Consider the following 72,089-nt stretch of genomic DNA (forward strand, 5'->3'; position numbering starts at 1 on the left):
CACTTGCAGTGCACATGTAGTAAAAAGTGGATTTGCCTTTGCTAAACAAACCCTTATGAGGCTGATTTACAAAAAAATAGAAAATGTTCACATAAATATAGCTAAAATGTATTCTTGTGATCATCTACACTTGATTGGATAACTGAAGTGAGTTGACTCTGATAATCAGTGCTTCAAAATGTAAACAAGGAACATGAACCCCACACAAAGCTTCATCTCTGAAAAAATATGATTTTACTTTCACAGCAAACAAGCAGCAAAATATATTTCCTGTGTGCATTTACTGTAATTTACATTTTTGCAGTTCCTCACTAGGGATGATCGATCGGTTCGGCCCGAACATTGGGTGTTCGAGGTTCGGCCGAATTTAGAACTTTTTGCCCAAAAAGTTCGGAATTTGGCAACCAGAACCGACCAAAATGCAATGCTTCAGGAAATGGGCTTTAAAAGCCCGTGATTGGACCAGAACCATTAGCAAAAGCCAATTGAGGGGGCAGGAGAATGCTAGGAATGTGATTGGAGTGACTAGGGGGTCCCTAGACCAATCATTAGTGAATACGCCCCCCAGTATATAAGATCGCCCCCGCCATATTCCTAGCATTGTTATACTGGACATGGAAGAGAGTGGAAGCAGTTCTGTTAATTTTACTTTAAAAGTGTCATTTAGCATTTATTAGTGTGAGGAAAGGGATATCTAGTGTAGTTAGAGTGCTCCTTTACACTTTAGTTAGCTTCAAAAATTTTGTTTCTGTAGGGAAAGTGTTAAGTGTAAAGGGACCGTAGTGTAGTGTAGGGTTAACTGACAGTGACTGCTATGGAAGGGTGACAAAACCCCTCCATAGCAGGGTGACCGCTATAAAGAAATGATAATTTCTCTGAATTGCTTCGGGACAGGCATATGGCTTCTCACCAGCCAAGCATTTTTTATGCTGCAGGGGCTGCCACTGCCAGTGCTTTTTTGAGGACACGTTTGATGTCAGACATGACATCTGAACATGTGTATAGGGGGTATATATACACATATATGTCTGTATATATACCCCTAGACATATATAGGTGTGATAGTAGCAGAAATATATGCTTGCGCTAATGAAATCATTTACAGTAATATATTTCTGCTACTATCACACCTATATATGGCTAGGTGTCCATATACATATAATTATGTGTGTATATATACCACTATACACAAGTTCAGATGTTTTGCCTGCCTCAAAAGAACCCAAAAAAATGCCAAAAAAAAAACGCTAGCGTCAAAAAAAAAATGCCCAGGTGTGTATTTGCTGGCATTTTTTGGGGGTTTTTGGAGGCAGGAAAAACATCAGAACTTGTGTATAGAGGTGTATATACACACATACATATATTTATATACACACCTAGACATATATAGGTGTGATAGTAGCAGAAATATATGCTTGCGCTAATGAAATCATTTACAGTAATATATTTCTGCTACTATCACACCTATATATGGCTAGGTGTCTATATACATATAATTATGTGTGTATATATACCACTATACACAAGTTCAGATGTTTTGCCTGCCTCAAAAGAACCCCAAAAAATGCCAAAAAAAACGCTAGCGCCCAAAAAAAAAATGCCCAGGTGTGTTTTTGCTGTCATTTTTTGGGAGTTTTTGGAGGCAGGCAAAACATCAGAACTTGTGCACAGTACCACTATACACAAGTTCAGATGTTTTTCCTGACTGCAAAGAACCCAAAAAAATGCCTGCTTTGAAACCGGCAAGGTGTGAAAACCGTAAATCCAAAGTAAAAATCAAATCTCTTTTTTTCTTTTTTTTTAATTTTTCAATAATTGGCTTTTTTATCAAAAATTACAATTTTTAAGAACTTTTTTTGTGTGATTTTGTGTTTGCGGGGTCCAAAAGGTGTACCTGTGAAGTTTCAGCTCTGTAGCATGTCCAGAACCAGAAAAAAAGATCATATAGGTGTTAAAGGAGGGTCCCACATCCCTGTTCTACTGAAAAATTATCTTTTTTTTTTTCATGGTTCTGGAGCTGAAACTTCACATGTACACTTTTTAGACCCCCCCAGATACTAAATCCAAAGTCAAAATCAAAAAATCTCTCTTTTTTTTTTTTAATTTTTTCAATAATTGGCTTTTTTATCAAAAATGACAATTTTTAAGAACTTTTTTTTGTGTGATTAATAGTTAATGGGGCATGACCCAGAACCCTAGGCACTTTTTAGGGGCATTTATTGGGTTTTAGGGCTTAAAAATTGTGTTTTTTGATTACCGAAGTTCGGGTCCCATTGATTTCAATGGGGTTCTGAAATCCAGGCCGAACTTTCGGGAAGTTCGGATGTTCTGGCCGAACCGAACTTTTCAAAAGTTCGATCATCCTTATTCCTCACTGGAATTATAATAGTCCTACACAACAAGCAAAAAAGCATATGTATTTGTATCTCCATAGCTGAAAGGCTCCAAACATGTGGACTTTCCTATGCTTTCAATACTAGAATAAGAGTTGGAATGAACAAAGCTTTCTCTTACTATCTCTTCCCAGTAAACTGGCAATTTAACCCACTTAGGGGAACAATTTAAAAAGGAATCAGTGGTCAATGACTTACTAAGTGTGCAGCAAGCATGACTTTGGTACACTTGGAGCTTGTTCCCATAAAACTACATTGGCAATGACAGTTTCTTTATTCTTATCGCAATAAATTATTGTTGATTCTAACAGATATCCACCTGGGGCTTTGAATAACCTTGAAAGAAAGATGTGGTCATTAGAGACTCTGGACTCTTGGGAACTCTTTCAATTTTGTCAATAACAATTTTGTAATCTGAACCATTTGACCACTCACCCCAGACTGAGTGATTCCTCACTATCCATGCAATTTGATGCTGTCATTGGACTGTAATTTTGGCTTTTTATCTATTTTTTAGGCATGTGCAATTCTTTTCATAATTAAAGGAAATTTGGCCGGATTTTTGCATCTTTCAGACTTGCAGATCCATCCCAACATCCGAAGAAAAAAATAACAAATTTCAACCAATATGAAAGAAATTATAATGAAAATAACAAATTAATTTGGCATGATTTGTTATTTCGTTAAAGGTATAATGAAACAGCAGGTTGACTCAAAGTAAATCTTACAGTCCAATCAGCTGATTAATTTTGTGCTGGAGGTTGGATTACTGGCAAAGTGCATCATTGAGAACTGAGTGAGAAGGGTATTGTATTTGAGCACAGGAGATACGTTTTGAGAAACAGCAGAGATATGGCGTGTGTGTTAATGGATTCAAGCTCTCAACATCAGGTCCCTCTTGGTACCAGCAACACTGACACAGCACAACTACTGGCAAAGTGCATTCCTGAGAAGGGCGCTATATTGTATTTGAGCAGAGGAGACAAGTTTTGAGAAGCAGCAGAAGAGATATTGTCATTGTGTGTGTGTGTTAATAGATTCAATAAACAAAGCACTTTCCGAATTACGAATCGTTATCACAAATATACATACATACATAGCGAATTATCCAAAAACGTAACAATTAAACAATAAAACAAATCAATTTGTTATAATGAATATTTATACTCTACATAAATAACGAATTATCCGAAAATGAAACAGTTAAACAAAACAGATTTATTTGTAATAATGAATATTTATACTCTACAGAAATAATGAATTATCTGAAAACGAATTAACGCAACATAACGAATACAACAGAAAGAAATTATGTATTTTACGAATGAAAACGAAACAAAACAACATTTTCTACTATTTATATGAGTAAGAATGTAACTTTTTTAGATGCTATAATAAATGCCGGACAATTAAAATAGAATATTCTCTAAAGCTGGTAATTAAAGAGCAATACTAGGAAACAAGGAAAAGATCAGTGAATGACCTATGCTATCAAGTAAAAGCAGAAAATATGTGAAAAATCTGAATCTCCATTCAATTTACCTTACTCTGAGTTCTTTGCAAATCCCTGCAGGATATATTTGCACACTTTTATACAGGATCAGTAGGAGGGCAGTAGGAGTTTACTTCTAAAGGTCAATGCTCTGAAAAATTCCTCTTTCTCCACTTCCTGCATCAATCACATTTAAAATGTCAAAGCGGGTTGAAATTAGATTGGCAACTGTGAAAATATGCTTAAGTACTGACATTTTTTAAGCAGGCATTCTGTGTTTTAGAAGCAGTAAGAAGGATGTTCTAGCATCACAAGCAGGTGGGTTCCAGGTTCACCAGGTTATGGACAAAAGGAAGTGAGACTAATGCTGTACAGCATTGCCCGTTAGAACAAATGAACTATTTAGCAGCTGGGTTACACTGATACCTGAGAACTTGTTGGCATTTGCCTGGATATGCCAGCTTTAAGGTTGCCAGCCCAGTATCCTCTATGCTCAGTTCTCCAACTTCTTTCAGCATTCCTGCCAGTGAATGAGCAGGGACTGGGACAGCTGGTGGAGTTAGGATTCTGGCTTATCTTTCCTTCTTCCTCGCAGTCTACTGTTGGCAGAAGAGCGCAACGAGAGGAGGCGCCTGCCGAGAACAGACCACCCCTTTAGTAAGACCCCACTAGGGAGTGAAGGCTGGCTGCCCTTTTTCCTGCTTTCCATTGTCATGTGACATATTGCATGAAGTTTCAGGAAGAAGAAGGAGCAATGTTCATTCATGGAGGGTACTATTCTGAGAAGGAGATCTGAATATTGAGAACATGAAGGATGTGGGGACCACCTCAACACCAGATTTTACCCTTAAAGCCCTTAGCCACTCTACCTCCTTCAGAGCTCTTAAGCCCCCCTCCCTGACACTGACACACTTTTGTCCCCCCATAGACATCAAGGCAGCTGTATTTTTCCTTACATTAAAACTAATGCAGGGGCATTTTTCTATTTTCAGTGGCACAACTATTTTTATTCCTCACACTGATGCAAGGGCATTTTTTCCTTTACCACTATTAGCCCTACATTTTATCGCAAGACAGTATGCGCATCACTATTACACTCTTCAAGGGTTCCACAACCTTTTGCACTATTTCAGAGCATGCCACAACCATTACATAAGTGTTGGTGATGCGTGCAATTTGAAAACTGCCCTTCTATTCGCCCTGCCTCTGCTCCACACCATGGTTCATCCTCATTCTCAAGATCACTGATTTCCAAGTATGGTTATACTCTCTATACATATATGAAAGTTTGTTATCAGTTATAATTGGACTACACATTCAAAATTAATTTAGTAGACAATAGAAAGTGACACTGATAACGTTTAAAATAAATTTGACAACCACCAGCCACATCCGAATTACTAAAAAGAAAAATGGGGACTGAATTGCTCAAGCCCAACATGAAAAACCAATGGACTTTATTGGCTCGGCATGGGAGACAACACAATTATTTTATAAAACATAATAATAATTTATTAAGTTGAATAAAATAATTGTGTTGTCTCACATGCTGAGCCAATAAAGTCCAGTGGATTTTCATGTTGGGCTTGAGGTATTCAGTCCACATTTTTCTTCTTACTGATCATGTTTACTTCCCTACCTCTTGCAATGGTTAACATGGTATAACATTTTACTTTTAATGTAATAATAATTTGACAAATACTCAGTGAAACTGACTGCAGATACATGTTTATTGATCTAGCTCATCACAGAGTTCTTGCTATAAGAATGTCTTTTGCTTGCTATGTGAATAAATGATGCATTTGACTGGGATGACAAAGATCTTCAATTAATACACAGTGCCTGAAGAACTCTCATTTATTTTCCACGGAGAATGCATTTGAGTATACATGCTAAATAATAGATCAAATGTTGATTTTGCTTTGCAGGATAGTCCTTTGCAGCAGGTATAGTGAAATTATTATTTATTATTATTATACAGGATTTATATAGCGCCAACAGTTTGTGCAGCGCTTTACAATGTGAAGAAAGACAATACAGTTACAGTACAATTCAAAACAGGAGGAACTAGAGGGCCCTGCTCGTTAGAGCTTACAATTTAGAATCAAAGTGAAAGTTAACCAAATCCTCATCCATTGTTCCACTACAAATAAATAATTTTAGTAATAACATTACTAATCAGGCTCAGCATCAAGGAGCCACACTGTGTTGTACCCTATAGCAACCAGTTAAGAACCATCGGTCAATGTTCTGATAATTCTAAAGTGATAAATGCTAAGATCCTAAACCCTACTATAAATTACAACCTCCTGCACATTTCTGTTTTAACCCCATTATATAAGCTTGCCATTGTGTGTTGTAAGATTTTTTAGGACATAGAATTGAATATCCCTATTTTGTATTTAAGGGTTAGTTAAAACTACAAAGCCGTATGCCACAACACATGAGGATTTGTGTATTGAGATGCTCTGCTGTGTGATGCATTAGGTAACCCAAGCAAAATGAATACACTGCAAGGCAGTATTTGCAGCGCAGCACACCAGAATGCAAACTGTGTGCTATGGTACACTACAGTGGCAATTAAAATGATTGGCAGTAAACCAGAAAGAAAATTCTTAATGTAAAAAGGTGCATTTAGTGCAGTAATCCATTGCAACCGATCAACACCTGACTATACTGACTGTGGAAACCCAAACTCAGTGGTTGGTAGTGGACTTTTGGCCAGATCGTAAATTAGAAATGCAATTTTTCCCTCTCTTTTTTTCTTAACCTTAACCAACTCCGGACCGGAAGGATTTGCCTCCTTAATGACCATTTTTTTGTGATTCGGCGCTGCGTTACTTTAACGGAAAATTGCGCAGTCGTGCAATGCTGTACCCAAATACAATCCTTTTTTCTCCACAGATAGAGCTTTCTTTTGGTGGTATTTGATCACCTCTGCGGTTTTTAGATTTTGTGCTATAAACAAAAAAAGAGCAACAAATTTGAAAAAACCGCCATATTTTTTACTTTCTGCTATAAAACATTTCCAAATATTTTTTTTTTTAAATTACATTTTTTTTTTTATCAGTTTCGGTCAATTTTTATTCTTCTACATATTTTTGGTAAAAAAAAATCCAAAAGCATATTTTAATTGGTTTGCGCAAAGGTTATAGCGTTTACAAACTACGGGATAGATTTTTGGACTTTTTATTTATTTATTTTATTAGTAATGGCGGGGATCAGCGATTTTTAGCGAGACTCTGACATTGCGGCGGACAGTTTGGACCCCTTTTTGGGGACCAGTGACACTAATACAGTAATCAATGCAAAATAATAAGCACTGTTACTGTATAAATGACACTGGCAGGGAAGGGGTTAATACTGGGCGTGATCAAAGGGGTTAAATGTGTGCCTATATGCTTACTGACTGTGTGTGTGTGGGGAGGGGTTCTGTGACAGGCACAGAGAGATCGCAGTTTCAGCTTAGCTGAAACTGCTGATCTGTTCCTGCCTGTCTGAGAGAAGATCTGCCTGCTTTGTTTACATAAGCAGGCGGGTCTTCTCTCCCTTTCCCGGATGATCGTGGGAGGGCAGCGGCGATTGTCTAAACACAGCGGGAGCAAATAACCATTTGCACTCCAGTCATGCTGAGCCACCCTGCCGCAGTAAAAAGGCGGCCGGCGGCCGGCAAGTGGTTAACCGCTTGCCGCCCGCCCGCCGTCATATGACGGCGGAGCGGAGCGACCATTATCCTGGGCCGCCGTCATATGACGGCGGCACTTTAAGCAGGGCAGGCGCGCGATCGCGTGCGCGCCGCCCTGCACTGCCGGTGTCGGGGTGTCCCCGGGACACCCCCCGTCACCGGCAGGGGGGAAACAGCCAATGGGCGTGGCTGTTTCCCACGTGATCGGCTGTGTTCCAATGACACAGCCGATCACAATGAAGGCGCCCACCAGATGACCGCGCATGCGCGATCAGGAGCGCGCAGCGCGGTCGTGTCGGTGGCACTGTGTTCCGTAGGAACACAGCTGTCACCGGCGGTAGTAAACAGTCACTGACAGTGACTGTTTACTATGTGATCGACTGTGAATCCATTCACAGCCGATCACAAAATGTAAACAAAGAGCAGTAACTCAGTGTTACTAGCTCTTCTCTCCTCATACAGTTTCCAGTATGAGGGGAGAAGAGCTAGAAATAGTGAGTTACTGCTCTGTACACATGTCACAAAGTAAAAATCACACTAATAAAGGTCCCCACACAGTCCTCAGCCCCCCCCAATGTCACCTGTCACCCAACAGTCACCTCATCAGTGCTCAGAAATTGACACCCATAACGTTCACATGTGAGCGCAGCGATCGCAGGCAGAATCACTGCGATTCTGCTCGCGATCCGGAAATCATTGCAAATCGCGGGACGCCTGTGCGTTGCCCCTGATTTGCAATAGCACCCCAAACGCTGTGCGATGTTGCCGCCATTTCCGCCTGCCGAATCGCGGTAACATCGCGCAAACATCGCATGACGCCCAAAAAAGGTACAAGAGTTTCTTTGGAGCGTCATGCGTTGTTTGCGCGATGTTACCGCGATTCGGCAGGCGGAAATCGCAGCAACATCGCACAGCATTTGGGGTGCTATTGCAAATCACGGGCAACGCACAGGCGCCCCGCAATTTGCAATGATTTCTGGATCACGGGCAGAATCGCAGTGATTCTGCCCGTGATCGCTACGCTCACATGTGAACATAGCCTAAAGTTCACCGGTCACCAGAGACTGCCATCAGTACCGCCGTGCACCATCGCCCGTCACCTGTCACCCATCAGTGACCATCGCCCATCACCTGTCACCCCATCAATCACCGTCACCTGTCACCCCATCAGTCATCGTCACCTGTCACCCCATCAGTCATCGTCACTTGACACCCCATCAGTGGTTGTCACTTGTCACCCCATCAATCATCGTCACATGTCACCCTGTCAGTGACTGTCATCTGTCACCCCATCAATCATCGTCATCTGTCACCCCATCAATCATCATCACCTGTCACCTCATCAATCATCGTCACCTGTCACCCCATCAATCATCGTCACCTGTCACCTCATCAATCATCATCACCTGTCACCTCATCAATCATCGTCACCTGTCACCCCATCAGTCATCGTCACCTGTCACCCCATCAGTCATCGTCGCCTGTCACCCCGTCAGTCATCGTCACCTGTTTGCCATATACATGCAATCACTTACTGACCGCCTAACGACTATATGCGTCGGCCATTAAAAGCTAAATACTGGGGTTATGGCAGCAGATAGCCCCCATAACCCCGGTATTTTTTGAAACGGCGGGCGGTCAGCTTTCAGATAAGGGTGGTCCCAGTGGCGGATTCACCGCAGAATTACCCTTACGGTGCAGGGGAAGAGGTGCCCCCCCCTCCTGCCGCGTCCCAGACGTTTTCCCAGCTTACCGGACCCGCCGGCAGCGGGGAAAACTATCCGGTCCCGGATCCTCAGAGACAGGAAGTCGAGTGAGGGCAAGATGGCCCTCACTCAACTCTATGGTCTTGGAGGACCGGAGCTACGTCAAAAGACGTTGCCTAGCAATCGGTTTAAAGGGCCGCTTTTTTTGTCTTTCAACAATTTTTTTTTTTTTTTTTTTTTTTTTTAGTGTAGTTGTGAGGTGTGAGGTCTTTTTGACCCCAGATCTCACAATAAAGAGGACCTGTCATGCCTATTTCTATTACAAGGGATGTTTACATTCCTTGTAATAGGAATAAAAATGATCAAAACATTTTTTTTTTTAAACTGTGTAAAAATAAAAAAATAATAAATAAAATAAATAGGAAAAAAAAAAAAATTAAAGCGCCCTGTCCCCGTTAGCTCGCGCGCAGAAGCAAACGCATACGCAAGTCCCGCCCACATATGTAAACGGTGTTCAAACCATACATGTGAGGTATCGCCGCGATCGTTAGAGCGAGTGCAATAATTTGAGCCCTAGACCTCCTCTGTAACTCTAAGCTAGTAACCTGCAGAAATTTTTAAAATGTTGCCTATGGGGATTTTTAAGTACCAATGTTTGGCGCCATTCTGTGAGCATGCGCAATTTTGAAGCATGACATGTTGGGTATCTAATTACTCAGCGTAACATTATCTTTCACATTATGGAAAAAAATTGGGCTAAATTTACTGTTTTCTTATTTTTTAGTTCAAAAAAGTAATTTTTTTTCAAAAAAATCGCATTTGGAAGACTGCTGCGCAAATATGGTGTGATAAAAAATATTGCAACGATCTCCATTTTATTCTCTAGGGTCTCTGCTAAAAAAAAATATATAATGTTTGGGGGTTCAAAGTAGTTTTCTAGCAAAAAAAATGATTTTATCTTGTAAACACCAAGTGTCAAAAATAGGCCCAGTCTTAAAGTGGAAAAATGGACAACTTTGTGTAAAGCGCTACTTGGATGTGAGGCCTATGTATGTGGCCAGGCTGTGAAAAAGTGTTACACATGTGGTATCGCCATACTCAGGAGGAATAGCAGAATGTATTTTGGGGTGCAAGTTTTGCTATGTACATGCGATGTGTTAGAAATATTGCATAAATGGACAGCTTTGTGTAAAAAAAATGTGTTTTCATTTTCTTTCCACATTTTCCAAAAACTTGTGGAAAAAAATGACATATTCAAAAGACTCATTATGCCTCAAAAATTATACGTTGGGCTGTTTGCTTTCCAAAATGGGGTCATTTTATGGGGGTTTCCATTGTCCTGGTGCTCCAGGGCCTTCAAAAGTGCGATAGGTTGTCAGGAAATGATATGTGTAATTTGTGCTCCTAGAATGCCGGACGGGGCTACTTGGATGTTAGGCCTCTGTATGTGGCCAGGCTGTGAAAAAGTCTCACACATGTGGTATCGCCATACTCAGGCGGAGTAGTAGAATGTGTTTTGGGGTGTAGTTGCAAGTATACATGTGCTGTGTGAGAGAAGTAACCTGTTAATACGGCAATTTGTAAAAAAAAAAAAAAATAAAAAAAAAAAAATCTTCATTTTGCAAAGCATTGTGGGAAAAAATTACAACTTCAAAAAACTCATCATGCCCCTTATTAAATACCTTGGAATGTCTACTTTCCAAAAAGGGGTAATTTGGGGGGTATTTGTACTTTCCTGACCTTTTAGTGTCTCAAGAAATGAGATAGGCCTTCAGTACATCAGGTGTGATCAAGTGTGATCAATTTTCAATGAATAGCACCATAACTTGTGGACTCTATACCTTTCACAAAGACCAAATAATATACACTTATTTGGGTTTTTTTTACCAAAGATAAGTAGCAGTATAAATTTTGGCCAAAATTTGTGAAGAAAAATGACTAATTTGCAAAATCTTATGACAGAAACAAAGAAAAATGCGTTTTTTCACGATATTTTCAGTCTTTTTTTATTTATAGCACAAAAAATAAAAAACCCAGTATTGATCAAATACCATCAAAAGAAAGCTCTATTTGTGTGAAAAAAGGACACAATTTTTGTATGGGTACAGTGTTGCATGACTGAGTAATTCTCAGTCAAAGTGTGAGAGCGCTGAAAGCTGAAAATCGGTCTGGGCAGGAAGGGGGTGAAAGTGCACTGTAGGCAAGTGGTTAAGGACCAGCCAACAGTCAGGATGCGCTCCGTATGCTTTTCAACATGTGCATTTTTAACGTGTTTTTAAAGCATTTTTTTCTTAAAACGTAACTCCACTTTTGTTGAGAAAAAAACATTCCCCTCTGGGTGATTTCTGTACATTACAAGGATTTTAACAAACATTGTTGCAGATTCCTACCTTTTGTTATTCTGAAGAAATCATTGTTTGTTCCTCTGTGCCTCTGTGCAGAGTCGGTCAAATGGGAGTGTTTTCATAATTATCTATCAGCTGTGGCAGTTGCAGGACTCTAATTAAGGAAATCTGCTGGGCCTGCATCCCTTTAGATGTGTTCTTATTGGGAGTATCTCACCAAAAATGGTGAGCCAATCACTCAAGCAGGAAATTATGTTTCTGGGGTGTGGTCAGTATACATTCTGTGTACAGAATACCTCCAGGTAGCCATATTGCATTGCATTTTCAGAAAATTACAACAGCTGCAGATTGAAAAGGAAAGGTGATGTTTAATAACATTCAATTACAATATGATTTGTGTCGCAATTGTATACGCTATATTGTTTTTTCTTTATTTGCTGATTTTTTTCCCCACAAAAGTGGAGTTACCCTTTCATCCTAAATAGGGATATGTGTGTTCCAGTGTGTTTTTTATGCGTTTTGGTGCATTTTTAAAGCATTTTACCTAATTCCAGTACATTTTCAGAAAAAAATGCAGCATGTTCTGCTTTTTTTTAATGAAACTGTAATACGCTGCAACTGACTGCACTGGTGTGAACTATGCCATTAAAAAACGTATAACCTACTATCCATGCGTTTTTGATGCAGAACAAAAAAAACACTGGATTGCATGTGGTGTGAACTGGCCCTTAATTAGGACTTGTGTGTTCCAGTGCGTTTTTGGTGCATTTTAGTGCTTTTTGGAGGCATTTTACTACGTTCCACTACAGAAAAATTGTAACATTTTCTACTTTTTTTCTGGAACTGGAACGCCCTGGAACTGATTGCACTGATGTGAACTTTGTCATTGAAAACCATATAATCTGCTAACCATGCTTTTTTGATGCAGAAAAAAACGCACTGAACTACATGAAGTGTGAACTGGCCCTTTGCACACTTGGACTTTGTTACAGTACAAAGCACACCTGATCTGGGTTGTTGCACATACGTTGTATTTTATGCAATTTTTCCTTCATAAGCAATAGGCTCATTTCACAAAGTTAACAAACCAGGACAGAGATCTTTGTTTTCACAAAAAGTCAAAGTTATTTTAACAGCTTCAATACCAGACACTTTTACCCCCTTCCTGCCCAGGCCAAGTTTCAGCTTTCATCGCTGTCACGCTTAGAATAACAATTGCCCGGCCATACAATGCTGTACCTATATGATATTTTTATCATTTTTTTTCAAACAAATAGAGCTTTCTTTCGGTGGTAATTAATCACCAATGTTTTTTTATTTTTTGCAAGATAATCTGAAAAATACTGAAAATTTTGAAAAGAAATGCGATTTTCTTTGTTTCTGTTATGATGTTATGAAATATTGCAAATAGATAATCTTTCTTCATAAATTTACTCACAAATGTATTCTGCTACATTTCTTTGGAGACATAACAACAAACTATGATATATATATATATATATATAGATATCTATATATATATATATATATATATATATATATACTGAGAATGACACTTACCCTTAGCAACTGGTAGCAGACAAACGGCATTGAAAGTCCTTGGCTCAGTCAATAGTCAATCCAGGGGATGTTAGTTTTTTTGTATTTCTATTTATTTTGATATTTAATCTTTTTATTTTATTATTGCTGGGAATTACAAGCACTGTATTACATAAAAAATACATTCCAACAATGCAGAAACAGTCACCAAAACCTTCGTATTTATCCTCGACAATAAATCAAGATGAGAAAAACCGTACCAGCAATAACCCCTCCCCCCCTTTCTGTGTAAAAAATAAGTAAAAAAAAAAAAAAAAAACGGGGGCCGAACCCCATCGAACCCCAAAAGTCCCACTTCAAGATCACCATGGAGAAGACCGGTCCCCAGTCCATACACTCTGCTAACCATTAAGTAATGAGGCTCCTGTCATAAACCCATCCCAGCCTCCCCACAATAGAGTAAATTTCTCATGCTGATGTTTAGATGCCCACACTAACTCCTCCATCTTCCTGATAGCTTCTACTTTGCACACCCAACTCAAGACCGTAGGGGGGGGGGACTTCTGCTTCCATTTTAAAGGTATGCAGGCCCTAGCTGCACTGACAAGATGGCCAATAATGACTTTTTGAAACACTGATGCTGGGAAGTCCGCAATGTTTAATAAGAAAAGAGCTGGGTCATTTGGGATCATATGTTCAGTAAGTTTCTGGATAATCCTACGGACTTCCGACCAGAAGTATGTTAATCGGGAACACGCCCGAACTGGGATAGGAGATGGGATAAATGGGATACTCCAACTATGAACTATGCACAATCTTGAGGACAACTAGTTGTAGTGTGCGGCGCAAGGCCGCTGCTTCACCTTGCCACTGAAGTGAAGATAATGTAGAAAGTTCCTGTTTAGATCATTCTCTTCAGGGTTCTAGCTTGGCACCCCCTTTACTTTAACTGCCTGTGTGTTCTGACACCTGTCCACTAAAGCCCCGTACACACGTACCGAATGTCGGCCGAACGATCGGCCGTCTTTTGTCCGGTGCTGTCCTGTCGGCTGAAAAGTGCTAAAGACTGCACACGAATTTTGTCGACCAACAACAGCCGACTGCAGAAGTGATGTCATGTGATGGTTAACTTTCCGTGTGTTTTTTCTTTTCTGAGCATGCCCAGTCTTGCTAATCTGCTGTTTGTCGGTCGATTTCTGTACTGACTGGCGAACAATCGGCCGTTCTGGTGACGGCCAACAAAAATTTTAAAGTCTGCACGCCAGATTCTGTTCGGCCGAAAATTCGCTGTCGGTTGTCGGAAGCAACATACTAACAAGCCGACAATCGGCTGATCGTTCGGTGGCCGAATATTTACGGCCGACAATCGCTACGTGTGTACGGGGCTTAACTCTATTCACTGGAGTGGTCCCCTTCCTGGGCAAACCCCTCGTCAACCTTCCCTATACTCACGGACACTGTTTTTTTCAGAGTTGCTCTGTCATCTACTCTACCAGTCAGCTTTCCTGGACCTTTGGATTCAGCTCCACACTCCTGGTCCACAAGGCCGACCGCCTGTGACCACCATCTTCAGCAAACGGAAGGAGAGATAGCCGTCACCCTCCTTCCAAGACCTGGCTTCCTGCCCAAAGGCACCCTGCCACAGCTATCCTTGGCTTTTATAACATATCTCAGGATGCACCACTGTCTGTACCAACCCACTGGGACAGTTAAAAAGCCTGTGTGTCATTGGCTGGGTTTCCTCCACTGTCCAACAATCTCCCCTATTGGACACAGTGGGGACACTCCCTCAGACCAGATGAATCACACATGCAACAGGCCTGACTAGAAATCCTGCTCCCCTCATAAGCAGACAGAGCGACTAGGTTTTACCTGCCACACTCCTGATAAGCAGGCAGAGCAAATTACACTTCCTACCTAGCACCTATCTAAGAGGGTGCTACATATATATATTTATTTATATATATATATATATATATATATATATAGTACAGACCAAAAGTTTGGGCACACCTTCTCATTCAAAGAGTTTTCTTTATTTTCATGACTATGAAGATTGTAGAGGCACACTTCAAGAGGTAGTCACCTGAAATGGTTTTCACTTCACAGGTGTGCCCTGTCAGGTTTAATAAGTGTGATTTTTTTGCCTTATAAATGGGGTCGGGACCATCAGTTGTGTTGTACAGAAGTCAGGTGGATACACAGCTGATAGTCGTACTGAATAGACTGTTAGAATTTGTATTATGGCCAGAAAAAAGCAGCTAAGTACAGGAAAACGAGTGGCCATCATTACTTTAAGAAATGAAGGTCAGTCAGTCCGAAAAATTGGGAAAACTTTGAAAGTGTCCCAAAGTGCAGTCACAAAAACCATCAAGCGCTACAAAGAAACTGGCTCACATGCGGACCACCCCAGGAAAGGAAGACCAAGAGTCACCTCTGCTGCGGAGGATAAGTTCATCCGAGTCACCAGCCTCAGAAATCGCAGATTAACAGCAGCTCAGATTAGAGACCAGGTCAATGGCACATGGAGTTCTAGCAGCAGACATCTCTAGAACAACTGTTAAGAGGAGACTGTGTGAATCAGGCCTTTATGGTAGAATATCTGCTAGGAAACCACTGCTAAAGAAAGGCAACAAGCAGAAGAGACTTGTTTGGGCTAAAGAACACAAGGAATGGACATTAGACCAGTGGAAATCTGTGCTATGGTCTGATGAGTCCAAATTTGAGATCTTTGGTTCCAACCACCGTGTCTTTGTGTGACGCAGAAAAGGTAAACGTTTGGACTCTACATGCCTGGTTCCCACCGTGAAGCATGGAGGAGGAGGTGTGATGGTGTGGGGGTGCTTTGCTGGTGGCACTGTTGGGAATTTATTCAAAATTGAAGGCATACTGAACCAGCATGGCTACCACAGGAGATCTAGATAAAAAGGATTCATGTTGTAAAAATGATCACAACAGAAACATGGGCACTTTTACCTGTCACATCCCTTTCGAAGTAGTAACTTGGAGTTTCCAATGTCACCTTTGGAATATGTATCAAGAGTATATAATTTAAAGAGATAAAAATTATATACACTCACCGGCCACTTTATAAGGTACAACTTGCTGGTACCAGGTTGGACCCCCTTTTCCCTTCAGAAATGCCTTCATTCTTCGTGGTATAGATTCAACAAGGTGTTGGAAACATTCCTCAGAGATTTTGATCCATATTGACATGATAGCATCATGTAGTTGCTGCAGATTTGTCGGCTTCACATTCATGATGCGAATCTCCCGTTCCGACACGTATATACTCGAGTATAAGCTCATTTTTCAGCACATTTTTTTGTGCTGAAAACGTCCCCATCGGCTTATACTTGAGTAAACAAAAAAAAAAAAAGTTCCCGGCCGCTCCGACGTGTTTAAGATTTAAAAAGGGCGCCGCCCTGCGTATGCATGTCACCGCGCATGCGCCGCCACCGCTTGGGACAGGCCGGGAATAGCCGAACGTATACCAGCTTTCCCGAGCGTTGGCGGCTCGTGCGTAATGACGTGTCAGCGCCGGGCGGCCCCATTTTTAAAATGAAGGCGCCTCTGGAACAGGTAAGTGAAACACAGCCGCACTAGTATGCCCGCAACCCCGCATCCTCTTGCACCTTGCTTGCCACCCTGAATTCTCCTGTACCATGCCAGCCACACTGCATTCTCCTGTACCATGCCAGCCACACTGCATTCTCCTGTGCCATGCCAGCAACCCTGCATTCTCCTGTACCATGCCAGCCACCCTGCATTCTCTTGTACCATGCCTGCCACCCTGCATTCTCCTGTACCATGCCTGCCACCCTGCATTCTCCTGTACCATGCCAGCCACCCTGCATTCTCCTGTACCATGCCTGCCACCCTGCATTCTCAACCTCGGCTTATACTCGGGTCGGCTTATACTCAAGTATATACGGTAGCTAGTCAAGTTGAAACCACATCCCCAAGGTGCTCTATTGGATGAGATCAGGTGACTGTGGAGGCCATTGGAGTACAGTGACCTCATTGTCATGTTCATGAAACCAGTGGTGAGATGATTTGAGCTTTGTGACATGGTGCATTATCCTGCTGGAAGGAGCCATCAGAAGATGGGTTCACTGTAGTCATAAAGAGATGGACATGGTCAGCAACAATACTAACTAAGGGGTCCAAAGTGTGCCAAGAAAATATCCTGCACACCATTACACCACCATCACCAGCCTGAACTGTTGATACATGGCAGGATGGATCCATGCTTTCATGTTGTTTATGCCACACTCTGACCCTACCATCTGAATGTCACAGCTAAACTAAGACTCATCAGACTAGGCAATGTTTTTCCAATCTAATTTTGGTCAGCCTGTGCAAATTGTAGTCTCAGTTTTCTGTTCTTAGCTGACAGGAGTGGCACCCAGTGTAGTCTTCTGCTGCTGTAGCCTATCTGCTTCAAGGTTAGATGTGTTGTGCGTTCAGAGATGGTATTCTGCATACTTTGGTTGTAACGAGTGGTTATTTGAGTTACTGTTGCCTTTCTATCATCTCAAACCAGTCTGCCAAATTCTCTTCTGACCTCTGAAATCAACAAGGCATTTTCGTCCACGCAACTGCCGCTCACTGGATATTTTCTTGTTTTCGTACCATTCTCTATAAACCTCGAGATGGTTGTGCATGAAAATCCCAGTAGATCAGCAGTTTTTTAAATACCCAGACCAGCCCATCTGGCACCAACAACCATTCCCTGTTCAAAGTCACTTAAATCCCCTTTCATCTCCATTCTGATGTTCAGTTTGAACTTTAGTAAGCCATCCTCACCAAGTCTAGATGCCTAAATGTATTTAGTTGCTGCCACATGATTGGCTGATTAGCAATTTGTGTTACCAAGCAATTGAACAGGTATACATAATAAAGTGGACGGTGAGTGTAAACGTCCCTGTGTTGCTAAAATACCTCCAAATCAGTGCTACTAACACGACTTTCTTTCCTCACAATCACATCAAACCATGTAAATATGGCTGTGCTCTCACCGTGAACAGACCTCCAAACCTATACAGTATATCTTTTCTCTTATTTGCATGGATCACATTTTGGGGGTGTACTTTTTTATTATATAGGGAGAAATAAATGTATGCTCACTTGACATATTGCACAGTTTTGTGGTGGATTGTAGGAGGCGCTGCATTGATTTTATTTATAATTTAAAGAGATAGATCTACTTTATTAAATGTATTGCACTGTCAAATGGCTTATGCCAATGTTTTTCAACTCCAGTCCTCAGGTACCTCCAACAGGTCATGTTTTCAGGCTTTCCGTGGTTTTGCACAGGTGATTTTATCAGTTTTATTGCCTAAAGCCTCGTACACACGCAACGAATTTCCGCCGTCCGGTCGTCCATCTTTTGTCCAGAGTGGTGTTTTGTTGGTTGGAATGTGCCTAGACTGCACACGAATTTTGTCGACTGACAGAATTCTACTTCAGAAGTGATGTCATGTGTTGGTTTGCTTTCTTTGTGTTCTTTCTTCTCTGACCATGCCCAGTCTTTCTCATAAGATTTTTCCCTGTCGAAATCTGTACTGACTGCACGAAAATCGGCCGTGTTTTGACGGAGGACAAACATTTTATAGCCTGCACACCAGAATTTTTTCGGCCGAAAAGTCGGAGTCGGTTGTCGGAAGCATCATACTAACAAGCCGAAAATCGGCAGATCGGTCGTCGGACGAAAATTCCCTGCAGAATTTCAACTTGTGTGTATGGGGCTTTAGTAATTACCACAGCCGTTTTATCTGAGGGAAATCCTGAAAACTTGACTTGTTGGTGGTACTTGAGGACTGGCGATTCAGAAACATTGGCTTATGCCACCTTTGTATTCGAACAGCAATGTCAACCAATAACTCATTATAAGCTATCAGCTTCTGGTCCTGATACTTCTTCACATCTATGTAATGCAGATGAGGCATTGCTCCCTCCCTCTGCCTTCATTTACAAGGCCCAGGGCCTATACGACCTTATAGCGATCCGCAGATAGCGCTGCTACTTTAGTTTCTTTGTGGACTATACAGGTTCATTTTAAGGATAAATAAATGAACAATTCATTTAAAATAAATCTATCTCTGCATATCTTTAAGGAGACATTGAAAATCCCAAGTTGATAAATTCAATTTATTAGGCCAAATCCATTATTTTTAAACGAGGGCATCTAATCTGCTAATATATCGAATACACTGGTTCTGCAGTTAGCATTTTTCAGTCTAAGGAATAGACCTGTGCCATGAGGATTCATGACACATTTGACTGGGCTTCATTTGTATCTCTTATAATTAACATACCTATTACTTAACAGATTGCAGGCAGTAATTTTGTTGGATTAACAAACACCCGTGAGAATAAAACCATTAATTCACTAGGAACCAATAATATACATGAGACAACTGTAATCAATATTCATGAAGCATGACCCATACTCAAGAGAAATTGTGCTCCTAGTGAATAGGCACAATTCACTCTTATTTTAATTTGATTAGACACAAAAACCAATGCTTTGTTTTATGAAAGTGACAGGTACTTTGACTGCTGAGGCGCATAGGCCCAGAAACAAAGTTAACGTAATGACCCAACACCCCCTTGCCCCCTCCCCATATAAAAACCAAGCTTACCACAATTAAGTCGGAAAGGGCAAGGCCACAGCTTTTATTTATTTTCCAATAATAAACCAAAACACGTTTAGACCAGTGCCAGTCACAGTTGTACTGTGAGCACTCTTAGTCATTATCATAACTTCCAAAAAGGGGTAAGGGGGAAGGGGCTGTCCTTACCATCAGTGCTTGACTGACAGCCTACCCCCCAATTTACAAACAATGGCGTAACTCATTACCGGAACTTTAGCACTGGCAAGGTCAAAACCGTCATGAAAACTGTGACAGACCGACCGAACGACAGGGTGGGGGGGGGAGGGGTGGTCAGCTCTTCACCGCGATTGTTCTAAAAAAGGACCCAGAATTCCTTGGGAAGGTCCTCTTAACTGAGCTCAGGCCCATCCCCATACCCAAGGCTCCGTCCAATCCATTTGACCCATATATCTTCCTGCTTGGTCCCAACTCCTGGCCATGCCCCCATCAGTCAAGGCTCTCTTTCCCTACAGGGGTCAAGAGGCCTTCATTTTTGTTAGTCTTGTTATCTTAAATGCACCCTTCACATCCTCGATTTGTTGCTATAGGTCAGAACATTAATATACATTATGGTTTAAAAACAAGTATTCTTCCTTATTCTTCCTTACTATGTGTAACACCCTCCTAGGTAGGTGCTAGGTAGAGAGTGTAATTTGCTCTGCCTGCTTATCAGGGGAGTAGCAGGTAAAACCTAGTGGCTCTTTCTGCTTATCAGGGAGCAGGATTTCTAGTCAGGCCTGTTGCATGTGTCCAGGGTGGGATTCATCTGGGCTGAGGGAGTGTCCCCACTGAATCCAATAGGGAGGCCTGTTGGACAGTGGAGGAAACCCAGCCAGTGACACACAGGCTTTTGTAGCTGTCCCAGTGGGTTGGCACAGAGAGTGGTGCATCCTGGGAAGGACACATGTGGCAGGGGGTCTTTGGGCGGGAAGCCAGGTCCCAGAAGGAGGGTGATGGTTGTCTCTCCTTCTGTTTGCTGAGGATGGTGGTCACAGGCAGTCGGTCTTGTGGACCAGGAGTGTGGTACTGAATCCTGAGGTCCAGGAAAGCTGACTGGTGGAGGTGAAGGCAGAGCAACCTTCGGAAAAACAGTGTCTGTGAGTACCGGGAAGCTTGCCAGGGGTCTGCCCAGGAAGGGGATCAATCAAGTGGATAGAGTCAGTGGACGGGTGTCAGCACACACAGGCAGGGAAAGTAAAGAGGGTGCCAAGTGTTGAACCCTGAAGAGCATAATCAAGCAGGAATCTTTAAAACTATCTTCACTTCAGTGGCAGAGTGAAGCAGCAGCCTTGCCGCATTCTACAGTGAGTTGTTCTCAAGATTGGGCATAGTTCATAGTTGGAGTATCCACTCATCCCTTCTCCCATCCAAGTTCTAAATAAAACCACAAAAACCAACATCCCCTGGATTGATTATTGACTGAGCCAAGGACTTTCAATGCTGTTTGTCTGCTGCCAGTTGCTAAGGGTAACCCAGGGGAATCCAAAAAGTGTAATTCTCAGCAGTCCTCTAGGGGGCAGTGCTACATATGCATTCAAGGGGATTTACTAAAACTGAAGCATGCAAAATCTAGTGCAGCTTCCAGGTTTCATTGTCAAAGCTTAACGTGTTACTAAACCCGCAACAGTAAAATAAGTCTGTATATGCAGTAAAGCATGCTTGTTATACTCACTGTGAAACCTAAGGGGTTAATCCTCTGCATTGTGCAAAAAGGCTGTTTGATCCTGTCTTCTCTGATTCTCCCCTTTTTTTTACCTTCCCCAATCCATCTGTTGATAGTACTGAGCAGGGCTTTTTTTCTCAGAGAATAGGTGCAGGAACTCCTCCCTTTCTGAGTCATCCCTTGTCTCCACCCCCCCCCCACCCACCTCCGAGCACCGTTCCCTGGTTCCACCCATTACCTGCCTCCCATTACCACCCATTTTAGAGAATACAGAACCAAGTATCATTTTGTGGTGCTATATAACAACAAGAAAAACAGTAAAATAGATCTAGCAACAATGGACCCCCAGTGAAAATAGATCCACCCCAGCAACAATATACTCCCAACAGCAAGCATCAATAGACCCTCCAGTAGCCATCAACATTAGACCCCTTCCTCAAAGTATATCACCCTAGCAATGATTGACTACCCCACCAACATAAGATTCACCCCCAGCAACAATAGACCCCCCTGCAAAAAAAGATTACCTCCAGCAACTATAGATTCTCCAGCAGCCAGCAACAATATACCCCTCCTTCAACTGTGCATCCCTCCTAGCAATGATTGACACCCCAGCAACATATAACCCATCCCCAGCAACAATAGATCCCCCACAAGCAACAGAAGACCTCCCTAGAAACAGACCCCCCTCTGAAAAAATAGATCACCTCCAGCAAAAATAGACCCTCCAGCAGCCAGAAACAGTAGACCCCTCCCTCAACAGTACCACCCTCCTTTTAACGATTGACACCCAGCAACATATTACCCATCCCCAGAAATAATAGATCCCCCACCAGCAACAACAGACTTCCCCAGCAACAATAGATCCCCCTGCAAACATAAATCCCCTCCAGCAACAATAGACCCCTCCCTCAACAATACATCTCTCCTAGCAATGACTGACACCCCAGCAGCATAATACCCATCCAGAAGATCTTCCCAGCAACAATAGACCCCCCCTCTGAAAAAATAGATCCACTCCAGCAACAATAGATTTCCCAGCAGCCAGCATTATTAGACCCTCCAGCACAACCCAGCAACCCTTGCCATTACATGCATTCCGTGCTGGAGGTTCCGGAACTGCATTCCCCTGCGTTTCTGCTGAAAAAAAGCCCTGGTACTGAGACTTGGGGGCACTCTGCACATGCTCAGTTTGGTGTGTATTGCTAGAGAGTTGTTTTTTTTTTTTTTTTGGGAGGGTACATGTGATCAACACAAGGCCAATCAGCACTGTCCAGACATAGGGTCAGTGGTCCTGCTGCCTCATAGGACAGTCAGAGGAGAATGGAAATTCCTCCTACAAGCTCTAACCAGTGCCCGGCCTGACACTGATAGCAGTCATAAGACTGATACTGTATATACTGCTTATGAGAAAAGGTATTTAGCAATTTATATTTACAAAAGTAATTAACCTGTTACTGTCCGCGCTATAGCCAAAAGACGGCTACAGCGCAGGCCTAAATTGTCTGGAGGGAGTCCATTTACGTCCTCCTGTGCACGAGCTGCCTGTACGCTCCCTACGAGACTCTGCTGATCACAGATTGGAGTAAGGGGCCAGTCCCAGTCCCTTAACACGTAATCAGCTGTCAGCCAATGACAGCTGATCATGTGATGTAAACAGAGCCAGTAATTGGCATTTTTTTCATGTTAACAGCGCAAGGAGAAAAAAAAGCAGATCGCTGGCTGCTGTCAGAGGGACATTGGTCCCAAAGAGTAAAAGGCACTGCTGCCTCATGTGTGCCCACCAGTGCCACCTACCAGAGCCCATCAGAGCCACTTACCAGTGCAGGTAAGTGCCACCTATCGGTGCCCACCAGTGCCAACTACCAGTGCAGGTCAGTGCCACCTACCAGTGTCCACCAGTACCACCTCTCAGTGCTCACCAGTGCCACCTATCAATGCCTACCAGTGCCACCTATCAATGCCAACTAGTGCCCCATCAGTGCTGCCCATCATTGTCAACTACCAGTGCCCATCAGTTCCATCTATCAGTGCCCATGAGTACCACCTATCAGTGCCAATTAGTGTCACCTATCAGTGCCACCTATTAGTGCCCTTCAGGTGCCACCTTTCAGTGCAGCCCATCAGTGCCACCTATCAATGCCAACTAGTGCCCCATCAGTGCTGCCCATCATTGTCACCTACCCATCAGTTCCATCTATCAGTGCCCATGAGTACCACCTATCAGTGCCAATTAGTGCCACCTATCAGTGCCACCTATTAGTGCCCTTCAGGAGCCACCTTTCAGTGCTGCCCATCAGTGCCACCCATCAATGTCACCCATTAGGGCTACCCATCGGTGCCCAACAATGCCGTCTTATCAGTATCCATCAGTTGCGCCTTTTCAGTACCAGACAGTGCCGCCTTATCAGTGCCTATCAGTGCCCATCAGTGCAGCCTATGAGTGCCTATCAGTGCCCATCAGTGCCCATCAGTGCCGCCTCATCAGAGCACATCAATGAAGGTGAGAAATGACCTGTTTGCAACATTTTATAACAAACTAATAAAACAGTTTTGTTTCTTTTTCAAAAGTTTCGGTCTTTTTTTGTTTGGTCAGCAAAAAAATAAAAACCCCAGTGGTGATTAAATATCAACAAAAGAAAGCTCTATTTGTTTGAAAAAAAATAAAAATTTGGATACAGTGTTGCATGACCGCGCAACTGTCATTAAAGGTGCGACAGCAACTGTCATGAAAGCTGAAAATTGGCCTGGGAAGGAAGGGGGTTTAAGTGCCCAGTAGGCGAGTGGATAATCAGCGAGGGGCCCAAAGACCAGTGCCTACTCTACCTATTTGGTAATTTGGCACTGACTATGGTAATGAGATACATTTTAACCACTTCCTGCCCGCCCTATAGGCAAATGACGGCAGTAAGGTGGTTGCATTATCCTGACCGGACGTCATATGACGGCGGCAGGATAATGCGCTCTGATAAGTAGGTGAGATTAATAATGCAGAGTGGGCGGAGCTTCAGGGAAGTGGGTGTGGTAATTGATAGCTGTGCTGCAAAGTGTCCCTGGAAATTTTTTTTTAAATGTTGGCAACTATGCCTTAGCCCTTGCTATATTTCTTAGAAAGCTTCAGAGACTCCATGGTATACCGACAAAGACAGAGGAACCAGTAAGACCCAGGAAGGAGTTTACCAGCTGACCTCATTAACACAGGTCCTTCACCCATTGACTACATTTTTACAGCATTCCTCCACGAGTGCATTTGCCTGGCTTCCCCATGCCTCCCTTCAAATGGACTCAGGCTGCATGCTAAACTCCCTGGGGCTGCATGTAGCCCACAAGACACTCCAGATGTAGTGCAAGGGCCTGCCTAATTAGATACAGAGTGATTAGATAGATGGTGTGTCCTTCTATTATATAGTTTTGGTAAATCTAGAGGACATTGTACAGGGATTAAACAATCAGACTGTATAGTGTATGGCTACATTTAAACACCTAAACTATTTGCGCTTTTGGTATCATTAATTGTTAACGACACACCAAACACAGAAGCAAGCACACATTTTGCCAAATGAAAACACAGGTGACTAACACAGTAAAAATATGTGCCAAAATGTCCAATGGGCTTCTTTGCTACATGTAGCACAGCCCATTGACGTTAATGGACTGCCCTATGTGTATCATGGGTAAAATAAGCCAAAAAACATATGCACCCACTACTCTAGGTGTTAATGAGGCCTGAAATTGGTGTGTTTACACAAGAACAATGAGGCTCCATTTACATCCGTGTGTTTACAAAGGCATAGCAAGCTGCACAGAAAATGCGCACTTTGCCATGTGTTTCAGAAATGCTGCCAATACGCATTGTGCTTGTGTTGTCATTACATGTTAAAGGCACCCCAAGTGAGGCAAACACAACAACAACTGCAGTAATGCACCATTCGCCACTTCTCTGGGGCGATTGCTGTGTGTAGGGCAGCCCATTCAAATGAATGGGCTGCCCTATGCGTGACAAGTGAAAACGCTCCAAAACACCCAAAAGAAAGGCATGGGGGAATGTGAGTTTTCGCTACGTGGAGATGTGAACGAGGCCTGACAACTGAGTGTCTTCATCCACTCCTTCCTAAGTACTTCTATAAAGATTAATGATATGAATATCAGCGCTGCTCTTAAATACAAATAAACAATTCCTCCAAGTGATGAGTATAAAAAGTGCCAAGTGCAAAATAAATAATCAACAATTCATTCTTAAAGGTGGTGTGTTCCTTTAAATGTGATGGGCTGCTGCTGATATAAAGGTGGTGTGTTTCTTTAAATGATAAATGATGTGAATATCAGTGTTGCTCTTAAATACAAATAAACCATTCTTCCAAGTGATAAATATATAAAGTGCCAAGTGCAGAATAAGTAATCAACAATTCATAGATAGCAATAAATAGTGACAATAAGGTATGAATAAATACACAACATATAATTCATAAGGTGAAAAAGTCCGTAATGATACAGATATAAAATCAATTGATTGAAGTGCCAGTGCTGAAAATCTGAATATGCTTGAGTCACTCAGTGCTCCCCTCCTGTGTCCCCACTCACCAGATAAATGGGGAAAGTAAGCATCTGGTGCTATCCAGCATTAAAGATCTGTGTATGTCATTCCTTCCTTCCTGGTATGATATGTCACTCTTTAATAGACTTAGATGAAAGATCTTCGCTATAATGACTCCCAAGTGAGGATATATATGAAATCAAAGAGAGATCTCCACAGTGTAAAATCTCTGGTTTATTCAAAAAGATAAAAGCAATCCACTTACATAACAATATCAAGCAGTCTTCTTCTCCTAATCGCGTGGTAAGCGCCGCCTCGGAGTGTGTTCCAATCACCGGAAGTGGCGTCAGATGCCAGGTTCCTGCATTACGCGCTTCGTCATCTGTTTCCTTTTGGAATAAAGGCAGATTCAGGACCGACATGGAGGGTGTCAGTGGGTGTCAGTGGCTGGGGGGAAGAGAAGAGTGGACACATGTCCGCTCTCCTCCCCTTCTTGCTGTGACCTGGAAAGCAACGTCTATGATGTCAATTCCGGGTCAGCCTCTCGGTTTCCCCAGCTGGAAAGGAATGTTTTGCAATGCAAACTCCTGCCACTCCTGTCAGCTAAGAACAGGAAACGGAAGCTACAATTCACACAGGCCCACCAAAATTGACAATAGACAATTGGAAAAATGTTGCCTGGTCTGATGAGTCTTGATTTCAGCTGCGATGTTCAGATGGCAGGGTCAGAATTTGGCCTAAACAACATCAAAGCATGGATCCATCCTGCCTTGTATCAATGGTTCAGGCTGCTGGTGGTGGTGTAATGGTGTTGGGGATATTTTCTTGGCACACTATAGGCCTCTTAGTACCAATTTAGCATTGTTTAAATGCCACAGTTGAAAGAGAATTGAGCAAGAGTTCTTCCATTTTAGTTTTAGAAGACATTTTGTGAACATTGAGATATTAGTGTGTCATGCATGCGATTTATATTTTGCTGAGAACAAGAAAAAAACAAATTAGGTCTCAGTGTCCTTCGTTCCATCTTATCTTGTTCGTTCCTAAGACAATGGCTCTACAGATTTCAGATGCATCTGGATTTTGGTAAGAACCGGCCGAGCTAATGTTTTATCTCTCTACAGAAGGTCACATATGAAACAATGTATAATTGTGGAAGGTTGCAGGTGACCAAGGGGGGGCGTAACTGTATTCTCATTGTTTTCATATGGGGACATTTTATCATATAAACTGTATGAAATAAACGAAACATCAGATGGCTTTGAGCAATTAACGCTGCAAGTGTCTCTTTGTTCAGAGTAATCTCCGGGCCCAGTGGGACTTGTGGTGCAACCGGGGCAGGTCAGCAAGCCTATACAGTCACTGGGAGTGATCTAATGCCAACAACGGTGTACCTGGGATTGTTGCTGACCATGTCCATCCCTTTATGACTACAGTGTACCCATCTTCTGATGGCTCCTTCCAGCAGGATAATGCACCATGTCACAAAGCTCAAATCATCTCACCACTGGTTTCATGAACATGACAATGAGGTCACTGTACTCCAATGGCCTCCACAGTCACCAGATCTCAATCCAATAGAGCACCTTTGGGATGTGGTGGAACCAGAAATTCGCATCATGGATGTGTAGCTGACAAATCTGCAGCAACTGCGTGACGCTACCACGTCAATATGGACAAAAATCTCAGAGGAATGTTTACAACACGTTGTTTAATCTATGCCAAGAAGAATTAAGGCAGTTCTGAAGGGAAAAGGGGGTCCAACCCGATACTAGCAACATGCACCTAATAAAGTGTCCAGTCAGTGTATATGTTCATTTCAAAAAATGAATGTAATAGAAAAAAGTGATAAAAAAAACACCTTGATCAAAAAATCATGTTAGATAATGTATAATATGATAAATGATGATAAATGCATTATAACTGTGTGCTCAAAGCTGTGTATGGTGGTTTTCCATCTCTTTGGTGAGCCATTTTGTATCCTCACAACCATTCTCTCTTCAGATACAGTATATTTCTGGCTTTACACAGTTTATCCTTGGTTTAAGTCAACTGTCAAATAATAATTCTTCTCAGAAAGAGATATGAAGAAAATAATACCAGCATGAACAATTTTACTTTCAGACATAAACTCATCTGCCCGCTGGATAATATATGTTTAATGTATCTTATGTTTTTGTGTTTGCATGTATACAGCATTGCGGGAACATCCATTACAGTGAGCTGCCATCTTCAATAAAGAAGAGCCTTTCCTTAATCAAGCTTGAAGGATGTGAATATAAACTTATAGATGGTGCATCAACTCTCATTTATCTCTCCATTCACAGTTGTATGTTAGCTTTACTGAACTGAGTCTTTGGAAACCTCACAATAAAATGATTTCTGTTTGCTATATTACAAGCAAATGCTTTTATAGAAAGCTCTGTAGTAATAAATCAATGCATTTCTAGAGATAAACCTCTAAAGATCTATAGTAATGTGGACTATATAGAGTGCCAAAACACCAGTAGTGACGAGTGAACCGGCAAAGTTTGATTTGCTGTATGTTTGCTAAACCTAAGTAGCGAACATAGCACCAAATCCGATTGAAGTCTATAGAAGGCGAATTGTGATCTATTTTCTGGTCTTTTTCAAGGTTAATGTGCAGGCTTTTATTAAAAAAGAATATACTGTAGGTAACTGGGCACTGTTATGGGGGACATGTACTAATGCTAAAAAGATTTTTAATAATACTGCTTTGTGGAGAGAGGGTCTTTGAATATGTATAAAGCCTCTTTCACACAATTGGACCAACCAGGTCCATTGTTTTCAGGCAGACCTTTCGGGCCACCCATTCTCCTCTATGGAGAGGCAGATGTCAGTGGAGAGGAGTCCGCTGACACCCGTCTGTCATCCGATCCGCCTTAAAACAGATGGATGGCGATACATTCGGCATCCGTCCAGCGGGTTGGATCGGATGGGATCAGATGTAAACGGATAATTCTAAAAACTCTACAAAAAAAAGTAAAAAAAAAAAACTAAAATAAAAGGAAAAATAAATAATTAATGGCTTGTTCACATGTGTTTTGGTCTCTGAAGAGCGATCAGCACTCCGATTGCTCTTCAGAGAGTATTGCCTCCTTACTGCCTGCTTTAACCTCTTCAACCCTGCACTAGCATGATGCAACCATGTGCATTGCACACTGTTGTGGGGCCCTTGCAGAGCCGCACCATTCACTTGAATGTGTCAAGTTTAACAAGAGGTATAGTTCATGCTGCAACTGTGAAAGAAAACATCACAGCTGCAGCATATGTATATTCCCAAGCACTCCCTATGCAGCTAAAAGGTGTAGCAGTGCAGTTTTCCCCCTCCCAGCCATCATAATTTAACCACACCCACTCTTCGTTGTCGCCACATGCCACCTTCTCCATGAAACGTTCTTCATTTCAACTTCAAAAGTTGGACAATATGTTAGTACTATTTCAGCCCAGGACACAAAATATACATGTATTACAAACCTTACATCATTATAAGCCCTATCCCGGGGCAGGGGTGGGCGCAGTTTGCCATATTTGCCCTGGGCACTGGATGATCTTGTCACAGCACCGACTGCCACTAAATGACAGATTCTCTTTCAGCTTTTGTGTGTAACAAACCAGGGGATCTGTCATGTAATAGTGGTAGCACTACTGAGAATAAATGACAGAACCCTGCCAGCTTCAGTTTGTAAACAAATGGTTGGGGATCACTTACATACAGGAGCCAATGGAGATTTGTCATTGTCATTGCATCCGGAATGCTGCGCTTCACTTTTTCCGAATTTTCCTATGTTACAGCCTTATTCCAAAATGGATTAAACTCATTATTTTCCTCAAACGTCTACAAACAGTACCCCATAATGTCAATGTAAAAGAAGTTTGTTTGAAATCTTTGCAAGTTTATTAAAAATAAAAAATGAAAAAAAATCACATGTACATAAGTATTCACAGCCTTTGCCATGACACTCAAAATTGAACTCAGGTGTACCCTGTTTCCACTGATCATCCTTGAGATGTTTCTACAACTTGATTTGAGTCCAACTGTAGTAAATTCAGTTGATAGGACATTCCAGAGTTAACAGTGCATTTCAGAGCACAAACCAAGCCATGAAGTCCTAGGAATTGTTTGTAGACCTTCAAGACAGGGTTGTATTGTGGCACAGATCTGGGGAAGGGTACAGAAACATTTCTGCAGCATTGAAGGTCCCAATGAGCACAGTAGCCTCCGTCATCCGTCAAATAAAAGAAATTTGGAACCACCAAGACTCTTCCCAGAGTGGCCCGCCGGGCAAAAATTGAGGGATTAGGGGAGAAGGGCCAAGAACCCAATGGTCACTCTGGTAGAGATCCAACTTTTCTCTGTGGAGAGAGGAGAACCTTCCAGAAGAACAACCATCTCTGCAGCACTCCACCAATTAGGCCTGTACTGTAGAGTGACCAGACGTCAGCCACTACTCAGTAAAAGGCACATGACAGCCCACCTGGATTTTGCCAAAAGGCACCTGAAGGACTATCAGACCATGAGAAACAAAATGTTATTGTCTGATGAGACAAGGATTGAACTATTTGGCCTAAATGGCAAGCATCAAGTCTGGAGGAAACCAGGCACCTCTTACCTGGCCAATAACATCCCTACAGTGAAACATGGTGGTGGCAGCATTATGCTGTGGGGATGTTTTTTAGCGGCAGAAACGGGGAGACTAGTCAGGATCGAGGGTAAGATGAATACAGCAATGTACAGAGACATCCTTGATGAAAACCTGCTCCAGAGCGCTCTGGACCTCAGACTGGGGCAAAGGTTTATCTTCCAACAGGACAACGACCCTACACACACAGCCAAGATTACTAAGGAGTGGCTATGGGACAACTCTGTGAATGTCCTTGATTGGCCCAGCCAGAGCCCAGACTTGAACCCAATTGAACATCTCTGGAGAGATCTGAAATGGCTGTGTTCCGACGCTCTTCATCCAACCCGACTAAGCTTGAGAGTTCCTGCAAAAAAGAATGGGAGAAACTGCCCAAAAATCGGTGTGCTTCTAGCATCATACTCAAAAAGACTTGAGGCTGCAATTGGTGCCAAAGGTTCTTCAACACAGTATTGAGCAAAGACAGTGAATACTTATGTACAGGGGATTTTTTTCATCTTTTATTTTTAATAAATTTGCAAAGATTTCAAATAACCTTCTTTCACATTGTCATTATGGGGTATTGTTTTGTAGAATTTTGAGGAAAATAATGAATTTAATCTATTTTGGAATAAGGCTGTAACATAACAAAATGTGGAAAAAGTGAAGCTGTGAATACTTTCCTGGATGCACTGTATGATGGGTAGTGGTGGGACAGCATAATCGATCAGCAGGTTATTGTGATACTGTTCATTTTTTAATATATTTTATTTTTAATAAATACTTTTTTCATGGTGTGGTTTGTTTCACTTTTTTTATGAATGCGCAACAAGGGAAACTGTACCCCATACTCATTCACTGAGGGGAGGGACACTGAATATCTGGGAGCCCGCTTGAATAAAGGGAGAAAATAAGATCATGACCATATTTGGTCAATGATGTCACCCATGTCATTTAGTAAAAGTTCTGAGAAGCATTAGAAAATAAAGCAAAGTGGAATGTGTTTAATATTTGCAAATTTACTTTTCTGAGTTTTGATCAGTTGTTTCTTTTTTTGCTGGTCATTAAAAACACAATATTTATCAAAATGATGTGGCCATATACAATCAAAACATTTGGCAGAAATCTTGAGGCTGTATTCACAACTGAGCGTATCGTTTTTAGGCTTTTTTTTGGGCGTTATTCAGGAGTTTTTTTGGGGGTGTTTTTTAGGCGTTCTTTTGGGCGTTTTTTGCAGGCGTTTGGAGGCAGGCATTGACATCTGACTAAAAACGCTTGTAATCTGCCAAAAAAGAAGCTCATGTACTTTTTTGAGCTTCAGGCGACAAAACGCTCAGATCGGAACAGGGGCCATTGAAATGAATGGGATTTTGCTTGTTGGGTGTTTTGAGACTTCAGAGATTAGCGTTTTACGAGCTGAAAAATGCTCAGGTGTGAACAGGACCTTAGCATTCTAGAGTTAGAGAAATGGAGCTGACATGGTTTAAAGTAAGGAAAACTTAGGAAAATGTGTGTTTTTTTTATTATTATTTATTTAACCTGCTGCATGTCATATCTGTGATGTCATATCCTCAAATGCTTTGTAGTCAACACCTGTTGCCTAAATAGCTCTATATGTATTAATATGGCACAAAAAAATCTAGATTAGCTAAGGAAGAAGCAATTTTTATGCTGCCCCCATCATATGAAAAGAACACTTGGATGAAGACTTAATATGGCTACTGATCCCACGTATGTTATCTTTTTTTGAAAAGTTGATGGCTGCGCTGGACTTACCTGCTCGATAGAGGGTCTGTGGGTGGGTGGTAGGTAAGAGAGGGCCACTTGGGGAAATTAACTCCCAATCAATCTGGCCCGACTGGATGAAAAAAGGCAGTGGCCCCTTTTTAAAGGGTCTGAGCTTCTACCTTAAGATATGGCTTTGTGGTCGTTTCCAAAATTTCTAGTGGTAGTCAGTTAAAGGAGCATCCAAAGTCAGCAATAAGAATCCCACTTAGATCAAAAGATCATCATTTTATTGGTAGCAGAACATGTTAAAGACAACACGTTTCGGGGGAACAGAGATTCCCCCTTCTTCAGGGCGTAAATGTTGCTATTCGGATCTGCAACCGAAACGCGTTGGCTTTAACATGTTCTGCTACCAATAAAACAACAATCTTTTGATCCTTATTGCTGACTTTGGGCGCACCTTTAACCGACTACCACTAGAATGTATGTTATCTGAAATCTTAAAGGGTTTGTTACCCCAACATTTCATATTCCTGATTGTATGAGAAAGTATCCTGTTCTCTTTGTATTGCTTCCCTTGTGTGAAATCCTAGGTGTTCCTGCAAGTCCCTCTGCTTTCCTATTAAAAATTTACCACACTAAGGCTTTATGTACGCTAACAGCTACTAAACTTGAGTTTAGGAGCTTTTGGTGTTTTTTTTACCAAAGCTCCTAAACGCAACCCCATAAAAGCCAATTTCAATGCACATATAGACTTTTAGCAGAGTCTAGAAGCTGCTGTGGCTGGGTAAGAATCAACCTTGCTCAACCTTTCTCTCCTGAACGTGGAAGAATTGTCTTTGGGATAGGAATGTTTTGACCACCAGCAGCCAGAAAAACGCAAAACCATGGAAAAATTGATGCACCGCTGATAACTGTGCCAGGAGTTTGCAGGACATGCGCTCTCAGCATATCTGTATTTGCACTAATGTGCCCAAATATTCGGTCACTCTGTGTCAAGGGCCACCCGCCGAGAGCCCGCATATTTGCATGCGCCAAGAGGATTAGCAGGATAACACACCATGGTCAGTTCTGTAGCTATTCTAGGAACTCAGCCTGCTTTCCTCCAATGATCAGACTTGTCCTCCTCTACAGCCATTCACTGGGAAGCTCAGTATACTCAGTATACTGTTGCTTCCCCCCCCCCCGCTCTTATGCAGTTGAGAATAGAGGGAATTTCATCATTTATAAAAAAGAGAAAAAAAAAGTATTTATAATGTTTTGTTATATCTATACACACATGTTTTGCCATTCATTACTATTTAAAACTAAATTGGTTGTTTACAATGTGATAATTTACAATCACTTTAATGGTCTTACAGCTTTTCAATGTATTGCCTTTTTTCATCAAATGGGCACATTTCCCTTAAAGGGTTGCTAAACCCACAACAGTAAAATCAGTCTGAATACGCAGTAAAGCATGCTTGTTATTTTCACTGTGGAACCTAAGGTGTTAATCCTCTGCATTTTGTAAAAAGGCTGTTTGATCCTATATGCACAGATCCTCCTCTTTTTACATTATCTCCATAACATGTCTGAATAAGGTTATTGGAGTTACTGGAGTCACTCTGCACATGCTCAGTTTTTTTTTTTTCTTGGGAGAGTGCATGTGATCAGCCCAGGGCCAATCAGCACTGTCCAGACAGAGGGTCAGGGGTCCTGCATCCTGATAGGACAGCCAGTGCAGTATGAAAACTCCTCCTACAAGCTTTAACCAGGCATTGTTAGAAGTCACAGGTCTGTTATATACTGCTGATGAGAAAAGGTATTTAGCAGTTTATATTTACTAAAATAATTGCATTCCCATGTTCTGTGTACTGTGGGAGACCCGATATATTGAATGCAGGTTCTGGGCTTAGTAACACTTTAACAATGTGCCTACATGACACCACTGTAACACCGTGACAATAAATGAAGGGAGGGAGGGTCACCGGGACAGGAAGATACACAGTAAAAAGTTGAACTAGATCTGGTTCCAGTGGAAAGAAGTAAGTAATTGGGGAACATACTATATAAACAATTTGAGAGCGGTTACAATGCTTCCTCACTTCAAAAGAAAACATTTAGTTTAGACTTGGGCATCTACAGACCTATATTTCATTTTGTTTAGCTTATCTAATATAGCAAGCAATACCTACATTTATCTAGACTTGTTCTGTAATGTCATTTCACCATTCATCTGAGTAGCTTCATCAGTTTAAATGATTGCCAGAAACACATTCCCAAATTTACTGCCCAAAAGGTAGCTTTTCCACATCAATCCAATCACCATGGAATGTGGCAATCTAAAATGTTAGAAGGCTATAGGTTATTATTTTTACATGAATAAACCAATGTCTTTGCTTTGATATTGGAATAGATTTTTAATGACGAGGAAGGGTCAGTCAAGTGTGGCAGACATCTAATCAGTAGATTGAGGTAGTTAGGTCAAAATGAGGAGAAACCTAATATATGCCCGCATCCCTGTATACAATGTAGAAATGCCAAGAAACCCTCTGAACTGGACTTTTGGGGGCAAAAAACAAATATAATTTATAGTAGTATAGAAAATATACAAATTTATTGGAGTATCCACATTGAGCTGTGAAGCTCAATGTGGACAGGAATGTTTAACCACTTGACGACTGCCCGCTGCAGATTTACTGCGGCAGGCAGCCACTCCTGGGCGAAACAACGTAGCTCTACGTCGCTTGCTCTCAGGAGGCTAGGGGGCGAACACGCGCCGCCGGGGAGCAGTGCGTGTGTCAGGCAGCTCCGATTGCCGTCTGACACCGGCGATCTCTCCACGCTGACAGAGAAGGACGGACGGCTGATTTAAACACAGCAGTCCGTCCTTCTCCCTCAAATGATCATAGAGCCCATGTGATCCTTCTATATAGGATCGCATGTCTCTATGGTCATCTCACAAGCCCAACCCCCCCACAGTTAGAACACTGGTAACCCCTTCCCTGCCAATGGCATTATTACAGTAACAGTGCATATTTTTAGCACTGATTACTGTAGTAATGTCACTGGTACCCCCCAAAAGTGTCAAAAATGTCAGTTAGGTGTCCGATCTGTCCGCCGCAATGTTGCAGTCCCACAAAAAAACCCAGATCGCCGCCATTACTAGTAAAAAAAAACAATAAAAATTACATAAATCTTTCCCGTAGCTAGTAGGCGCAATAACTTTTGCGCAAACCAATCAAAATATGCTTATTGCGATTTTTTTTTTTACCAAAAATATGTAGCAGAAAACAAATCGGTCTAAAATGTTAAAAATGTTTACATTTTTTTTTTTGGGGAATGTTATATAGCACAATGTGAAAATATTGTTTTTTTTTTTTCTTCAAAATTGTTGCTCTTTTTTTGTTTATAGCGCAAAAAATAAAAATTGCACAGGTGATCAAATACCACCAAAAGAAAGCTCTATTTGTGGGGAAAAAAGTACGTCAATTATTTTTTTTGGGGTACAGCTTCGCACGACCGCACAATTGTCCGTTAAAGTAACGCAGTGCCGAATCGCAAAATAGGGCCTGGTCATTAAGTGGGAAAATCTTCCGGTCTTAAAGTGGTAACATGGTCTACTTCTTGTCGCAATGGTTTTATTGTACACTTTTTGATGTTTTCAATTTATTTTTTGATACTCCAATAGATTTGTATATTTTCTATACTACTATACATCATATTTGTTTTTTGCCCCTAAAAGTCCCATTCAGTTTCTTGGCATTTCGACATCTAATCAGTAAGTTGTCCATAAAGGGAAATAATAAAAATATATTAAGGCTTAATAATCCTTTCAAATCTTAGGTAATTAATACCTTTGTGGCAAGAACAAGTTGTACCGATCACAATTCTGGTGATGCTATCCTTTTAAAAGCCATGCTTATAAATAGTGTTGAGCGAACACGGACTGTATTATTCGTGTTCGTACCGAATAATTGGATTTTTTTTACCCGAACACGGACACGGACACTTTACTGTATGTTCGGGTAAAAATCCGTGTTCGGTCGTTTTATTTCCGGGTTTTGCATGCTTTGGCGCTCTTTTCATGGCGGGCTTTCAACAGCCAATCAACAATCGTTTAACTGGTGTGCCTTAAGCCATCCCAGCCATGCCTGCAAATGTCTTAGTAGCTGTGATTGGCCGTCTGAAGCATGTGACCAAGTCTTTATAAGTTCGAGGCAGCCGCCGCAGCAGCATCATTCTGCTGCTTAGCTAAGGGACAGAGCACACATCAATGTGCTGGCTGCTGATTAGGGAAAGATAGGCAGGAAAAAACCATTTGTGTCCGGATAGAATTGAGGGACAGGTCGGAGTGTTTAGGCAGGGCGAGTTGTAGGCATTTTAGGGATAGAGTCTGCTGAATTATAGGGTCAGTGTCTTCTACAAACTACAATCGATATTGCTGTGTGGGGGGTGGGGTGAATCTGCACTCAATCCTGATCTACGATCTCTTCTCAATCCTGTTAGGGACAGAGTCTGCTGAATTTTAGGGAAACTGTGTTCTACAAACTACAATCGATATTGCTGTGTGGTGTGGGATTGGAGATAGGCAGGTGTCAGTGATCCACATCCATTTTTCTGTGTGTGAGCTGCAGTGAACACAATCTTTTTGGGCTGCAGTGAACACAATCTTTTTGGGCTGCAGTGAACACAATCTTTTTGGGCTGCAGTGAACACAATCTTTTTGGGGTGCAGTGAACAAAATCTTTTTGGGGTGCAGTGAACACAATCCTTTTTGGTGTGCAGTGAACACAATCTTTGTGGGGTGCAGTGAACAAAATCCTTTGTGGGGTGCAGTGAACACAATCTTTTTGGGGTGCAGTGAACAAAATCCTTTTTGGGGTGCAGTGAACAACATCCTTTTTGGGGTGCAGTGAACACAATCTTTTTGGGGTGCAGTGAACAAAATCCTTTGTGGGGTGCAGTGAACACAATCTTTTTGGGGTGCAGTGAACACAATCTTTTTGGGGTGGAGTGAACAACATCCTTTTTGGGGTGCAGTGAACAAAATCCTTTTTGGGGTGCAGTGAACAAAATCATTTTTGGGGTGCAGTGAACACAATCTTTTTGGGGTGCAGTGAACACAATCTTTGTGGGGTGCAGTGAACACAATCTTTTTGGGGTGGAGTGAACAACATCCTTTTTGGGGTGCAGTGAACAACATCCTTTTTGGGGTGCAGTGAACACAATCTTTTTGGGGTGCAGTGAACACAATCTTTGTGGGGTGCAGTGAACACAATCTTTGGGGGGTACAGTGAACACAATCTTTTTGGGGTGCAGTGAACACAATCTTTGTGGGGTGCAGTGAACACAATCTTTTTGGGGTGGAGTGAACAAAATCATTTTTGGGGTGCAGTGAACAACATCCTTTTTGGGGTGCAGTGAACAACATCCTTTTTGGGGTGCAGTGAACACAATCTTTTTGGGGTGCAGTGAACAGAATCTTTGTGGGGTGCAGTGAACACAATCTTTGGGGGGTACAGTGAACACAATCTTTTTGGGGTGCAGTGAACACAATCTTTGTGGGGTGCAGTGAACACAATCTTTTTGGGGTGGAGTGAACAAAATCATTTTTGGGGTGCAGTGAACAACATCCTTTTTGGGGTGCAGTGATCAAAATCCTTTTTGGGGTGCAGTGAACACAATCTTTTTGGGGTGCAGTGAACAAAATCCTTTGTGGGGTGCAGTGAACAGAATCTTTGTGGGGTGCAGTGAACACAATCTTTGGGGGGGTACAGTGAACACAATCTTTTTGGGGTGCAGTGAACACAATCTTTGTGGGGTACAGTGAACAGAATCTTTGTGGGGTGCAGTGAACACAATCTTTGGGGGGTACAGTGAACACAATCTTTTTGGGGTGCAGTGAACACAATCTTTGGGGGGTACAGTGAACACAATCTTTTTGGGGTGCAGTGAACACAATCTTTGTGGGGTGCAGTGAACACAATCTTTGGGGGGGTACAGTGAACACAATCTTTTTGGGGTGCAGTGAACAACATCCTTTTAGGGTGCAGTGAACACAATCTTTGTGGGGTGCAGTGAACAACATCCTTTTAGGGTGCAGTGAACACAATCTTTGTGGGGTACAGTGAACAGAATCTTTGTGGGGTGCAGTGAACACAATCTTTGGGGGGTACAGTGAACACAATCTTTGTGAGGTGCAGTGAACACAATCTTTGTGGGGTGCAGTGAACACAATCATTGTGGGGTGCAGTGAACTCAATCTTTGTGGGGTACAGTGAACACAATCTCATACTTCTGAAGATTTGAGGGTGCTGCCTGTTCCATACTCCCCCTACTCCTCATCTAGCCTTTTAGGGGTACAAACAATAGTAATTGGGGCCTAGTGTGGTTGTGTACGTGTGATATACATACACTTTTTTTGGATCATATTTTCTATTCCGCTATTTAATCAAAAACCTTTGGGGATCAGTTAAATTGGGGGATAGTCTGTGTTGGTACGTGTGAGAGAGATCCACCTTTCCAAGTTGTTGGGGTTCATCTCATACTTCTGAAGGTTTGAGGGTGCTGCCTGTTCCATACTCCCCCTACTCCTAGCCTTTTAGGGGTACAAACAATAGTAATTGGGGCCTAGTGTGGTTGTGTGTACGTGTGATATACATACACTTTTTTTGGATCATATTTTCTATTCCGCTATTTAATCAAAAACCTTTGGGGATCAGTTAAATTGGGGGATAGTCTGTGTTGGTACGTGTGAGAGAGATCCACCTTTCCAAGTTGTTGGGGTTCATCTCATACTTCTGAAGGTTTGAGGGTGCTGCCTGTTCCATACCCCCCCTACTCCTCATCTAGCCTTTTAGGGGTACAAACAATAGTAATTGGGGCCTAGTGTGGTTGTGTGTACGTGTGATATACATACACTTTTTTTGGATCATATTTTCTATTCCGCTATTTAATCAAAAACCTTTGGGGATCAGTTAAATTGGGGGATAGTCTGTGTTGGTACGTGTGAGAGAGATCCACCTTTCCAAGTTGTTGGGGTTCATCTCATACTTCTGAAGGTTTGAGGGTGCTGCCTGTTCCATACTCCCCCTACTCCTCATCTAGCCTTTTAGGGGTACAAACAATAGTAATTGGGGCCCAGTGTGGTTGTGTACGTGTGATATACATACACTTTTTTTGGATCATATTTTCTATTCCGCTATTTAATCAAAAACCTTTGGGGATCAGTTAAATTGGGGGATAGTCTGTGTTGGTACGTGTGAGAGAGATCCACCTTTCCAAGTTGTTGGGGTTCATCTCATACTTCTGAAGGTTTGAGGGTGCTGCCTGTTCCATACTCCCCCTACTCCTCATCTAGCCTTTTAGGGGTACAAACAATAGTAATTGGGGCCCAGTGTGGTTGTGTACGTGTGATATACATACACTTTTTTTGGATCATATTTTCTATTCCGCTATTTAATCAAAAACCTTTGGGGATCAGTTAAATTGGGGGATAGTCTGTGTTGGTACGTGTGAGAGAGATCCACCTTTCCAAGTTGTTGGGGTTCATCTCATACTTCTGAAGGTTTGAGGGTGCTGCCTGTTCCATACCCCCCCTACTCCTCATCTAGCCTTTTAGGGGTACAAACAATAGTAATTGGGGCCTAGTGTGGTTGTGTACGTGTGATATACATACACTTTTTTTGGATCATATTTTCTATTCCGCTATTTAATCAAAAACCTTTGGGGATCAGTTAAATTGGGGGATAGTCTGTGTTGGTACGTGTGAGAGAGATCCACCTTTCCAAGTTTTTGGGGTTCATCTCATACTTCTGAAGATTTGAGGGTGCTGCCTGTTCCATACCCCCCCTACTCCTCATCTAGCCTTTTAGGGGTACAAACAATAGTAATTGGGGCCTAGTGTGGTTGTGTACGTGTGATATACATACACTTTTTTTGGATCATATTTTCTATTCCGCTATTTAATCAAAAACCTTTGGGGATCAGTTAAATTGGGGGATAGTCTGTGTTGGTACGTGTGAGAGAGATCCACCTTTCCAAGTTGTTGGGGTTCATCTCATACTTCTGAAGGTTTGAGGGTGCTGCCTGTTCCATACTCCCCCTACTCCTAGCCTTTTAGGGGTACAAACAATAGTAATTGGGGCCTAGTGTGGTTGTGTACGTGTGATATACATACACTTTTTTTGGATCATATTTTCTATTCCGCTATTTAATCAAAAACCTTTGGGGATCAGTTAAATTGGGGGATAGTCTGTGTTGGTACGTGTGAGAGAGATCCACCTTTCCAAGTTGTTGGGGTTCATCTCATACTTCTGAAGGTTTGAGGGTGCTGCCTGTTCCATACCCCCCCTACTCCTCATCTAGCCTTTTAGGGGTACAAACAATAGTAATTGGGGCCTAGTGTGGTTGTGTACGTGTGATATACATACACTTTTTTTGGATCATATTTTCTATTCCGCTATTTAATCAAAAACCTTTGGGGATCAGTTAAATTGGGGGATAGTCTGTGTTGGTACGTGTGAGAGAGATCCACCTTTCCAAGTTGTTGGGGTTCATCTCATACTTCTGAAGGTTTGAGGGTGCTGCCTGTTCCATACTCCCCCTACTCCTCATCTAGCCTTTTAGGGGTACAAACAATAGTAATTGGGGCCCAGTGTGGTTGTGTACGTGTGATATACATACACTTTTTTTGGATCATATTTTCTATTCCGCTATTTAATCAAAAACCTTTGGGGATCAGTTAAATTGGGGGATAGTCTGTGTTGGTACGTGTGAGAGAGATCCACCTTTCCAAGTTGTTGGGGTTCATCTCATACTTCTGAAGGTTTGAGGGTGCTGCCTGTTCCATACCCCCCCTACTCCTCATCTAGCCTTTTAGGGGTACAAACAATAGTAATTGGGGCCTAGTGTGGTTGTGTACGTGTGATATACATACACTTTTTTTGGATCATATTTTCTATTCCGCTATTTAATCAAAAACCTTTGGGGATCAGTTAAATTGGGGGATAGTCTGTGTTGGTACGTGTGAGAGAGATCCACCTTTCCAAGTTGTTGGGGTTCATCTCATACTTCTGAAGGTTTGAGGGTGCTGCCTGTTCCATACCCCCCCTACTCCTCATCTAGCCTTTTAGGGGTACAAACAATAGTAATTGGGGCCTAGTGTGGTTGTGTACGTGTGATATACATACACTTTTTTTGGATCATATTTTCTATTCCGCTATTTAATCAAAAACCTTTGGGGATCAGTTAAATTGGGGGATAGTCTGTGTTGGTACGTGTGAGAGAGATCCACCTTTCCAAGTTTTTGGGGTTCATCTCATACTTCTGAAGATTTGAGGGTGCTGCCTGTTCCATACCCCCCCTACTCCTCATCTAGCCTTTTAGGGGTACAAACAATAGTAATTGGGGCCTAGTGTGGTTGTGTACGTGTGATATACATACACTTTTTTTGGATCATATTTTCTATTCCGCTATTTAATCAAAAACCTTTGGGGATCAGTTAAATTGGGGGATAGTCTGTGTTGGTACGTGTGAGAGAGATCCACCTTTCCAAGTTGTTGGGGTTCATCTCATACTTCTGAAGGTTTGAGGGTGCTGCCTGTTCCATACCCCCCCTACTCCTCATCTAGCCTTTTAGGGGTACAAACAATAGTAATTGGGGCCTAGTGTGGTTGTGTACGTGTGATATACATACACTTTTTTTGGATCATATTTTCTATTCCGCTATTTAATCAAAAACCTTTGGGGATCAGTTAAATTGGGGGATAGTCTGTGTTGGTACGTGTGAGAGAGATCCACCTTTCCAAGTTGTTGGGGTTCATCTCATACTTCTGAAGGTTTGAGGGTGCTGCCTGTTCCATACTCCCCCTACTCCTCATCTAGCCTTTTAGGGGTACAAACAATAGTAATTGGGGCCTAGTGTGGTTGTGTACGTGTGATATACATACACTTTTTTTGGATCATATTTTCTATTCCGCTATTTAATCAAAAACCTTTGGGGATCAGTTAAATTGGGGGATAGTCTGTGTTGGTACGTGTGAGAGAGATCCACCTTTCCAAGTTGTTGGGGTTCATCTCATACTTCTGAAGGTTTGAGGGTGCTGCCTGTTCCATACTCCCCCTACTCCTAGCCTTTTAGGGGTACAAACAATAGTAATTGGGGCCTAGTGTGGTTGTGTACGTGTGATATACATACACTTTTTTTGGATCATATTTTCTATTCCGCTATTTAATCAAAAACCTTTGGGGATCAGTTAAATTGGGGGATAGTCTGTGTTGGTACGTGTGAGAGAGATCCACCTTTCCAAGTTGTTGGGGTTCATCTCATACTTCTGAAGGTTTGAGGGTGCTGCCTGTTCCATACCCCCCCTACTCCTCATCTAGCCTTTTAGGGGTACAAACAATAGTAATTGGGGCCTAGTGTGGTTGTGTACGTGTGATATACATACACTTTTTTTGGATCATATTTTCTATTCCGCTATTTAATCAAAAACCTTTGGGGATCAGTTAAATTGGGGGATAGTCTGTGTTGGTACGTGTGAGAGAGATCCACCTTTCCAAGTTGTTGGGGTTCATCTCATACTTCTGAAGGTTTGAGGGTGCTGCCTGTTCCATACTCCCCCTACTCCTAGCCTTTTAGGGGTACAAACAATAGTAATTGGGGCCTAGTGTGGTTGTGTACGTGTGATATACATACACTTTTTTTGGATCATATTTTCTATTCCGCTATTTAATCAAAAACCTTTGGGGATCAGTTAAATTGGGGGATAGTCTGTGTTGGTACGTGTGAGAGAGATCCACCTTTCCAAGTTTTTGGGGTTCATCTCATACTTCTGAAGATTTGAGGGTGCTGCCTGTTCCATACTCCTCCTCCTACTGCTCAACCATCCTTTTAGGGGTACAAACAATAGTAGTTGGGGCCTAGTGTGGTGGTGTACGTGCGAGATACATACACTTTCTTTTTGATCATATTTTCTATTCCGCTATTCAATTAAAACCTTTGGGGATCAATTCAATTGCGAGATAGTCTGTGTCGGTACGTGTGAGATCCACCTTTCCAAGTTGTTGGGGTTCATCTCATACTTCTGAAGATTTGAGGGTGCTGCCTGTTCCATACTCCTGCTCCTACTGCTCAACCATCCTTTTAGGGGTACAAACAATAGTAATTGGGGCCTAGTGTGGTTGTGTACGTGCGAGATACATACACTTTTTTTGATCATATTTCCTATTCCGCTATTCAATAAAAACCTTTGAGGATCAATTGAATTGCGGGATAGTCTGTGTCGGTACGTGTGAGATCCACCTTTCCAAGTTTTTGGGGTTCATCTCATACTTCTGAAGATTTGAGGGTGCTGCCTGTTCCATACTCCTCCTCCTACTCCTCATCCATCCTTTTAGGGGTACAAACAATAGTAATTGGGGCCTAGTGTGGTTGTGTACGTGCGAGATACATACACTTTTTTTGATCATATTTCCTATTCCGCTATTCAATAAAAACCTTTGAGGATCAATTGAATTGCGGGATAGTCTGTGTCGGTACGTGTGAGATCCACCTTTCCAAGTTTTTGGGGTTCATCTCATACTTCTGAAGATTTGAGGGTGCTGTCTGTTCCATACTCCTCCTACTCCTCATCCATCCTTTTAGGGGTAGAAACAATAGTAATTGGGGCCTAGTGTGGTTTTGTACGTGCGAGATACATACACTTTTTTGGATCATATTTCCTATTCCGCTATTCAATAAAAACCTTTCTAGGGCAAGATCTTAAATTACAGAAATATGAGGAGACCGTCAAATAAGGGCCGTGGCCTGGGTCGTGGTGCTGCTGGTAGAGCTCCTGTTGCAAGGAGAGGACGTGGTCGATCTGTGCCAGCTACACGCACAAGTGAAACACCTTCCTCAAGTGTGAGTAGGCGACAGAACCTGCATCAGTATTTGGTAGGGCATCAAACGCCCCTAGAAGTGATGAGGCCAGAACAAGTTGAGGCGATAGTAGATTGGTTTGCTGCTGACAGTGCCTCCAGTTCCTTCACATTGTCTCCCACCCAGTCTACTGCAGAAAGGTCAGAGTTGGCACCTGCAGCCAATGTCCAACCGTCTTTCACCTCACCCCCTTGCAAATCAGGCCAGCAGTCTGAGCCCCAAGCCATACAGCAGTCTCTTATTCTTTTTGAGGACTCTGTCAGCAGGGTTTCCCAGGGCCATCCACCTAGCCCTGCCCCAGAAGTGGAAGAGATTGAGTGCAGCGATGCCCAACCACTTATTTCTCAAGATGAGTACATGCAAGGATCATCGCAGCACGTCTCCGATGATGACGAAACGCAGGTGCCAACTGCTGCGGCGTTCAGCATTGTGGAGACCGACAAGGAGGGCAGGGGTGAAGACTGGGTGGAAGATGATGTGGAGGATGATGAGGTCCTCGACCCCACATGGAATGAACGTCATGCAGGTGACCTGAGTAGTTTGGAGGAAGAGGCGGTGGTCGCACAGAGCCACCAGCACAGCAGAAGAGGGAGCAGGGTGCAGAAGCGGAGCGGCCGTGCCCTAGACACTACGCCCGCTACTGCCCAACGCAGCAAGGGAACGAGCGCACCAAAGTCAGCTCAAAGGAGTTCTCTAGCGTGGAAGTTCTTTAGAAAATGTGCTGATGACAGGACACGAGTGGTTTGCACCCTGTGCAATCAGAGCTTGAAGCGAGGCATAAACCTTCTCAACCTGAGCACAACCTGCATGATCAGGCATCTAAGTGCAAAGCACGAGCTGCAGTGGAGTACACACCTTCAAAACCAAGAAACGTCTCTGGCTCATCCTGCTTCCTCTTCTGCTGCAGTCTCGGCCGCTCCAGCCACATCTGTAGTGATACCGGCACCTGCCACCCCGCAAACAGACGATCTGTCAGCAACACCACCACCTGGGTCACCAACAACCATCTCCACAATGTCCCGTGGAAGCGTTCAGCTTTCCATCTCCCAAACACTTGAGAGGAAGAGGAAGTACCCCCCTACCCACCCGCGATCCCTGGCCCTGAATGCCAGCATTTCAAAATTATTGGCCTTTGAAATGCTGTCATTCCGTCTGGTGGAGACGCACAGTTTTAAAAACCTTATGTCGGTGGCTGTCCCACAGTACGTCGTGCCCAGCCGCCACTACTTTTCCAGGCAAGCCATCCCTTCCCTGCACAACCAAGTGGGGGAAAATATCAGGTGTGCACTGCGCAACGCCATCTGTGCCAAGGTCCACCTAACTACGGATACGTGGACCAGTAAGCACGGTCAGGGGCGTTATATCTCCCTAACGGCACACTGGGTAAATGCAGTGGCGGATGGGCCTGAGGCGGATAGCAATTTGGCGCATGTCCTTCCACCACCGAGGATTGCAGGGCGCTTCAGTTTGCCTCCTGTTCCTAACTCCTCCTACTCCGCTTCCTCATCCTCTACCGCCTCCTCATCCGGACAGCGTAACACCTTCACCACCAACTTCAGCACGGCCAGGGGTAAACGACAGCAGGCAGTTTTACAACTTGCCTGTTTGGGGGACAAACCACACACCGCGCAGGAGTTGTGGAGGAGCATGGAACAGCAGACAAATGAGTGGTTGCTGCCAGCGAGCCTCAAGCCCGGCCTGGTGGTGTGCGATAACGGGCGAAATCTCATAGCAGCTCTGGGCCTAGCCGGTTTGACGCACATCCCTTGCCTGGCGCATGTGCTGAATTTGGTGGTGCAGAGGTTCCTTAAAAACTACCCCGATATGTCAGAGCTGCTGCAGAAAGTGCGGGCCGTTTGTGCGCACTTTCGGCGTTCTCACCCTGCTGCTGCTCGCCTGGCAGCGCTGCAGCGTAACTTCGGCCTTCCCGCTCACCGCCTCATATGTGACGTGCCCACAAGATGGAACTCCACCTTGCACATGCTGGAAAGACTGTGCGAGCAGCAGCAGGCCATAGTGGAGTTTCAGCTGCAGCACGCACGCGTGAGTCGCTCTGCGGAACAGCACCACTTCACCACCAATAACTGGGCCTCCATGCGAGACCTGTGTGCCTTGTTGCGCTGTTTTGAGTACTCCACCAACATGGCCAGTGGCAATGACGCCGTTCTCAGCTTAACTATCCCACTTCTATGCCTCCTTGAAAAAACAATTCGGGCGATGATGGAAGAGGATGTGGCACAGGATGAGGAGGAGGAGGAGGATGAAGAGGTAACATTTCCAAGGCTTTCAGGGCAGTCATTCGCAAGGGGCTCCGAGGGTGGGTTCCTGCACACGCAAACGCCAGGGACGCAATTGTCCAGCAGGGGCACAGTTCTGGAGGATGAGGAGGATGAGGAGGAGGAGGAGCTGGAGGAGGAGATGGAACCATGTTCACAGCAGGGTGGCACCCAGGCCAGCTCATGGCCATCACTGGTGCGTGGCTGGGGGGATACAGAGGACACGGACGATACACCTCCCACAGAGGACAGCCTTTCGTTGCCTCTGGGCAGCCTGGCACACATGAGCGATTACATGCTGCAGTGTCTCCACAACGACCGCCGAGTTGCCCACATTCTAACTTGTGCTGATTACTGGGTGGCCACGCTGCTGGATCCCCGTTACAAGGACAACGTACCGTCCTTAATTCACTCACTGGAGCGCGATCGCAAGATGCGCGAGTACAAGCGCACGCTGGTAGACGCCATGCTGCTGGCATTCCCATCTGACAGCGGGGCCACAGTGGAAGCACAAGGCAGAGGAGGAGGAGGAGGAGGTCGCCAACGCAACCAGGGCACCGCCAGCACCTCAGAAGGCAGGGTTAGCATGGCCGAAATGTGGAAAAGCTTTGTCAGCACGCCACAACAAACAGCAGCACCAGCAGCTCAGATGGAACGTCTTAGCAGGAGGCAGCATTTTACCAACATGGTGGAGCAGTATGTGTGCACACGCCTACATGTAGTGAATGACGGGTCTGCCCCCTTCAACTTCTGGGTCTCCAAATTGGGCACATGGCCTGAGCTTGCCCTTTACGCCTTGGAGGTGCTGGCGTGCCCTGCAGCCAGTGTATTATCTGAACGGGTATTTAGCACGGCTGGGGGCGTTATAACAGACAAGCGCAGCCGCCTGTCCAGAGACAATGTGGACAAGCTCACGTTCATTAAAATGAACCAGGCATGGATCCCACGGGACTTTTCCGTACCTTATGCAGAATAGCAATGGATACCGACCTTACCCACCCATTGTTCCATTTTTGCTCTTTCTCACTCTTTTGGGGTGTACCCTCATTTAAAATTTTTGAAAAGAAGCAGTGTTGGCTACCTCGTCCTCCTCCTCAGGGCCAGATTAATGTAGGGGCTATTGGAGCTGCAGCTCCAGGCCCCTACCTTTTATATAGGCCCCGGGTTGGCCATATTCACTGTTACCGCTCTTCTGTCACTTGTAAACACAGAAGTCTGGCTTCTATGCTCGCTTCCCCAGGCAGCACCCTCAGAACCTCCCCACACAGCGTGAAGGCCGGACAAGGAGGGACAGTTGGCGATGCATGGATGTGTTTATGGGCTTCAGAGACAGCATCCCATGTTGAATTAGGCATGCATGGCTGCACCCTTCCTCTTCTGGGTGCATGGCAAGGCACGGCCCTTAAGGCCCTTCAAAATCCTCAGCACCAAGCCCATGATGCTGTTAATCCGGCCCTGGTCCTCCTCCACCGCCGCTTCCACCTACACCGCCCATAGGTGTGCGCAGCCTATTGCATTAAGGTGTGCACCCCAAAGTTGAAATACACATGCATGTGTTTGCCAGCAGGGAGAGTAATGTATCGGGGCCATGTACCTGTAGGCAAGGAGAAATAGAGCAGAGCAGGTCCCAGGGAGATCTTTCCCATCTCCTCACTGGCAATGCTATGTGCCCTAGGTGATTAGGGTGTGCCCAGGCACACCCAGCACACCCTGTGCGCACGCCTATGTCACCGCCACATCCACCACCACCTCAACCTCCCTCCTACTCCATATGGGCCTCGTCCTTCAGAGATGAAGAAGAACATTGTTTTATTTTTCTGTTTTTTTTTGTTGTTTTAAGTTATTTCCCTATCCACATTTGTTTGCAGAGCACTTGCCATGCTCTTAATTACGTTTTGCTGCCATTTGCAGCACTCTAGCCCTTTCCTTTGGTGTTTTAGAGCCATTTTAGTGCCTTAAAGTTCGGGTCCCCATTGACTTCAATGGGGTTCGGTGTCCGGGAAAAGTTCGGTAAAAGTCCGGGACACGGACCCGGACTTTTTTTTAAAGTTCGGCTGAACCCGTCGAACACGGACATCTAGGTGTCCGCTCAACCCTACTTATAAAGAAAAAAGTGAGATTTTCTTTTGAATAATGGTAAAGTGTATGACTTTTCATTTTAAATACAAAACATAGCTCAAAAAAAAAATGAAATAAAAAATGTTCTTTCTACAAATTTGCCTGGAGCCAGTCTAACCTAATTTACAACCATATGAAGTAATTATTTGTTTAGCTCCTCTGAGTATAAACATACTAGATATGTGTTCTTTTTGTAAACTGTAATGCATTTATTTTCCCTGAAAATGTGAAAATGATGTAAGGGTTGTTCACCAACTCAGAAACTATGGGCTATGGCTGCAGCATGCTTTATTAGATATTGGTTATAATTTAACCACTTGCCGACCGCCCGCTGCACATATACTGTACGGCAGTTCGCGAGAGCGCCCCTGGGGGCGCGCCCGCCCCCTTTAGGCAGCGGGGAAGCCGATCCATGAGGTCGGGCACCCGCGATCGCTCCCTGTGGAGATAGAACGACGGCCAGCTGTTGTAAACACAGCAGACCCATGTTCTCTCTGGAATGAACACAGAGCGCCTGTGATCCTCCTATTTAGGAGACATGTCTCTGTGTTGAATCCACAAGTACCTCCCCCATACAGTTAGAAAACACCCCCTAGGCTAACACTTAACTATTTGATCGCCCCTGGGTTAACTCCTTCCTGCCAGTGTCATTATTACAGTAACAGTGTATATTTTTAGCACTGATTACTGTAGTAATATCACTGTTCCCCCTAAAAGTGTCAAAAATGTCAGTTAGGGGTCCGATCTGTCCGCCGCAATGTCACAATCCTGCTAAAAATCGCAGATTGCTGCCATTACTAGTAAAATAATAATAAATAAAAATGACATAAATCTTTCCCCTAGTTTGTAGACGCGATTACTTTTGCACAAACCAATAAAAATACACCTACTGGTATTTTTTTTACCAAAAATATGTAGCAGAATACAAATTAGCCTAAAAGGATGAAAAAAATAGATTTTTAAATTTTTTTTGGGAATGTTATATAGCAGAAAATGAAAAATACGTTTTTTCTTTCAGAATTGTTGCTCTTTTTTTGTTTATAGTGCAATTAATAAAAATTGCATAGGTGATCAAATACCACTAAAAGAAAGCTCTATTTGTGGGAAAAAAGGGACATCAGTTTTATTAGGGTACAGCGTCGCTACGACCTTATAATTGTCAGTTAAAATAATGCAGTGCTGAATTGCAAAAAATGGTCTGGTCATTATGGGGGCAAAACCTTCTAGGGCTGAAGTGGTTAAATGCATAGTTCACAATTCAGGTGCCCCCAGGACTTTTACACTATGTCCCAGCTACAGTATCTTGGTAAACGCTAGAGGTTCTGGGCAAGGATAAGTATGGCAAGTGACAGCCCTTGATGTAATTACATAATTACATGGTTCATTTGCAACAATAAGTAAAAACAGAGTGTCTGAATCCTGCCAGGCATCATTAATAGTAACTGGAGAAACAAGTGTATGATTGTCCGTTATGCAATGGGTTATTGCCCTTTGTGGCACTGACCAGACTCCAAATTCAAAACACTGAGCAAAGGTCAGCAAGTAGGTGAATTAGAATTAGCTAACAAAATTACACCCATGAGCTAACTATACATTGGATGTTTGAAGTTGGGATTTGGTTGCCTTTTTACAAGGTAGGACCAATTGGGATAAGAGCAAATGCCCACCAGTGTGCCCACTAGGGATGAGGTTTGAGTTTACTCCTGCCATATGTTTTCAGAAAATCCTGTATTTTAAAGGCTTGGGGTCCTGGGGAAATATTGCACCCGGTATAGTAACTGTGATGCACTGCCTTGCCTTTGAACTTTGGTCAGCTGACCTAAAGGGGCCAATAAGGGGGCTTTTGGATAGGTCAGCTGCCTCACTATAAAAAAGAGTTAGGTCACAGCAGTCATGTAGACAAAGTGCTTTATCTGTAGGGAGTGCTGTTAATAAAGTGCACAGGGAGAGATTAGGGTAGGACTTGTATGCACTGCCAGGTCAGTTAATGTAGATATAAACCCTTACTGATTGTCATGTAGGTAGCAAAATGCTTTATATCTTGAAAAGTTGGGATTGATGGGAAGGATGGGTTTACATTTTTTCATATGTTAAATCTTAAAGAGCAACTATTTCACCTCCACTCCATGTTGTGTCCAGGAGCTCCCTGTCAACCTCATTATCACTGACTGGTCTTTTTCTGAGTTCCAATCCTCGGCTGTTTTGATAAGCTGGGTCAAGAGGTTGTAACTCCTGTGTGCAAACAGGCAGCAAACTTTCATTCAGTCTGTGTATAAAAAGTTTCACATTAATGCCTAGATCCCACATAATTGATGCAAAGAGCCATTATGTTTACAAGTCAGACATAGTACTACCTGACACCCATCCCAGTTATTTCTCTGTTCTTTTGCAGTATTTACTGTACTAATGTTTGCATGTACCTGTTTACATACCTTAAGTGTATTGTTTCAGCTCCAATGTGAAACTGTACTGTACTCTACTGACTGTACTAAATTTTCTGTTTCGGGGAAGTTCCTTTTTCTTGCTGCATCTGATGAAGCTCCCCTTGCATGTAGGGACTAGAGCTGTTTTTCCTTACATTGAGTGCATCAATAGAAACACACAGCACTGTAGTCTAGGATGGCAAGGAACTCCCCTGCTCCTCTCTTTTCCTCCCCATCCCCTTCTCCAAGCTTATAGACTGCCTAGAGACCTCACTGTCCACTGTCACCTCTACCAGAAGCAGTGGTGGCTGGTGCTCCACAGCCCGGGGGGGGGGGGGCGGCAGATGGACCACCACACCATACCCCACCTGCACCACACCTGAGGGGGTGCTGGGGAAGCTGTACTATTCAGTACTACTACAGAGGATAGCTGTGACCGTTTGGGTCCTGTACCATTCTCTTGAACAAGCTGGAGATCATGGAGGTAACTGTTTAGCCTTTTCACCTTGCTCAAAGGAAAATGTTTTATGAAAGGTGTCAGTGCCAAGCAAGCTGCTGTGGTTAGTACCAGGTCAGAGGGGCAGGCACTTTGCACAGGGCCTGAAAGATTACAGCGATCACTGTATTAGCACTGACTACTACAGTGATTTCCAGCCTCCTTTTAGGTACGACCTATGCATACTTACATAGGACCAAGCTGTAAATATGCAATAAAGATACCTGGAGATCAGAATTCATGCAAAGACCCAACAATTTTGTACACCTCTGTTTTCTCACAGATTAGGGAAAGGATTACCGTAACTATTGAGCCCAATGCCAGTTACACACATTGAGCAATTGTCTGTTTTTAAAACAAAATATTTTGATTAGTACATCTACACCTAAATTAAAATGGTCTGTACATGCAGCAAAGGGGACCCCTTTTATGTACATTAGCACATGTATTCTGCATGTTAAGTACATAAATTAAAAAAAGGAGAGACCAGTAAGAGCTGCCTCTACACACAGAGTAAAAGCTTTCATATTACAAAGGCAAGGCCGCACACCTCAACCCCCCCCCCCCCCCGTCGCTGGCTCACTCACCATGAAGGGCAGGCAGGCAGCAGCGGCAGTGGCTTCTCCTCAGTCCCCTGCATCTCCTCGAGTCCTCCCTCCTCCTTGGCCAATGGCATGGCTTCACCTTTCGGCCAATCAGGGAACAGGTCTCTGGACCAGCTTCCTGATTGGCCAGGAGGAGGATCCGTGTGATAATAGCGAATATTCATTCGCTATTGTCACACAACTGGGTGGGCTTGGGGCGCGGTGCTCTGCTGCCCACCCTTTTCTAAAGCCTATTAGAGCCTCCGGATCTAATCACATGCTTCAGGAAAAAAAAACCTATTGAACTCCATGTGTCTAGCGCCCTGCATGAAGATAAGGGTGCCTGATGCATAGATGGGGGGGCGGTGCCCCTGAACCCCTAATGCACCAGCCGCCACTGACCAGAAGTTTAGGGAAGCAGCACTGAGAGAGATGGAACCAGCAGGATTGAAAGTTGTAAACTGCAATTGTTAGGATCAGAATTTTAACATATTTCTAGTGGGGAATGTTTATTGTATTGTGCTCAATGTGTTGAACTAAAAACACTGATTGTTTAATATACTACATTCAATTTGGTGTATAGCACAGCAGTCATATTGTATACTGTATGCTTTGCTGTGCATTATATACTCTACAATGCACCGCTAAAGAGACTCCCATTGAAGTTTACAAATTCCTTACCACCTCACTGTACACTGCGCTGCATGTTACACAGTCTCAAATGTCAAGTTCCTATGTTGTGTTGCGTTGAGTTGTGTACTCTTTGTGTCTCACTCTGTATACTCTGCTGTACATAGTGTATAGTCACTCCTCTGTGTCTTTGGACACATGCTCGGGTTTAGTTCAAGTCCTCAGACAGGGTTAGGATTCACTGGGATGTCTCTCTTTTTCCATCCTGCTGAGACAGCCCTTCCTTTCTTTCCTCACGAGAGGTAGGAGCTCTCTCTAGTACAGTATGATCTCACCAGGTGTCTAAATCATACCTCACGCCCGGCCAGGGAGAAGGTTTTTGGTCTGTTTGCTTCTCTGAACTGTCACCCGATTGTGGGCAGCTATGGCAGGGATCTGTTCAGCTAACAGCAGCAATTCAACCTTTTTCCCATATACCTTTTTGCTTTAAGCATGTCCTCTCCTTTAACTCAGTAGCCTGCAGACCTCCTTCAGCCAAATCAGATCACCTTCAGGATCAAATCAGACCATGTCAAGATGACTGTCCCCTGCACTGGAGACACTCCGTACATGAGCATTGCTGTTGCAATTCTGCATTAATCAATATTCAGTTTAACCTTTTTTACACTGCAGAAGGATAATACAGCAGCAACCAAGGAAGAAGTTCTGCAGCAGTTATCAGCTGCAGTTCAGGTTAAAATAGTTCAGCAAACACCAGTTTTCCGAGCTGGATCCATATTTCCAGATGACCCTGTTTTAAATTTCTGTAACCAACATGTTATTGCACAGAACAAAATGATCATTTGAAAAAGATCATTATGCCTCTGATATACATATCTTTTTGTACATTTAATGTTACTTGATTTGTCTGCTGTACATTACAGCATAGTCAAGTGTAGTATGTAAGTAATTAATTGTTAATTTACTCAAACTGTTAGGTAGTTTCTTGTTATTATTGTTTATCATTATTATTATTGTTGCCACATTCTGATTTATGGATTATGTGTAGATTTTGGTTCTGTAGGTTACATAAGTACCAGACTGAAGTGTTTACTTCCTAAATGCCTTCTAATATAATTACAACCTATTACTATGTGTGTAGTTAAAAGCTTAATTCTGTTTTACAATGGTTATCAGTGATCTGGTTTGCCAGACTTCTTCTAAGTGCTTTTTATGTTACTGCTAGAAATTTAATACAATTTTTTCTAGCAGTCATTAACAGGCTTGCTTAAGAGATATCCGGCTAATAGGTTTATTGACCTCTATTTAGCCATTTACAGTATGTTCACTAAAAGACCATGCAAACCTAGTCAAGATGCTGTAATTTAATTTTATGATATTCTGCTTTGTGTTTAAAGCTGACTTATGAATTTTGGAAAAATAACGGTGACCCTGTGTTCAGTACAACTCCAGTAGTACTACAGTAGAGGTCCCCAAACTTTTAACTCACAGGGCCAGTTTGCTGTTCATGACACTATTTGAGAGCTGGACTGTGGTCAGAAGCAGGAAAATAATGCCTAGGGCTGGAAGTCATTGGAAGTAAAAATGCCCCCATTTTGTAGATCAGATGCAGTAATAAATGTCTTTGCATCAATATTAGTAAAAATGCTCTACTACTTTCCAGAACCAAGCACCCACTTCCATTCTGCACATAGTAGCTATCTTCACCCTGCAATAAAAAAGCCTTACCATTGCTGAGGCTACTGCAACCAGCAGGCCATTACCAGCCCACTGGCCATCGTGTGGGTGTCAACTTCTCACGTACCAGTTAAATATGCCAACTAGTGTGAACGGGAAGAAATCTACCCTACAGATCCCACCCTCCCAGAGCCATGCTCTCTGGGATCTGATTAATTTACATATGAAAAAAACACCTTCATAATATTCTCCCATAGCCCTTCCTCTGTAGATTTGCAGCAAGCCATTATTTTTTGGCATGCTGCAAGACAGGAATGACACATCTTACCCTCCTTTGCAGACTAAAGAGTAATCTGCATTCAGACTCTCGCACATCAACTCCCAAAACTGCTACAATTGACTCCCATAGCCTGCCCTGAAACTACAGAGGCTCAAAGCATGATGGAACCTGTAGTATCAGGACTGGTAAAGGAAGGAAACAGGAAGTCAAAGAACTTTGAAATTCAGCCAGGAGAAAAAGTGACATCACAGGCACACAAACTTCTTTTTACACCACAATAAGGTAAGATACAGATAAAATGACACTGGGGTTGTGATTTATTTACATGCACAATGCATCTTTTGTTTTGGGGATAAAAAGATAGAGTTCTGCTTTAAGTAAAGAATGCCTGAAAAAAGAAAACAAATGCAGACTCATCTAATAACTGGTAAGCTGCTACATTTTTTGTTAGATTTTGGTTATATTTTTGTTTTTGGACTTAAATGCACTTTAGCGCATAGTAGATAACATGGCCTGAAATAATATACAATGCAATGCACAAGTAGACATGAGGGAATGAGTTCAAGCAAGCCAGAAATCATAGTGAAACCTGCTGGATCTAAACTGGGGTTCACCAGAAAAACAATATTTTCTCACTGAACTGGTTAAATGGTCCTAATTAAAGTGAAGCTTCATACGAAAAAAAAAAGCTCCTCTTATTGATTTCATTCTTCAGACTCAAATTGAGATGTGGTCTTTCTCGGTGTCTCCGATGTCCCGCATTCCGTTTATCTCACCTCTGGTAAAATTCACCTCAGAGAGACCGGAAGTGAGAGAAACGGAACAGGGGACACTGGAGACACTGAGAGAGAGCGAATACCATACCCCGGGCCTCTATATACATCTACCATTCCATGATTCAGAGGACGTCCCTGCATCATAGAGGGGTTATCCAGCTCCTGATGGGATCATAACCAAGGTCTTTGATTTTATGATTTCTGGTGAGTGCATTTGAATGCTGGTGGAGGAGCACTGTCACCCATTGCATTAGTCACCGGAGGTGTATTCATCGTTTTCTGAACTTCTTGTTTACATTGCATATTTTGGTGTATGTTTTGACACCCTATATATCTCCGTTCATTTTCACCATGGATTATGGACTATTATAGAGGATTGGGCTTTCACTTTTTGTGTTTTATGAGCACATTTATACATATTATTTTTCTATTTATGATATGTCATTCTCATATTAGCCCTGCACTTGTTTTTGTTTCACTAACAAACTGAAGCCAATCTCCAGCTCACACTTTTTATTCAGTTACAGCAGTTTTTTTTTTTCTTTTGGGAAAACGTTTTTACATTATTAACCACTTTAAGACCAGAAGGATTCGCCCCCTTCCTGACCAGGCCCTATGTTGCGATTCGGGACTGCGTTATTTTAATGGACAATTGCATGGTCGTGCGACACTGTACCCAAATAAAATTGATGTTCATTTTTTCCCACAAATAGAGCTTTGTTTGGGTGGTATTTGATCACCTGTGCAATTTTTATTTTTTGCGCTATAAACAAAAAAAGAGCGACAATTTTGAAAAAAAACAAAAAAACAAAAAAAACAATATTTTTCACATTCTGCTATATGACATTCTCAAAAAAAAAAAAAAATAAAAAATCTAAATTTTTTAACATTTCAGGCCAATTTGTTTTCTGCTACATATTTTTGGTAAAAAAAAATTAGTTATTGCGTCTACTAACTACAGGAAAGGTTTATGTCATTTTTTTTTTTTTTTTATACTAGTAATAGTGGTGATCTGCAATTTTTTGCGGGACTGCGACATTGCGGCAGACAGAGCGGACCCCTAACTGACATTTTTTACACTTTTGGGGGTACCAGTGACATTACTACAGTAAGCAGTGCTAAAAAAATATGCACCACTCGCAGTAAAAAGGCAGCGGTTGGTCGGGAAGTGGTTAATTAAAAGCTGATTATTTTAATCACCCCTGTCAGTGTTAAGTGGTTTGTCTCATCCCTGTAACTGATACATTCTAACAGAGAGCTTGAGCTTGCTGGCTGGATTAATAGATGAAAATAGAAAGAGCGCCTAAAAAAGCAAACTAATACAGACATCACATCTAAGAATTGGTAAGCTGCAATATAATAAATGTTTGCATTTGGATTTATTACTGCTTTTTTTTAGAAAAAAAATAATGATGTGTGGGTAAGTGGACTACAACCTCAAAAGAATGGGCTTTAGAAAATACATAATTCCTCATTTTCTGCTGTTTTTCATTTTAATAGTTTTTTATTAAAGTTTTTCAACATACAACAAACATATTCCGTCAGCATGTACAAAGATCAGAACAGTGAAATATGATAAACCATAGCATATACCGTAAATTGTACAGGGTACCTTAAGGCTCTAGTGGAGCTCCGGGGGGGGCTCCAGGGTTACACAAGATTCCATAGCCAGGGCGCCACTTAAGGCCGAGGCGGGACGCCCACGAGGCCCGGCACCCCACTGGGAGCATACATATGAGTGTATTACCCTCACTCGGTTGATAACCTCGTAAACAGTGGGAAGTTTGGTAGATCTCCATGCCGCCGCCACATTCACTCTGGCCACCATGAAGATATTGGAAATAATACATCTATGCCCTTTCAGGATAGCACGAATACCCAAATTTAGTAAGGCCAATGAAGGCGACAGCGGAAGTTTCAGTCCTGTAACTGAGGCCACCAAAGCAAAGATTGCCACCCAATAGCTCCTCAATCGTCTACACTCCCAAAATATATGGAGTATAGTACCTCTGGCCCCACATTCCCGCCAACAGGAATCCGAAGCATCCTTAAACATATGCACCAATCTTGATGGGGTGAGGTAGCTCCTATTAAGAAGTTTAAGCGCCCCCTCCCAATGATTGGTGCAATGCGTATATTGAAAGTAGGATTTGATAGCAGCCTGCCAATCGATATTAGAGTATTCCGAATTGAGATCTCTTTCCCATTTCAGCATACACGTTGATTTGGGCTGGTCTCTGGGGTGCGTCAGAATTCTGTAGAACCATGATAACCCCCTAGATTTGGAAGTCCCCGAAGTGAGATATTCCCAAACCTCCTGAGACACACATATTCGCGTGTCAGGAAATTTAAGGTGGTAATGACGCAGTTGTGGCAAAAAAAAGAAATCGGACGAATGAGTAGAAGATAGAAATTGGGAGTATGTAAGGGAGCGCGGGATGTTGCGGTGGGGGCAATACAACGAGGGAAGAAGAAATTCGTATGAGGCAAATGTAAGTTCCTTAGGTAAGGTTGGGATCCCAGATACCTGTCGCAAGGCCCCCCACCCAGTCACCGTAGCCTGAATGGACGGGAATGGAGATCCCAACCAGTTTAAGCCACCAACAGCAAGGAGGGGAGGTCTATATTTGCAACCAAGGCCCTTTCCATGAGGACCCACAACTTATCAGAGGTGGGATTGAACCATTCCCTCGCCTGATCCAAAAAAGCCGCTGCATGATAACTATGAAGGTCTGGTAAACCCACTCCGCCCCAAAATCTGGGCCTAAGAAGGGTAGAGTTGGAAAGTTTGGGTACTTTCCCATTCCACAGAAATTTCCTAAAATGTTTGTCCATATTGGTAAAAAAAGAATGTGGAATGGCCAAGGGTATTGTTCTAAAGTAGTATAAAATTTTAGGTAGGACAAGCATCTTAAGCGCTGCAACTTTGCCCACCCACGAGAGTTCATGCTGGGCAATGTGAGACAAATCTTTGTGCACTATCTTGGTAAGCTCAGAGTAGTTAATCGAGTAGGTTGAAGCGATTGGGAAAGACAACTGTATGCCCAAATATAGAAGGGACTTAGAGGCCCATTGAAAGGGATGATCCTTCCTCAACTCTCCCAGGGCTCTAGAGGACACATACATTGGCAAGCACTAGGATTTGGTAGTGTTCAACTTATAATAGGAGACCGCACTAAACATATCAAGAACCTTAGTAAGGTTCCGCAGGGATGTGATTGGGGAAGTAAGGGTAAGGATTTTCTGCTGTTTTTCATTAAGCGTGTGTTGTAGCTGAACAGGTTAAATATCTGCAGTGAAGAGATTCCATTATTCTCAAAGAAAATACATGTCAGCTTGTGGAATGAAGGGCCATAGGGGATGATGCATTACAACTAGAAAATAGAACATGGGCATAGATTTGGATTTGTTTCCAACAGCAACCAACCAGATTTTTATTTTTTTTGTTTTAATGAAAACATTACACACGGCTGCTTGTTGGTTTTAGTCCCCGTTCACATTAGGTCACTCTGACTTAGGGGGCGTGACTTCGTGCTGCGTGACTTCGGCACGACTTGCACGGACTTCACATAATGGAAGTCAATGCAAGTCGCCTCCAGGTCGCCCCCAAGTAGTACAGGACCCTTTTTCTAAGTCGGAGCGACTTGTGTCGCTCCTATTAGAACGGCTCCTGTACTGCACAGTGGGAGCGACGGTGCACGACTTGTCAGGCTGACCAAGTCGCCTGACAAGTCGTGCTAGTGTGAATGGACACTTACTGGCTACAATTTTGTCCCTGAAAAAAATAAAAGAATACTTTTTTGGTATTTTTTTTACCTGATGATCCTGCCACTAACACACTTCCTGTCCAATGGTGGCTACACTCACTCTATTGTATCTATGAAGAGGCTGCTTGATCACCCTAGGATGCTTTCTTGATTTGGATGATAAACACCTTCTCTCTCTTCTCTGCCGATTGGTAATGGGGGTTTGTAGTTTACAGAAGATAGTTTAGAGGGATAACATTGTTTAATATATCCATTCAATTCACAGATAGTGAGAAGGAGATATATTTTTCTGTATTTGCTGTTAAATGTGCTTAGCCTGAAAAAAATAAAAATAAATAAATAAACAAACGCAGCCACCAAATCTAAGTGCTGGAAAGCTTATACTGTATACTGTATATTACATTTTTGTTACTGGGTTTAGATATATTTTATTATGAACTTAAAAGTACCTTTGTTGCACACTTTTGCTCTCCATCTCACAGCTAATTAGTCTGCACTGATAGGCTGCACTGATGAAGCGGCACTAATGAGAAGGCACTGATAGGCAGCATTGATGGGCAGCATTGATAGACAGCACTGATGAGCACTGAAAGGCAGCACTGATAAGCAGCACTGATGTGCGCTGATAGGCAGCACTGATGGGTGATTATCAGTGTAAATGATGTGCTGACAGGCTTGCCAGTTAACAGCTCCTTTCTCCCACAGACACAGCGTGGGAGAAAAGGACTGCAGATAACCAGCAAGTCGGTTTACATGTGATCAGCTGTTATTGGACACATCTGATCACATGGTAAAGGTCCACTGCGCTACTGACTGACACTGTCCTACTGACAAGTAAACTGCTCTACTGACACCGTCCACTGCCCTATTGACACAGTCTATGTTTTAAAATGTTTGTTTACTTTTATTGTTTAAGAGTGTTCATGTTGTTCATGCCGGTATGTGTGTGTGTGTATATATATATATATATATATATATATATATATATACAGCGCATCCAGAAAGTATTCACAGCGCTTCACTTTTTCCACATTTTGTTATGTTACAGTCTTTTTCCAAAATGGATTAAATTCATAATTTTCCTCAACATTTTACAAACAATACCCAATAATGTCACAGTGAAAGGAGTTTGTTTGAAATCTCTGCAAATTTATTAAAAATAAAAAACAAAATAAAAATCCCCTGTACATAAGTATTCCAATCCTTTGCTCAATACTTTGTTGAAGCACCTTTGACACCAATTACAGCCTCAAGTATTTTTGAGTATGATGCTATAAGCTTGGCACACCTATTTTTGGGCAGTTTCTCCCATTCTTCTGTGCGGGACCTCTCAAGCTTCATCAGTTCGATGGGGAGCATCGGTGCACAGCCATTTTCAGATCTCTCAGAGATGTTCAATCGGATTCAAGTCTGGGCTCTGGCTGGCCCACTCAAGGACATTTGCAGAGTTGTCCCGTAGCCACTTCTTTACAATCTTGGCTGTGTGCTTAGGGTTGTTGTCCTTTTGGAAGATGAACATTTGCCCCAGTCTGAGGTTCAGCGCACTCTGGAGCAGGTTTTCATCAAGGATGTCTCTGTACATTGCTGCATTCATCTTTTCCTCAATCCTGACTAGTCTCCCAGTTCCTGCTGCTGAAAAACATCCCCACAGCATGGTGCTGCCACCACCAGGCTTCACTGTAGGGATGGTATTGGCCAGATAATGAGCGGTGCCTGGTTTCCTCCAGACATGACGCTTGCTATTCAGGCCAAAGAGTTCAATCTTTGTTTCATGAAACCAGAGAATTTTGTTTCTCATGGTCTGAGAGTCCTTCAGGTGCTTTTTGGCATACTCCAGGTGGGCTGTCATGTGCCTTTTACTGAGGAGTGGCTTCAGTCTGGTCACTCTACCATACAGGCCTGATTGGTGGAGTGCTGCAGAAATTGTTATTCTTCTGGAAGGTTCTCCTCTCTCCACAAAGAAATGCTAGAGCTCTGTCAGAATGACCTTGGTCACCTCCCTCACTAAGGCCCTTCTCCCCCGATCGGTTTGGCCGAGTGGCCTGCTAAAGGAAGAGCCCTGGTGGTTCTAAACTTCTTCCATTTACGGAGGCCATTGTGCACTCTAGGACCTTCAATGCTGCAGACATTTTTCTTTGACCTTCCCCAGATCTATGCCTCAATACAATCCTTTCTTGGAGGTTTACAGACAATGCTTTGGACTTCATGGCTTGGTTTGTGTTCAATTTTGAGTGTCATGGCAAAGGCTGTGAATACTTATGTACATGTTATCTGTGTTGTTTTTTATTTTTAATACATTTGCAAAGATTTCAAACAAACTTCTTTCTTGTTGTCATTATGGGGTATTGTTTGTAGAATTCTGAAAAAAATAATGAATTTATCAATTTTAGAATAGGGCTGTAAAATAACAAAATGTGGAAAAAGTGAAGAGCTGTAAATATACTTTCCGGATGCGCTGTATATATACAGTATATATATATATATATATATATATATATATATATATATATATATATATATATATATATATATATATATATAAATAGGCACACACAGGAATGTGTGTTTGAGCTTAGGGGTGCACACCCTAAAATGCTGTGCACACCTATGGTAAAGGTCTTTGTGATTGGTACTTTACCACGGTCTGTGATAACCAGTTACAGAGCATGCCTGATGCAAGCCGCAGGAGGTGTGCGGGGGGTGAGGACATCTATTAATGCCCTCCCAGAACTGGATGACCGTGTTCTAGCCATCTTTCAGCTTTAGCGTGGTCTGCAAGTGGATAAACTAGCTGTTTTTTAAGTGGTTCTATTGTAAGTGGAGTTATGGGGGCTGTAGCAGTAGAAAACTAAAAATACATCGTAGGGGGATTCAACAAAGCTGCTTTGCCACTTTTCTGGTGTTAATTGCTTTTGTTAATGTGTTGTGCCAAATTAAAAAAAACAGCTGGAACAGTTTTGGTTTTGACAGCGACACATGTGACAAATTCAGGAAGTTCTAATTGGCTCCACTTTTACCTTGTGGCGCAACACCTGCACCAAATTCAAAATAAAATATTGACAGTTCGTATCTTATGAAAGTAGAGCTAATTAAAACCAACTTTCTATTAGCATACAGAGACAGATTTTGCGAAAGTGTCTTACATGCATTCCAAAAGTGGCACAGCATGCACCAAATTCAAGTACAAGTTCTAGACAGATACATGAATTTGGCACATATTGCTACTTTTAGAAGGTATGCAAGACACTTTCGCAAAATCTGTTTTGCAGTCTTTATGAATTCTAGGGACAGTCTCAAGTAAAATAAATATAAACTCAATTACTAAAATCTGATATATGTGTTAATCCCTTCACGCCTAAGGGAAAAACAAATGTTAATGCCTAAGTACACTTTTGCAATTTTAATAGTAAAACTCTACATATCATCACAACTACTATGTGCATTCAGGTGGATTATATAAAAACCAGGTGTGACCAGCACTATGGGGAGCCTAGGTGTAGGGATCAGGTGTAAGCTGCCACCAACCTACCCCTAGAGACTTGGGGTATGGTAAATGAGTTTAATAAGAAGTTGGTATATGGCACTACCTACTCAAGGGAAATTAAAAATTGTACCTGAACCATGTGATTGATACCAATCCTAAAGGTACATTTTTAGTGGATATATTTAATACCATCCAGTAAATAACCATTTGAAATGAAAATAACGTGTAAAGTGCACCGTGCTGAGTGAATGCTCACTGGGTAATTAACAATACCCTACTGGAAAGTGGTGTGTGCTTAGTGCAAGTGTAGCTGTGCAATTGATGGAGATTTTTTATCAGTGCTCAAATACTGTGCTATTCAATACAATTTATTATATAAATATATAAAATGAATAAAATAAATGAATAACCGTGCTCAGTTGTGATTAAAAAATATTGACTCTGTTTACTTCTTAATTAACCACCAATACTGGGTGATTTGGATAATAAGTGCTGTAGTGCTGATCAGTTCAAGATCTTCTATAAATAGTGCTTAGTGTTTTAGGCAGTGATGTGTGTCAATTAGTCTGTAGTGGGAACAAGCCAGGCACCTGTGCAGGTGCTGTAGTGCTGTTACCCGTGGCCCCCCACTAGGTATTGCACTCCACAGACGTCCCATTGCTACATGGGTGCTAGCTTTGTGTGCACAATATTGGGTGATTGCTTCCACGGGGTCCTGGATGTCCATGCTATCTGTGGCTGCTTGCGGCTGTGATTCCCCTTCTGAATATCCACTGGGTCTGGCAGACACAAGATACAAGCAGACATTGCCCCATAGTGTAGTACGTACAGTATATTCCAAGACAAATGCAGGTTAACTCACAGTTAGAAGTTCACCATTCAGTTCAGGGACGCTGCAATGCTTCCGCGTTCCACGGTCAGAGTCCCCTTAAACAGAATTGGCCGCTCCAGATGACGTCGATGTGACAAAACGCGTAGGGCGGAGTTTACAGCGTCACACATCACTTCCGGTAAGGGGACTCTGACCGTGGAACGTGGAAGCATCCTGGCTTTCCCGAACTGAATGGTGAACTTCTAACTGTGAGTTAATCTGCACTTGTCTTGGAATATACTGTACGTACTACACTATGGGGCAATGTCTGCTTGTATTTTGAGTCTGCCAGACCCAGCGGATGTTCAGAAGGGGAATCGCAGCCGCAAGCAGCCACAGATAGCCTGGACATCTAGGACCCTGTGGAAGCAAGCACCCAATATTGTGCACACACAGCTAGCACCCCTGTAGCACTGGGAAGTTTGTGGGATGAGTGCAATGCCTAGTGGGGGGCCACGGGTAACAGCACTACAGCACCTGCACGGGTACCTGGCTTGTTCCCACTACAGACTAATTAAGACACATCACTGCCTAAAACACTAAGCACTATTTATAGAAGATCTTGAACTGATCAGCACTACAGCACTTATTATCCGAATCACCCAGTATTGGTGGTTAATCAAGAAGTAAACAGACTCAATATTTTTTAATCACAATTGAGCACAGTTATTCATTTATTTTATTTGTTTTATATATTTATATAATAAATTGTATTGAATAGCACAGTATTTGAGCACTGGTAAAAAATCTCCATCAATTGCACAGCTACACTTGCACTAAGCACGCAGCACTTTCCAGTAGGGTATTGTTAATTACCCAGTGAGCATTCACTCAGCACTTTACACGTTATTTTAATTTCAAATGGTTATTTACTGAATGGTATAAAATATATCCACTAAAAATGTACCTTTAGGATTGGTATCAACCAAATGGTTCAGGTACATATACATACATACTGTGCAGTTTTTTAATTTCCCTTGAGCAGGTAGCGCCATATACCAACTTCTTATTACACTCATTCAGGTGCATTATACCTTGTTTTTTTCAGGACAAATTGGGCTTTCATTTGATGGTAAATGGTAATAGATTTTTTAAATTTAGCTGTATATTTCTTGTTACTACCATAAACTACCACCAAAGAACAACCCAAAACAAATTTTCCTGCTTTGGACAATCACAGCAGTACCACATACTGTATGTGTATGTAAGTTGTTGTATATACCTGTAGTACAGCCCAAAAACAATAGTGCACATTTTTCTTTTTTTTTATCCTACCTGAAATACACCAAAGCTGATGCTACCTGACACTGAGTCTAATTTAAAAAATGCTTTTTAGAAAAAAAATCCTTTCCAAAATGTACTGATTATTGACCCTGACCTTTGACACTTACTAGACCAAAACACTAACCCCAGCACTGACCTAGATCAAACCTTGAGCTCGCTATTTTATTTTTATATATATATATATATATATATATATATTTTTTTTTTACACAGTTTTTTTACAATGTATCTCTTCCCTCCATTCACAGAGAGATAAACAAAGGGGCAGGCCTCACAGTGACTGATCACTGTGATAGCCAATCACAGAGAGATCCGCGTACCAGTTATTAGTCGGGACCTGGGGCTCCCGCTGAGATCCCGGTATCTGTGCTGGGAGAGCGCCTTGCAGAACAATCCCAGCACAAAGACAGAAATGCATATATGCGGCCCCATGGAAAAAGCCCAGTCAAGTGAGGCTGCATATATGCGTACTGTCGGAGTGAAGTGGTTAAACTAATGTAAAAGTGTTTTTGCAACAAGACATTCCTTGTTGCAGGATGACAACTGTGTCTTAATTGTGCTCCTGCATTGTCATATGCTCCCCTGGTGAGGTGAAAATGGAGACAGATGAGCTGAATGTCAGAGCAGGTGGGAGGCAGAAGCAGTGACTGTGAGTGGTCTAAATCATAATTAAAAATGATAAACAGGAAGGAACTTGCACTTTAGAGTAGACTCTAAGTGAATGCTTAGAGTCTATTTAAGTGCTCATTGTTGAGGCCAGGTGTGCAGGAAGAAGATGACCAATCTGCAGCGCTAAGGCATGCCATACATTATACATTCCCCCATCAGCACAGTCAATGTTGATGGGGGAATACCTCCCATTGCACTATAGTATTATGACAGCAAGAGGTTTCCTAACCATCAGAATACAAGGACCACTGATGCCAGCTATAGCCACTGTTTGATAGATCAACTCAATTACAACCAGCCTGCCCATAGATGGATCAAAATTCAGCCAGTCCCTGCTCAACTGTCTGAATTTGGATCCATATATGACGGGCTGAACTATCGATTAACAAGTGTAGAAGGCTGCATAATTACATCAGTAATCTGGCCAATCTGAGTGAAAATGTAAAGATGGCAGGGCCAAACTGACAGCTGTATGTACAGCGCCTCCAAATGTAAAGAATACTTACAAATTAAATAAAGGAGTTAAATTTAGGAAATTATCTCCAAGGTTGTATTCTCTAGAATACTGCCTGTGCTATGTGTAACAAAAAAAAAATTATTCTTTTGTTCAAAGGAGTAGTTTGGGTTCCTAGGTCACCATGTTGGCCTATTATTGTGATAATACCTTTATGCCAAATATTGTTTACAATTGGATAGATGAGGAAGATAATTTCAGTTTTTGGTGTTTCGTTTAGTTAAAATTATAATTTCATTCATGTAGAGATAAAGATATGGCTTGATTTTTCACACAATTGAGCTATAATATCTTATAAAGAAGAAAGTAAATAAATAAAGATGGCAAAGAGTGTCTTATATGCTGGAAGTTATTGAAAAATGAGTATAAAAGACACAATTATGAAGAAGCCAGTGGTGATGCTTGGGTGTTATGGGCATTATATAATACAGCACAAAAATACTAAGCTTATTATAGACCAGGCTAGGTGGAGGGTGGCTATTGTACCTTACACAAGCAGAATGTGAGGATCCACCCTCCAACTCAACCAACCTGTGGGGATCCACCCTCCAACTCAACCAGCCTGTGGGGATCCACCCTCCAACTCAACCAGCATGTGGGGATCCACCCTCCAATACAATCCTGAGCCAATGATCCAAACATCCATGGAGTGATCCAGCCATCAGCCTTGTGGAGATCTTTAGTGGTGTCAGAGAATTCATGTTCCTGGGCACATATCCGGTGTGGTATATCCCTCTCAATGAACCTTCTGCCCAGTGGAGACCTTGAGCGGTATTGGAGAGTTATCCCCCTGGGTATATAACATGTGTGGCTTGATATCCCCCTCAGTGAGGTACGTGAGCACTGCTTGGGGGGCATGCCGGTGTGGTGAAGGTGCACGATTATGTAATTAAGAGCACAGGAATATTGTATACAGGATATCTCCACGAAAGATTTTACTAGCAAGCTGGACTGTTCTTTTTTATTTTTTATTATGACACAATATGGACTATGTGTTTTAGTTGCATAGCGCTGTTAGTGTTTATATGTGATTTTATTATATATACACACCATTTGTTTAATTATTGACATCAGTTAAATGTCCCCGAATTTGGAAGATGTACATTAGCATCAAGTGCTTCTTGGTCAACCCTAGAGTTTTATTTCTCGATTAGCCACAAATACCACCATTGTCACCACCTCCCTGACATATTCACTGATATACAGTATATCACGACTGTCACGCCCCCTAGACGCCGGCTCTTCCACACACGCGGGACGCCGTGGTTTTGCCTCTTGTCTACGATGATTTTGATGTGCCTTCATGCCTAACATCTATTGTAAGTGCAATTCCAAATACATTTTTGTGTGTAATATAAACGGGATTACGCTATGTGCACCTTGTTTTCTCCTTACATACTCATGACATTACGTTTGGAGTTCACACACTCTACATGATACAGTGTAACTATCAGCTTTCTTTGGTCTATGAAAGACACGATTTATCCGGATTGATATCTTAGCGTGTATGGCCGTTCCATTAAGTTGGAGGCCTTAGCTTCTGGTAAGCTGCCATCTTGATATATATCACGGGTGTATTCCTGTCTCTTCCTTGGGATTAAAGCCTCCCGCTCTACATCACCTTTCTGGGACATTTTTTTGGAGTCACTAATATTGATTTATGGACTTTTTATGTTCACTTCTCATCTAGTGTTTAAGTCACATTTTTTTCATTCATAACTGTATGGGTTGCACCATAATTTGAAAGCGCTGCACTATTTTTCTGCTTTACATGTTCTGATTCAAAACTTTTATATTGAGGGTCTGTCACTCCTGACTTGCATGTGGTCAAGGCGTGCATGCTGAGGTGAGTCTGCAAGGCCGATAGGCAGTATGTGCAGCCAACATAACCACTTGTCCTCCGGAAGATTTACTATTTATGACCAGGTAATTTTTTTTGATATGATACTGCATTACTTTAACTGACAATTGCACGGCCATGCGATGCTGTACCCAAACAAAATTTGTATCCTTTTTTCCTCACAAATAGAGCTTTCTTTTGGTGTTTTCTTTATTACCACTGCATTTTTTATTTTTCTATAAACAAAAAAAGACCAACAATTTTGAAAAAAAAAAAAATTTTTATTTACTTTCTGCTTGAAAACATATCCAATAAAAAAAAATTTAAAAATCAAATGTATTCATCAATTTAGGCCAAAATGTATTCTGCTACATATTTTTGGTAAAAAAAAAAGATCCAATAGGCATATATTGATTGGTTTGCGCAAAAGTTATAGCATCTACAAACTATGGGATATTTATAAGTATTTCTTTTTTACAAGTAATGACGACTATCAGCGACTTTTAGCAGAGATGCAATATTGTGGCGGACAGTCAGGATACTAACTGACAATTTTGACTCTTTTTGGGGACCAGTGACACTAATACATTGATCAGTGCTAAAAATCTGCAGTGTCACTGTCTAATGACACTGACAGGGAAGGGGTTAAACATAAGCGGTGATCAAAAGGTTAACCGCGTACCTATCCAATGTTTTCTAACAGTGTGGGAGGTGCTTTTACTACTGCTTTGTAGTTTCTATAATTGCATCTTTTACCCCCTATTATCAATCCATATATAGTTCTAGAGTGACCTATGAGAATGCTGACCTCTCTGGACGCCATAGATCTACGCCATAGATCTGCCCAGACTGGCCCCTACCTACAGTTCCAAACTTGAACGCCCAATCACTGCTAAGTAAGTACAGACAGCCCTTATCTCACTGCAGGTGGGTAATACCCCGGGCCTAGACGGACTCCCTACAGAGTTTTACAAGGCTTATGCGGAGGAATTGTTACCACGGTACATGAAATGTTAACTCAGTCCTTGCATTCTGGGGCGCTCCCGCCTTTTTTATCCAATGCTGTGGTTTTGGTGTTGCTCAAGCCTGGCGGGTACCCAGACTTATGTTCATCATGTTGTCTGATCTCCTTGATGAATGCGGACGTAAAAATCCTCGCCAAAGTTCTTGACAACTCAATTATCTCGGCTCTGTTTGACAGCAATCAGTCTGGGTTCATCCCGGGTAAGGGTACAGACATCAACACCAGTTGGTTGCACATCCATAGTGCATTGGCTTCTCCAGACAGCACAGGGGTGGTGGCCTCCCTTGACGCTGACAAGGCCTTTGTTTCGGTTGGGCTACCTAGAGAAATTCAGCTGTGGGCCGCGTTTAATCTTGTGGATTAGTTTGCAATATTCTGATCCTACAACTAGGTTACACAATAACAATAACCTGTCATCCTCTTTCCCCCTATACCGGGTCACACGTGAAGGATGCCCTTTCTCCTGGGATTTTTGCCATGGCGATGGAACCATTGGTGGAAGCTCTACAAACAACCCCAGCTGTTCAGGGTATTTAGGTGGGGGCCCTAGTTGAAAAGGTGGCTCTATACAAGGACAATGCCCTTTTACTCTTAAGAGACCCCTTCTCCTTCTTACAGAACACATTCCAACTTATAACTGACTTTGGTGGGTTCTCTGGCATAAGGATCAATTGGTACAAGTCTATCCTCTTCGCACTTGGGAGTTGGCCCTCTCCACCTATAACCAATACCCCACTTTTGTGGGTTACTAAATTTAAATACCTGGGTAATCATATTGGCACCAACCTCCAGACCTATGTGGACTTAAACTTGTCATCATTACAACATTCCCTATCACAGAGATGTAACACATGGGGTACCCTACCTCTGTCTCCTGTGGGTAGAATTACCTTGTTAAAAATGGTATCTGCCTAAATTCCTATATTTCTTCTGTAATACACCTATAACAGTCCCTAAATCCTTCTTTGATGACAGACTAGATGGTATAGTTGGCACATTTGTCTGTTCAGGGAAAACTCCTCGTTTAGCTAAATCCACTTTGAAATTGCCTCTTAGCCAAAGGATCTCTTTCTTCCAGACTTTTGCCTGTACTACTGGTGGTGTCTGTTACTGTTTGACGGTGGTTCTCACAGCCCAAAGACAGTCCAATGGTTACCTTGGAAGCAGCTGTGGTAGGTTCCTATGCCACACTCAGCAATTTGGTCTTCCGAGGCATTCGAGTTCCTGAAGCTCTTACTGGCCTGATGAGGACCACCATCAGGATCTGGCACCATGCACAGGCACAATACTGTACACTCTCTACTTATTCCTCGCATCTCCCCCTATGGGCTAATCCCACCCTGCCCCACATATGCTACCTGATCTCCATACTTGGGCCTCCCGGGGGTATTGTGGGTCTTAAAAATATCATCTCTAACGGTACAAAAAACAGCTTTGGAAAACTTAAAGCAGAATTTAAGCTGCCCAATATGCTGTTGTGCAGGTAACTACAGCTCAGGCACACAGTATAGGCACAATTCTCCACCCCAGTAACTCTTGAGTCAAACCCTTTGGAACGTCTTCTGACCTTCAGAGCATTGTTAAATCCCCTGTCTTCTATATACCTTTGACTCTCTGTTGCTCACTCAGACTTTATGGGGTACTTCGTAAATGGCAGGCAGACTTGCTGGACCTCACTGAGGAAGGCTGGGAAGGCTGCACTAGTCACTATACCAATACTTTAATTTCGGCCAAGGATAGGTTTATCCAAGTAAAATGCTAACATAGGGCAAAATTACGCCCCAGTTCGCTTGGCTGGCAAGAATCCTACAATCAGCCCCATATGTAGTAGGTGCTGACTGACTGCAGGTGCCTTTTATCATATGGTATGAACCTGGGCATCTGTCGTAGAAGTTATTAACCATGCCTCTGACTTGTCTCTTCTCTGGATCCCAAGATGTTGTTACTTGGGGTGCTGGATGGTGCAGAGTTAGCCGTCCCACTGTGACCTCTTGGCGTGCAGCAATAGACACAGCCCTACCATTATATAAACTTACATATGAAAGCCGAAACTTTTCCCAAACGTTTGACAAAATCTGGATGGCATGGATTGATTGCTGGGGCACTGGAAAATGTCCCAACCTAGGCTGCTCTGGCCTGATACACTGTACTGTTCTTATTGATTCTCTGTAAGTATGTTACTGCCTAACTTATACCAGCTGCATTTGTTGTACTGTTATTTTGGTTACCTAATAAACCTTTTCTGTGAAGAAAAAAAACCACCATCTGTGGTTGCAATATTGCATTGCATTTTACAGAAAATGACAGCGCTGCAGATTGAAAAGAAGAGAAAGTGTCTTGTGTCGCAATTGTATATGCTATTTCTTTTTTTTTTTTTGGTTTATATATTTTTTCTACAAAACTGGAGTTACCCTTGAAGACCTAGTCTCTGGCGGTATCCTTGCCTAAACCAATTATCAAAAAAATGTATACAACCGCTGAAAAGGCAACAGATTACTAAAAAGAAATTGCTACTATATAGTATTAAAAAGAGCAGGAAATAAAAATAAAGAACATAAAAAAAATAAATACAGTAAATTCCAGCAGGGAGCCTGGCGTTTAGATATGACTCTGTAAATGTGTAACCCTTTACTGTTTAATTTATAATTAATAATAAAACGTAGTAAAAATTAAAAGCAGAAATGAATTATTAAAATCAATTAAATATACATCATGATTAATATTAAACATGTTTAAATCAAAACGTGTATACAAGACAACCTAGTAGAAAATAGAAATGGCACGGACGTTGAAAATGTAATGCAGCTTTTTTGTGACTTTTCTTTTGTTCATTGAGGGAAAAGTAAACTTTTATTCAGTGGCTGAATGTGAATCAAACTGTTCAATATAATGCTGCATCAGCTTCTTTCCTCGCTTGATGTAACGTGAAGGGATTTCTCTAGGCCTTTTCTTTCTATGACCTCCCGTTCTGTTCTCTCAAATGCAGTGATGGATGACTTGCTTTTCCCAGTCTGACAGCTATCGCTCTTTTCTCACTGCCTCCTGCTGTCAACTTGGTTTGCTTTGTTTCTCTTGCTTCAGGTT

Source organism: Pelophylax lessonae (genome assembly GCF_965119305.1).
Source record: "Pelophylax lessonae genome assembly, chromosome: 4".
In the NCBI taxonomy this organism is placed as follows: Eukaryota; Metazoa; Chordata; class Amphibia; order Anura; family Ranidae; genus Pelophylax; species Pelophylax lessonae.